The sequence below is a fragment of the Carettochelys insculpta genome, chromosome 5, assembly GCF_033958435.1.
Source record: "Carettochelys insculpta isolate YL-2023 chromosome 5, ASM3395843v1, whole genome shotgun sequence".
NCBI lineage: Eukaryota > Metazoa > Chordata > Testudines > Carettochelyidae > Carettochelys > Carettochelys insculpta.
In genome coordinates, this window is record NC_134141.1 from 10588558 (window position 1) to 10660646 (window position 72089).

The following is a 72089-nucleotide window of genomic DNA, read 5'->3' on the forward strand; positions in this document are numbered from 1 at the left end:
CCAAATATGACTGATGACATAAAACAATCAAAATCTTTTGTCTTTCTAATTTGGAGGGTGGGTGATTAAATTTCAGTCTTCCTTGAAAAGGACAGCACTTTTTCTTTGAAAAAGGTTAATTTTGCTTTGTCCTGAGGGCATTCTGTTTTGTGTTGAACAGACACAGTAGGGAGGAGAGAGAAAACAGAAAAGGTCAGGGGAAAAGATGCATTTTGTTGATGTCTTTCGTGCACTGACCAGCTGCTCAGTTACAACTGGATACTTTGAAAGGCAGGTTGAGTATGGTACGTGGTTCACATTCCAGTCAGGAACATCACCATCAGAGGAGGCCTTTGGCAGATATGTGGCCATCTCTTTGATCGTGTTGATGCTGCGTAGTTGATCTCAGGGTCTGATGAAAAGACAAGTGAATAAGAGGTAGGAGAACTGGATCTTGTATGGCTTTGTAGTGTTGGCAGTTGGGTGTCACTCCTTATGGGCTGAGCACTGCACATCCTGGTGGTATTCTTTGCAGAATTCACAGGTGGAAAGCCAAAACTCCTTGAACAAGAGCAAGCCAACTAGCTTTCTTTTCACAGTTGTTCAGTCTGGTCCATCTTGGGGTTAGGAAAGAAGAGATCAGGTGAGCTGGTATACAAAGTGGGATAGGAGCAAGAGAAAACTGGGCTTTCTAGTATTTTTAAGAAACCCCCAGTAACGAAAAATGGGTAGCATTATTATTGTGTGTGGTGATTTAGACCTGTTAGCTGACATAACAATTTTGATTAATTTAATCTCTGATTCCAGATCTTGTTTTTTCACCAGCATAATTTCAATAACTTCCTTGAATTATATCAACAGGTCCTTTTTGTTTGACCTAATCTAGTTTTGTCTTTTTGCACCTGTTTATATATTTTTAATGAAGTACCACTTGATGCATTTTCTGTGATTAATTTCCAAGTAAGCAAGAAGTTACAGGCTATTGTCACGTTCTATGAACTTGCACAAACCCTATGTAGAATTAGAAGTCGAAGTAGTTAACAATTTAAACACCTCTGACAATTAGTGCAAAATGTGGTGATGAATTGGAGGTGGATACTGGAACCAGAACCCCATCACATTTCTCTCCTAGAAAAGCTGGCAAATTTTCTTTAAGCAGGACTAATTATTAATTATGAAACAGCTAGCCTGCGTTCAAGCTGTGACCTACAGGTAACAGGCTCTATAGTTCATGAGCAATGCTCTGTGGCATCTCGTCCTTTAGTTAGGAAGTACCCCCCATTTAACTTTATACAAAATATCTCCCTCTGTATATGCATTATGATTAAGGCTATAATTTTGGCATGGGTATTTTTATTTAAATGAGGGCAATAAATCACAGAAGCCAGAGTCCCAGAGCCATGGGATTGAATTATTATTCCCAAGAAGTCACAGAAGTGTCATAAAATCACAGAATCCATGACATATGTGGCTGATTTCTAGCTTTAATCCTGATACAGATTCTAACTGCATAAATAGTGACTGTTTCCTCTCCACGAAGGGGATTCATCAAAGTTTGAGCTCAGGTCATTCTGCTGCAGAACACGATCCTGTGTCTGAGCTACATGCGTATGTATCAGGCACATGTTAGCCTCCATGGACCAGCAGCTAATGAGCATAGAGCAGAATGTCTTGCCAGTGAGTGATGGAACTATTTTTGAGGCAATGTTTGATATCAGGATTCCTGGATTCTGCTGTCAGCTCTGGGAAGTGAATGTGGTCTTGCTGATTAGACCTGGGATTACAGATAGCACAGCCAAGCACTTAGATATCAACTAATGGCAAGTGCTGTCTGTCAATATACTCTGTGATTGGTATGTGATCTGTCACTCTCCTCTTATCCTGTATACTCTGCACTATGCCAGGTAACCATTAAGAAGATGGTACTTCTTACCCTCTTACCTTTGCTTTTCACGTATAGATCCATTCAGTACTTCTTATAGACTGGCTGTACTGCGCTGATCTTTAAACCACAGGTTCACGTGTCTCTTGACACATCTTAATGGACAGATTCTTAATTTTTTTTCTCATATTATCTTAGAATAGCTACAAAGATGTTATAAAATGGCAGAAAGGAAATCTATTATTTATAGCCCAGCTGGAATGAATTAATTACCTGGTAGGAAGCAACATGACTCTTGATGCTGGCCTGTTCATCTGACACCAAGCTGCTGCTATTGACCTGGTTGTAAAAGGTTAGACCCATCCAAAGAGGGGCCCATCCAGCCCTCAAGCAAATTGGTACAACTGTATCGACAGCAAAGGAAATTTAATCCACATCCTCCAGAGCTGAATTTAGCTCTGTGAGTATTAAAAATTCTGTCCTTGGCTTTGTTTTTAAATTAAACAAAATGAACTTGCCTGTTCCATGTACTGCAGTAGCACGTGAGAAAAAATATGAGTGCTCTTTAAAAGAGGTAGTCACTGACTCCCTAAAAGAGGTCACTTGAGAGACAGGGAGGCTAAGGTGGTTAGTTGTGATAAAATATTAGGCAACATAAGCGACACTGCTGCCTAAGAACATTGTATCCATGGTAATGGTAGGGCTTATTTACTGATGCTTAACAATCTCCTCAGCACTAGGCTTTGGGGTGGGATGGGAGACAGTTGAGCTCTATTGGACTAGAACAGGCAAGGCAATGCTCCACCAATAACCTCAGGAGGTGTGAACTGAGGCTGCCAATCTGGGGAGGCAGCTGTACAGGTGACGAGGAATGCTGATAAGGGAGGGTTATCGTGGACCAATCAGTTCTGCTACATAAAAGCAAATGTACCAGCATTCCAACAAATCATGGTGGTTGTGTTTGTATGGACTTGAATCTTCCCAGGGTTAACTTACATATAACACTGATTATAAAGCTGCTTCAGAATGCGGCACGTAACTGAGACTACTGACTGCTGATCAACAAATGTCATATCGCTGGGGCCCAGTAAACCCAGGTCAAACACTCTTCCTTTTTGTATGAATTCATTCCACTTCACACCAGCCACGAGACACTCCAGGAAATTCATTTCAGCGCAATTACTCCACTTTCTGGGTGATTTAAGCATCTCCTATTTTTGCCTTTTTGCCCATTGGCTAGCAAGGGTGGAGTAGCTCTCTTTATTGATAACCTATTCAGGAGTCAGTAGTTCTAGTACTTAACACATTTAGGGAAGAAAAAAAAGGGGGAAACTAAAGAGCAAAATGAGGAAGATGAAACAGTCTAATGAGACAATTCAGCAAAGAGAGGTTTTTACACAAGCCACACACACTCTGAAGTCTGGTTATTTTGACCTGATTTCCAAAATACTGGTACTTCATGCCTTCTGCCTATAAAGCCTTAATAGCTAGCATACATAAAAGCAGATATTTTAGTGAACTGACCCACTTGCCTGAAGTACTTCTCCATGTCATGAACCTGATCCAAAGCCCATTGAGGTCAATGGAAGGATGTCCATTGATATCCAAGAACTGTGCATCCAATCTCATATGACTAAATGATACATGTACAAGTATTCCAGTTTCTCAACAGTCAGTCATAACTTTATCAGTTGAACCTTTCTTGTCTGGCACCCTCAGGAGCTAACCAGTGCCAAATGAGAGAATTTGCTGGACTACAGGAGGTCGATATTGTCTAGCAGCATTATCAACTCTTCCACTGCTTACTGGGCTCTTGGAAGACGTTGGAGTAAATTGCAGCTAAATAACAGCACAGAACATGGAGAACCAGAACTGTCGGCTAGAACCAAACCTTATGGGACCAGGGGAAACTAGGCCACACCCATGATAAGTGGCCATCTGGCCAACTAACATCATGCCGGATTACGGATGTTGCCCGATGAGAGAGTTGCGGATTAGAGAGGTTCAACTTGTATCTCAGGTCATGAGTTGTTTGAGTCTCCTTGACGTATTGTCTGGCTCTGCCTGGTATAATAATGTATAGATTTAAAGACTGCCTCCTCCAAGCAAGAAGTCATAGAATCTACACCAAATAGGGAAGAAAGTGGCTCCAGAAAAGTCTGCATAAAAATCACTTATTTTAGGATTATGCAGATTTCCAGTCAAAGTGATCAATGGCCCATGTCTCGTGACCTGTGAGGATGAAATTGGCCAATGGGAGCTGGTGGAGGGAGTATTTTAAGCATGGGCAGCCCCCACAAGGAGTGTGTAGAGATGTGCCAGCCTCTGGCTGCTTCTGGGAGCAGCATTGGGTCATGGCATGGTGGTAGCCTGCCTGAACCCGGCTGTGTTGCTGGCCGGGAGCCACCTGTGGTAAGCACTTGTAAGCCAGAGCCTGCACTTCACTCCCTCTCCTCCACCCAGCTTCATGCTCTAAGTCAGAACCTCCTCATGCACCCAAGCTCCTTCCCAGATCCCGCATTCCCTCCTGTGCTCCAATCCCCTGTTCCCACCCACGGCCACAACTGCCCCCAGAGGCCACATCCCTCACCCTCTCCTGGGTGCACCTGAAAACCCCACATCAGTCCAGCTTGCCCTAAACCAATTGTAAGCATAACTAAGTATAAAGATAATTAGCAGTTCTTTAAATGTGGGACATTATGAAAGGCCATGGGGATGACAATGTATAGTCAAACTGAATAGTTAAAGACTTACCAAGAATAAAGTTAAACAGTTTATTCCATCACCTGCTTTATTTATTTAAGTCAGAATTTGCCTGTCGTCAGCTGACTGGTGATCTTTTGTGAATGTGTACAAGTAGCCTTGTGTGTATTGTGGCTTTGGAAATACATTATTCAAAGACAAAAACAAAACAAATAACTTCTTTGAAAGTTGCCAACTCCTATCCTAGGAATTGAAATGTATAACTTGGCTGGAGACTAAAAATCATTGTCTTAATAAAAACATGAGATTTTTTACAACAATCTGTAACCCACTAACCCCTGTTTTTTGCCCTGTGACTAAAGGATGTTTATGGGCTACTTAACCTTGAATTGTCCCTTAGTTTGTAGCTAAAATATACTCTGTCTTTTCAACCTTCTATTTATCTGCAACAATCTGCCTTTTATCCATCCTGAGGAAGAGTTTTATGTTGTGCAAAAGCTTATCTCTCTTTCACCACCAGAAGTTGGTCTAATAAAAGATACTGCCTCATCCCCCTTGTCTTCCTCACAGCAGTTCAGTAGGCTGGTGGAAGAGACTCCTTGGAGATAGCGAGAATGGAATCCAGATGAAGGTGTAAAGCCAGTTTTCTCTCCAGAGCTTCACCTTCTCATTATTTTGGTATCTGTAATGGAGATTTACTACTGACTGTTCCCCTGTGGCAGACACAGGGGAGCTGAATCTTTACTAAGATACCAAACAGACTCTCACAATCACAAACTGTGTGAATGTGGAGTTGTTAAGAATGCTGGAAGAGCCGTAGGCTGGGCTGATCACTGAGGTGCTGGAACAGCTTGTAATTGAGTGAAATTCATGATCGATAGTTCAGTGTTGCCTGCCTGGCTAATGTGCTGGTAGGTAAGACACCCGAAACTGTACAAACTAAAATAGTGGTCCCTTTATTTTCTCTCTCTCCTCTTGAAAGAGAAATGATAGTTAGGATCCCTCCAGCTGAAATGGAATTAGAAGTGGATAGTACTCAGGGTTACCTCTACCTGGGCCCAACACAACATTTGAGAGCCACAAAACTCCTGCCAGAACCTCTAGGTCTGTGATGTCCAATACTCTGCCTGTTTGCCACGTGTGGCGACCTGGACAGTTCAGTGTGGCAAAAAGGCTCATTAGAGCTGCACATGTGGAGCAGCTTCTGCTTCTCCATGCATGTGCCCCACCAAGTGGTGGGACAAGTGTATGGAGGCAGCGACAGAGGCTCACTTGGGGGTGCAGGGCAGCTTGGGGCTGGGCAGCTCGCATGACACAGCTCCGGCAGTGGCTCCAGTGAATCACCGGCAGTTTGCATGGGGAGAGGAGGCAGGGTGCCCGGCTGGGGGATGCAGAGGACAATTGTTAAATTTCTTCTGCATACCACTATTCTAGTCTTTCCAACTGACTCTGTACCTAAATTTTCAGGGCAAAGTTTCTTTGCTGCTTGAGTTTCTCCCTCCGGCTATGTGCATTTCTGCTGCCCCTTTAGGTGTGCCTTGCATAAGACCCAAGACAATCTACCATCTGTGGGATAGGTGGTCATCCACCCATATGCACTGACTCTGTGGCTTCTTCAGGCCTGGAGGACCCATGGTGAAAAAATGGGTGGGTGCTGTGCACTCACTACCAGCCTCCACCCTATCTGCTCCCCCAGCACCACCCACCTGTTGGTGGGCCCCAGAGATCAGCATCTCCTGCTTCTTAGCTATCTGGTAGTGCTTGGGAGGCTGGGGGAGGGGGCGAAAACACGGTTTGCTTGGAGGAGGGAAGGAATTGAGCTGGAAGAAGTGGAGCAGGGCAGGGCGTTAGTGGAAGGGATGGAGTAAGGGCAGGGCCTGTAGCACAGCCAGGTGGTATAGCACCCCCCTGGCACTTTTGAAAGTCAGCGCCTGTGCAGCCATCCATCTCACATATGGGGCCTGATCTCATAGGCGTGCACCAAGACCACCTACTGGGTGTGAGTCTCTTTGAAACTTGGCCAGAAAAGGACATGATGCCCCTACTGCCCCCCACCCAGTGGGTGAGTACTTACCTGGGTCTGATGTATCTCAGGTTCAATTCACTGCTCTGCTTGATGTGGAGCAAGGTTATCAATGGGCAAAGCTGTCCCATCCACAGGAAGGTTCAGGGTGGCCAGCAGGCCCTGCGGTGTGGGGGGCCCTGCAGCAGACAACTCAATGGTAGCATGGAGAGGACCCATAGGCTGGCGTGGGGCATTATATGGATGGCCTGGTGCCGGGCAGCAGCAGGGGTCAGCTCCTCCCATGCTCACCACAGTGGTTGGAGCCAGAGTGACCCAGTGGCTGGCTCTGTTGCCTGGTCCATCTCCCAGCTTGCTGGGCTGCACCTCATGGTGGTGGTGGCAAGCAGAGCGACCAAGCATGCTCTGTTCCCTCAGCGGTGCAGGGCCGAGGGGAGCAAGCCAAGACCAAGGCATTCCACTTACTGCTGCCGCAATGAAATGGAGTGTGGCTGGCGGGGAGAAGCTGGCAGAGCAGAACAGGTTGCTGCATCGCGCTTGCTCCACCCCCATGGCAACTGGGGGGAACACAACTCCTGCTGCTGCCCTGCACCAGGCAGCCCACGTAACCCCCCACCCCGGCTCATGTATCTTGGGGCAGGGATGCTTTGGGGAAGGAGATCATTGCAGGGTGAAGCAAGGGCAGGGCCAGTTGTCCTGTGCCACGCTAGGGACGGCCCTTTCAACAGGGGTCTCCTGCTTTCCAGGAGACAACTCTAATCGCTGCACTATGGGATTTTCTAACTTGGGACTCACTCAGTCCCTTCGGCTGAAGCTGTTCTGCTGTGGATAAATAATGTGCCTGAAGTGTGAGCGGGGTGGGGACCCTGGGTCCCTCAGCTGACAAGTAAGTGCCCTACTCATCAGGATGCACAGTATCTTAGTCATTAGGGCAGTCCTGTCACTTTGATTCACTATAAATCTATCTCCCCTGCTCCTACCCACTGCTGCCAGGTTTAACACAGCTCTCACAAGAGAACCTGCAGCCTGCACATTGTCTTATCTTCACAACACAAACTCAACTTGAAGAAGCCGCTAGAAGAGACCATACCCAGAATGTAAGTCTAAGCCTATTTCCATAACTGATACGTGTACGTTAGGTAGGTGCCTAATTAGTTAAGTTGCAGAGCTCACTGGGGTCATTTGACAAGCACTACTTACTGGGTCTGGGTGACACAGAAATGAGCTATCCTTGGAATTTGGACTTTACAGAAACTACCTTGTAGGGAGCTTGTAAATGTAGTCACTGGATAGCCTGTCACCTCCAAAGGTTACCTCTTAGTGTTGTTAGCCTTTACACCAGGAAAAAGGTGGCAGTTCCTTTGTGCAGGAACAAATTCACACAAGTGGCTTTAGCCTTTGCCAGTGACTGGCGTTGCTTGGAGTAAGGGTTTCTGGAGTGATGACATTATTTCATGTCTCCAGGGCACATGCTGACATTTGCACTCATTTGAGTTACTCTGTGAGCACCTGTGGAACTGATACAAGGCCAGGCATCGGTAGTGATCGAGGTGCAAATTAAAACAAGATGTTCAAACTTGATAGAGCTGTAGCTCTTACATGCTGAAGAGACTTGTACAGCAATGTAGTACAGAACTCAGGTCAGCTTACGAGAGCTCATACAGATAATGGGCGAAGAGAATTTTTACCCCGATTCACCACTGATTAGTCCAGTCTGCTGCTGGTGTAATTCTGTTGACCTCCATGAAGTTACCTTATGCCACCAATGTAACATAGTAATAAATTTAACACTATTATTATAAGGGCTGGGAAAATAATTTTGTTTTGATGGCCAAATTAAAAAAATCCCACATATTTTGTTGCCAAGCTAACCAAAATGAAAACAGGCCTTTTTGGCACCAGTATGAAATTCTGAACCCCAAATTTTGGCTTGGATCAAATTAAACATTTTGTTTCAGTACTTGGTTTCATTCTGTTTTCAGAGTGCCATTTTTTAAAAAAAAGTTAGCTACATTCTGAAATGTCTTTTTGAAATGAAAAGTTGAAATGTTTTGCTTTGGAAAGGTTTGATGTTCCTTCCCTCCCTTCCTCCCCCAGAAAAAAACAAAACAAAACAAAAAATATTTTTCAACTGAAATGAGTTGCTGAATGTGACACAAATTTATAGATCAGTTCGGTGATTTTTTTTAACATGAAAAAGCTTCACTCACCTCTGGTTCAAAAGAGGATTTCATAAAACTCAGTAGCAAAGTCAATTATATGCAACTTTCTGGGAGGCCAAAGGTGAAAACCAACTGAGCAAATTACTGTTTTCAGAGCAACACTATATAAAATGGAAATCATGGGGAAAACATGTGACCATGGGAAGTAGGTGGATACAGGCAGCAAGTTATTCCGACAGCTTTCATCATGAGTGTTCCTGTCAAAAAGACACCTTACTTGGCCTCAGGTTTAGGGATAATTCTGAAATGTCACTAAGTGAGACAATCTGGGAAAAAGTGACAGTCCCATATGTTTTCTCCCTCTTTCGTTTGTGGCATGAAGAGGTGCAATTAGTCAGTTTCTCAGCAGGTATAAAGTGGTGCTACTCCATTAACTTCAATGGGGCTATGATGGTTTCTGGTAGTTGAGGAGTCAGCCCAGAAAGTCCAAATGGTGGTGAAGGGGTAAAAGAAGGAAATGTGAATTTTACCACATGCTCCATCCTCTGCTCTGTTCTGTTCCATGCAACCACTGCTGTTCTCCCACAACTACTGAGCTTGTGCTACCGTAGGGAGAGTGGCTAGGGACAAAATGACGAGAAGCAAGTGCTTGATGCAGGATGTTGCTCTTTTGCATTGTATGCTGATTAACATCACTTGAGAAATCTGTGTGCATTAGTGCTGCTCAGAGCTCGTCATCCTCACTTGGTAGTCCCATCAAAAGAGTGGTATCGGTGGAGCCAGTGGCAACAGGAGAACCAGAGTGCCGGTGATGCCATTGCCAAGTGGGAGGGGACACCTCTTATGAAACACAATTCACCTAAAATGGTCTGGTGGTCCCACCCCCCCACCGAGCCTCAGCCCATGATCATGTTTGCATCAGTGATATCAGGACTGTAAAATGATGCTGGTTGATACAGCAAAGGCGGTGCAAGGAAGATGATGAACAGTCCTGACCCACCTGTCTTTTCTCCTGTTTGTTTTTACCCTCATTCAGCAGCTCGTTCTAGAAACGATAGCTGAACCTTTCTGGAAGGATTTCTGTTTATATAGCTGCATTGTGGGAGAGGGCAGAGGGAGGTCCCCTAAGTGGTGTGATCTCATGGAGAAAGCACTGGACTGGAAACCAAAGAGGGAAAGAGATGTGGCTCTATCACTGACTTCAGTGGGGCCAAGATTTCACCCCTGGTCGCCTCTCCTAGCTGGCTTACCGTGGAACAGGAATAAAGCTACATCAGCTCTCTGGTCTCTCCTTCTTCAAAATGGGGTTAGTTGTGCTGATATCCTTGGACTATAGCACTTTGAGATTCTGGAATGAATAGTGATAAATATTTATTGTCCTGTAACTGACTTGTAGCTTGGAAAATGACCAATTTTCTAAGGATTAACTAAGAAATAGACCACAAGTTCTCTTCAACTGACTATTGATGTATTAATCGTTTCTTCTTCATCCAAACTGGCTTGCTCATCTCGGTTTAATCTGTGTGACAGGAGAGTAAGCCTGTTTCCTGAAGTGTTCTGGGTTCTAAACTTGGAAGTCTGCACAGACTGGAAGTCTACACAGAACTGGGTTTAGTGTCTGTGTGGCATAATTCAAACTTCCACAACAAGCAGTCTCAATGTCATAAATAAATGAGACCCTGAGGGCCTGATACATAAAAATATGGTGGCCCTTGATTTGCACAGTTCCCCTTGCATCAGTGGGAGCTGCAAAGAGAGACCGAGGGTAGCACATGGCTGTTAGTAATGGGATTTTTTACCATTTTGTTTAAGTCCTTCCTCTGTTTTCTGTTTGCAATGTTCTATGGTTTTCAATGGAGATCTTCTCAGATTTAGGAGCCTGACGAGAACTACCACTTGTCATTGTGTTTTTTTCTAAATAGTGACCCTGCCGACAGGATTCCCCAAGCTGCAGTTGGAGCAGTGATTTAAATTTAACGGCTGAACTTCCAATAGTGTTAGAACTTCTCCATCAATAAATGAAAAGCTGAGGGAATTGATAAGGAACACCTGGAAAGTGTGCAGATTACTATAGAAATGCCATCATTCCTAGTCATGGAAGAAGGTTTTACTGTTTTCCCTCCACTCCCCTAATTTTTCTTTGGGCTTGTCTACATGAACAATTAAGACATGACAAGCTGAGGTGTGACTCTTACCATACATTAGCTCACAAGGGATGAGCTGCCTGTGTGAATTCTGCTGACTCAGGTTAATAGTTTAATTTTATCCTGTTTTGAAGAGGACTAGATCAAAGTATATTAACTAATGAACATCAGCAGGAGCCACACAGTAAGCTTGTGGTGAGGTAAGATATGTCTATACTTATGGAGTGTTTGACATGCCGCAGTCTATCTCTCTGGGCTTGGCTGTCGACCCTGGTACTCCATGCTGCCGCATGGAGTAAGGGACATCAGTGACCACCTGAAGAGCCCTGGTATGTTGATTCAAGCAACACCAATAGTGTGGGTAGAATTGTGTATTTTGAATCAATTTTGATCTCTTGGGTACACCAAGCCCTAGGTTCACATCCCAGTTTGGTTCAATGAAATATTTTGCGTAGACAAGCCCTCTGTCCCCTCTAATTTTTTCCATCCAAGGACAAAATAACTTCTATGTGCAGATAGGCACCACCAATGGAAACCTACGTTGCAAGGGTCAGCAGCTGGAAGATGCCCAAATCTCCCCGAAGTGGCCAAGTGCTCAGTTTACAAGGAACACTGCCTTTGACTGACTAAAAAGGGCTTGGTCCTGCCAAGAGGGCAGGGGACTGGACTTGATGACCTCCCAAGGTCCCTTCCAGTTCTTTGAGATGTGTATCTCCATATTTCAGAAAGCAGTTTGTTACTGTTTTAAGCACTGCATACCTGTGTAATTACATGGCAACACAAAGTAATTTATAAAACCAAACTAGTTATGTGTTAAAGCAACTATTTCTACTGTTACATGCCATGTGCGTATAGAATGACTTTGTGGTGTACCTGTGCAGTCAGAGACCCAGTCAGGACAATGAAACTTTCATGTTTCTTTTCTTCCTTCATATATGCTGTACTGTCTTATCAGTCATTTCCTGATACTGAAGTTCTCTAACTTCTGATACCTAATCATTTTAATGCTCTCTGTTGGGAACCAATATACATAGAATCATAGAATACTAGGACTGGAAGGGACTTCGAGAGGCCATCAAGTCCAGCCCCCTGCCCTCATGGCAGGACCAAGTATTGTTTAAACCATCCCTGATAGACATCTATCTAACCTGTTCTTAAATATCTCCAGCGATGGAGATTCCACAACCTCTCTTGGCAATTTATTCCACTGTTTGACCACCCTGACAGTTAAGAACTTTTTCCTAATGATCAACCTAAACCTCCCTTGCTGCAGTTTAAGTCCATTGCCTCTTGTTCTATCCTCAAAGGCCAGGAGGCAATGGACTTAAACTGCAGCAAGGCATCATCTGATGCCTTTCCAAACTGTGCAACCTATACTTTTTCCTTCATGGTCCCATATATATTGTCACAATTGCTATCTTTTTCACATAGCTGATCCTCCTTAAATTCAACTGCCAACTACAGTTTAAGGAAAAAAGAAAGCGAAGAGATAAGCAAAACTGTTTTACAGTTGGTCAATTTTTAAATGTATTTTTATATTTGGGGGAAAAAAAGCCTTTTCTGGAGTTTTGAGTATGCTTCCAAATTAAAAAGACCCTTTGTTTTCAAAACCTTAGACATGTATTTGACGTATTTCACCAAAAATGGCATTAAAATAATTATGGAAATTTTGCTTCTTGAAGTGAAGTGTCTGGCCATATTTTGAATAAAATATAAACAAACCCTATTTTGATTAAAATGTTTCTGAGACACTGGTTCCATTTTTAGCTCTGTGGAATGAAAATGCCAGAATTGTTTTCTTTCAGACCGGTTCTAGTTGTTAATGAGTGATGTTTTGGCATGTTTGGGGGACTGATGTTTCTGATTGATTTCTGTGGGTACAGAATGCCTTTGAAATATTTCTCTTACAGGAAAAAAATGAAAATATGGGGGGAAAAACTAATTGTTTCAATTTTTAAATGTCTGGGAGATATGCTGACAAATGGAGGTTTATCTGAGTTTCTAGACTGATGGATGTAAGAAGATATGATTAAATCAGGTGGAAAATTATACATTTTCTTTATAATTTAATATTAAAACCACTGATAAAAGCTTCTGCAATGGACAACACTGACAAACTGGCTAAATAACTGTTGTTCTGTTATGATGATTTAAGCCTTCTTCAAATGTCATGACATTAACATTTTATTCAGCGCCGTAATGAAGTGGCTGCTGGAAGAATCGACAATCTTTTTAAAAAAGTCAGCATTTTTTGACTATCTTTAGGAGGCCATGGGTCACTCTGTAATATTAAATGATGGAATTGCTGGGAGAAATATGACCATGTAGCATATTTCTCGTGGGCATCTGGCCATTACAGGAATGAAGCTGCCAAAAGATTCAATAGAAATCTTCATTGTGGCATTAGGTTGTAGTTCCGGAGTCCATTTACTCTTGGCAAATATACGGACGTCTCCTTAGGGCAAATAACCTTTTAATATTCTCTCTTTGAATGTTAGAGATGCACATGAATAGTTTGTGCAGTAATGCAGACTGTGCCTCCTAGAATGTAGTGGTCTTTTTTTTTTTTATTGCTTTTCCCTCTCAGTTACTGTTCTTCCACTCTGGTTTTCCTGCTTCCCATCATGCTTCTGTGGGGTCATTCCAACATGGTGGTGTAAAATCCTCCACCCCCGCCCACCAGTCAGATCACATCACTCCCTTGTACGAGTCTCCCATCTCACAAAATATTCATGTGGCGTAGAGCTCTCTTATCATCCTGACAGCAAATCTCCCCCTCTTCAAAACACATTAGGGGATGTTCGTCTTTGATTCCGATGGCTGGAGCAAAAATGAGCTGGTTTGTGTTACTTTGGCTTTACTATTAAATGGTTTTTTAACTAAGAGACTACAAAACTGCGTTCATTAGGCTATGTCTAATCCACAGGGCTTTGTCTGCAGATGTTTGTGTCGGAAGATATCTTGTGACTAACCTCCTGTCATCAGTGTGGGTCCAGACACCAAGGCACATTGAAAGAGCAATCTGCTCTGTCAACAGAGTGGCCAGACAGACTGGCCAGGATTGCAGGTCACCAATTCTTTCCAAGAGCCAGTGCCAGGGTCCTGCTCAAACAGGCACTTAAAGGGATGCCTCCAGACAGCCGTTCCCTGCCCCTGTTGTGGGCTCACCTATCCCTACGAGGGACAACAGAGCTCTGCCTTGCCTGATGTGCTTGCCCTGCCTCAGTGGGCAACACAGCTGGTCTCTGAGTGCCATGCTGCCTGAGCTGAGCCTGGGCTTGCGATGGCCCCACACGGACATGCTGTGGCTTGTGCTTCTTCCAAGTACCCGAGTAACTGTCCCCAGCACCCACCCCTCACCAGGGACCTTGGGCCCACAGCCCTACCCCATCCCCACCACAACCCCTTCCTTCACCCTCCTCACTCTTCCCCAACCCCTGCTCAGTAAAGATGGATGCATGTGTGGTGAACAATTAACTGGGTTTTAATGTTGTGAAAATAACAACAAAAAAGAGATGTGTAAGAATAACTGCGAACTTGACAGCTATTTACAAAGGAGAGATGCGAAATGTGTGCTCATGTGAGAACTATTTACAGCGTCGAGGGTATGGTGTCTAGGACGGTGGGGTGAGGGTCTCAGAACTTGGACACAGTGGGTAGGGCTTGGGTCAGAGGGTCTCAACATGGGGGGCCATGAACCCAAGGGGGAGGGGGACCCAGAGCTATGTTAGCCTTGGGATCCCCTTCTGCCGTGGGTCCAGGGTCCCCATTGGGGCTGGCCTGGGGCAGGACCAAGAAGGGGTATGGACAAGGTTATGGCAGGATCTTTGCATGCACGAGGGGCCTGGTGGGCAAGGGGAGGGGGCATGGCCATTGCCCAGGGAACAGGCAGGGTCCAGGGTGCCTTGTGGGAGGGCAGGCAGGTATGGGGTGGTGGGGCCAGCATGCCCTGCCAGGTGCCGGTGACTGCTGTGCTCCCACTCCCCTCCACTCCTGCTCAATGGGTTAGTGGCCAAGGTGGGTGTCTGGCCTCATGGGTGGCAGGTGAGCTGGGAGCAGCCTAGCCTGCCCCAGGGCCCTCACACACCTGTGGCTTGCAGTGCTACATTGGAATTGGAAACCAGGTCTCCTCTCACGCTTCCTCTTCATCATCTAGTCCAGTCCCTATGTCCTTGGCCAATTATGATTGTTCTCTACGGAATATAGTCCAGTGATTTCACTTTTCCGGCTTCCTGGGCTACTCCAGTTTACAATGGTGGTGTTTACTCACACAATTAAGGGCCAGCACAGCTGAACTTGTAGTGAGAGGACCTTCTTAGAGGTGTGACTGTAGGCTTTTGAGTACAAGAACACAGCTGGAGATGGAGACCATTAGTACCCAGGATTCGTGGAACTGTGCATATAAACAACAGTCCTGTGGGTCCAGTGAACTCATATTTGAAGGCAGAAGAACGGAAAACTTGTGTGTATCCCACGAGGTAGGGAGCATCTATTGTTTCTCAGGGAGACAGTTCCACATCTTGATGGATCCTGTTGTTAGGAAGCTTTTCTAACTCTTCAGTCTGGATGGTTTATAAGCTTATAAACACAGATTTAAGGCTTAGCAGGGAACTGCCGTTTTTAAGACATCGTCTCTCCTCATTTCCCTTGTATGCCTTGTACTTTATCTAAATGACACCGCATTGTATGGTTGCTATGGATATTTAATTGAATCCTGGCAAAAATCTCCATACCTCACTAGTCAGTTGCATGTTTTATGACTGTCACTCGTTTGTCACCATCACTCTCCCAGTCACGGGCATGCCCTGTGCACATATTACCAATAAGGATCAGCCTGTCTTTCTCCATGGGCCTCACAGTGACAGCTTATTTCTGCAGAAGTAGCCTCAGCCTTCAACACAACAAAGACGTGAGAAAATTCATTTATTTACTACGGTAAAGTCGAACTGTGTAGGCATTTTTACAGAGATTTATGTTGTGAGCCTGGCATCAGGCCATGGGTTACAGAAAAAACAAGTCTGGGAACAACTTCACTCAGATGGCTTAAGCATAACTAAAGTGTTGAGCTCCCAGGAGAAATGAATAACAGTTGTCAAATCACGTGGATTCAGTGGGATACACAAACTAAGGGTCATGGTCATTATGGGTAATGCACCATACAAAAGTGGTGCTGCCTGCTGTAAGTTTTCTTGCACCTGGTGCACCTCCTGCAGTAGCAATGGGACAGGACTTTCAGAAGGACTCCCATTTCAGGGAGACACACAGACACAGCAGATCCTCAACCCCATACCTAACCTTGTCCTGCCCAAGAACTGGCCAGTCCTGCAGGTGGTGGCTGTTTAAGATCCTGCATGACCTGGAGCAGAACTGAGAATTGAGGAATCAGCTAAACATAATTTGTTTTCAATCTCTCTCTCTCCCGCCGATGCCTTACTTCTTACATTTAGCTCATTCCTCAATTCTCCCCCAGCATCTGAAGTGGGTTTTTCCCCACAAAAGCTCATTACCTAATAAATAAAATTAATTTTTAAGGTGCTATAGGTCTGCTTGCTCAGTTTTGCAAAGATACAGGCTGACAGGGCTGCCTCTCTGATGCATGAATTTCAGTTTCATTCTGAAATACAAAGGTATTTTTGAGCTATAAAACTGTGAATGGTAAAAGGTTCTCTCTTTTATTACCCGTGAAATGTTTCAGAAGTACAATAGAACTTCATATTTGAATGTGTATTAAAAATAAATCCTGGGCTGGGCTGGGCTGGGATAATTAAATGAGAAACACATTTTGGTCAAATCATATATAGATATTTCTGAGAAAATCAAGGGTTCCAATTGTAATACCAATAGCCCCAGGTCACTGGCCCCAGGGAGTGAACCTACAATCATAGGGACTAAAGCCCTGTGCTCTACCACATGAACTAAAGGCCAGCTGGCACTCAGCCTAGGCTGTAGAGCAGAGACTTCACTCATCCTAGTATGAGGTCTCAGTGCCTCTGGGTACTACACAATGAAAACACTGATGAAACTGTGGGTGGCCGAAAACTTTCTGTCAGCAATCTTTTCAGTGGAAGACTGAGTATTTAACTAAATTATTTTTCCAAAATCTCTGCTTTCCATGAGATAAAACTTTCAGTCAAGACCTGAACTATTCCTGTTAGGAAATGCTGTCACAGAACCGCACATTTCCCATGAAGTACTACTTCCCATTTCCAAGTGTGGAGACCTTTTTGCAGTATGGGAGACATAGTTCAAACAGGGAGACAAGACTAGAGGGATTAACTGGAATGGGTATCCGAACTCTACCTCTTAGGAGGCACCATGGTAACAGGTCTAAATGGACATGATTTGGCCAAAGCATTTCCATATCTGAGTTTCTGCTGACAGAGCAACACTTCTTGCAGGAAAAATAATCAATTTTGGCAATATCTCATTATCAGATTCCTTCATTACACTCTAGCAATTCCTATTGGAATTCAGCTAATTTTTTTTTAAAAAAATAAATCTGTGATGTTTTGAAGAGGTGGTTTTCAAGACTGTGAATGACATTTCACCTATTTAGCTTCATCACACTAATTTGTTTCTTGTTAGCTCTGTAAAGAGAACTGCCTGTGAGTAACAGCCTGGTGAGCAAGTGATAAATATTTTGCTTATAAAGATAACTTTCTTGTGGTGGTACTGACATCACCATCTCAATTCATGGCCATTAGTCCAGTTAATATTTAGAAAACCCCCTATGTCAGCAGATTTCTGTATCTGGCTCATCTGTCTGGTAATAAAGAAGACAGTATTCCTCAGAAGAATGACCGTTAAACCCTCTCACATATAAGAGGGTTACATATTCAGTGGCTTATTAACATGAGTTTGCATAATTGCATTTTGTTACATAATTACATTTTGTTGGGCATTTTTAAAATACGCTGAAGTGCAGTTCAACCCAATTTATCCAAAGGTTTGAGGACATCCAACAACCTTATGAGAAGGGGGATTCTGCAGTCAGAAAGCACTGAATAAACTGAATTCCAAAAAGGAAAGAGTAGCTGGAAATGCACCTTCGTGGTGAGAAGTCAGCACCCAAGGGCTCTTGTGCTGGAGAACTATATTGAAAATGGTAGTCTACATTGGATCGCCCACCTCCATTTAAAATCTATCTGATATTAGGAGTCCTCAAAAGTACAGTCTGCAAAAACTAGTGGCATTTCTCCTCCAGATTGCAGTCTCCACAGGGTAAACCAAAGATTGGAGTTGCTGTCCATGGTACTGACACAATGCCCATTATATAGCATTGATTACTGCACAGTCTCCAATGGCTTCATGACACCCCTGCGATGTAGGAAAGTATTTCTGTCCCATCCCACCCCCCATCACACAGCGAGCTGAGACAGAGAGACTAAGTGCGACGGGTAAGGTCTCATAAGAAGTTTCTGGTGTAGTAGGGAGCTGAACTCAGTTTGTCTCAATCCTGGGTTAAAACCCTAACTGATGGATCATCCTTCAGCTCAAACAGGGTTTAATGCCAAAAGCCTGTTGTTAATTATTATTATTGTCATAATGATTTATTTTAAAAATTACTGAGTTAAAATGAGGTGTAGTTTGGAGAGCTTTTATTTTTCCCCCCCAATCTTCATGAGTCAAGTTTGTATCAAGACCTGAAACTAGGCATGATTTGGCTCAAAGTTCCATTAATCTATCACCTGCACATCAAGAGAATTTGCATATGTGATTATTGTCTTGCCTCATCTCATGAGACAAAAGTAAATGCAGTTAATTGAGACACTTGTGTGTAGTGTTATAATCATTAGAACAGGATAAATATGTAGGTGATATCCAGGTTTGACACATAGGAAGGAGTTTTCATGAACTAGTGATTGATGAAGTACTCGTTTGGGAAGTACTCGTTACATATTCTGTTTGGGATCTGCCTAGAATATAAAGTAACATATTTAAATCATCCTGGGCAACATCCATACCATACGCCTGTTAAAATCATACCTGTCAATTGGTGGACTGGACTGATCAGTTTGGAGTAATTCCCTTCCTGGAACCTAGGGCTGTACCTATCCTGTTAGCATGCTGGCCAACCTTTTCCCCTTGCCTCAGGCTGCTGCATGTGGTTTCTTCCTTTCCAGTGCTGCACATCAGTATGTGTGTTGGTAGTTACAGACAGATAGCGCAGCTGAGAGCAAATCAATAGCTGATTGAGTCCAGGTGATTGAGTGAAAGGACAAGAGGCTACCTCACTGCAGTTGGAGGTATTTAGAATGCTCGTGGCTTTGCTCTGGAAAGTTCTGAGATGTGTAAAATGCTCATTCCTAGTAAAATGGATTGGAACTTGACTTTACTGATCCACTCACAGAAATGGCCCTTTCCCTAGGCCTTTGCTGTCAACAGACATGTTCTGTGTGACAATATTGGATTCCATTAGCTACAACCTGTCACCATATATTAAGTCTTTAAGCTGCTCCAATGCCTGAGCTGTCCAATGGCTACAATGCTGTAGAGAGGAGATGTGGTCATTTGGATAGCCAGGATCCAAACCAGCTTGGGCTTTATCTGGTAGGTTTTAATCCAGATCTTGAACAGCTGGAAGGCTGGTGAAAGACATTCCCCCTGGCTAACTGCACCCAACAGGCAGGGAGACACCCAGTGCATTGGCTGTCCATTGTAAAAGCTCTTTAAGTGCATTACGGTAATTTAGACTAAGATTTGCAAAGGTGCCCATAGCGATTGGGTTATGTCACAATGGGAGCTGGGCACCTAACTCCCCTAGGCTATCAGAAAAATCCCATCTCTAATTTAGAAGAGACTCCATTGAGTGACCCTTTACCCTTATCTGAAATGTTCACATGGCCTGAATCTATTTAGAAGCCAAACAAAAACTCTTGAAATCCTCTGAGAATAGCTTTACTTAACAAGATTTCTAATGCTCCCATTTCTGGGTAATCAGGGAATAGCATGAGAACAAAGAACATTTTCATCTTTTCCTCTGTCAGTCAGAATCGGGATGTGCCCAAAAATAATGAGAGAGGATAATGTTGTTTTTAACCTCACCCAAAGGGTGAGTTGGGTTTATTCTTAGTTTTAGATCTGAATTTTAGATCTAAATCTGAGCCAGCCTTTTTAGGTGACAAATCTGAGGAACTCTCCCAGATTGAAGTGACATTAGAGGAGGTTTTGGAGTTAATTGATAAGCTGAATAGTAACAAGTCTCCAGGACCAGACGGTATTCACCCAAGGGTTCTGAAAGAACTCAAATGTGAAATTGCGGAGTTAACAACAGTGGTTTGTAACCTATCCTTTAAATCCGCTTCGGTACCCAATGACTGGAAGACGGCCAATATAACGCCAATATTTAAAAAAGGCTCCACAGGAGACCCTGGCAATTATAGACCAATAAGTCTAACATCAGTACCAGGCAAATTAGTAGAAACAATAGTAAAGAATAAAATTGCAAGGCACGTAGAAGAGCACGAATTGTTGGGCAAAAGTCAGCATGGTTTCTGCAGAGGGAAGTCGTGTCTAACTAATCTATTAGAATTCTTTGAAGGGGTTAATAAACATGCGGACAAGGGGCACCCAGCGGACATATTATACCTAGATTTCCAGAAAGCCTTTGACACGGTCCCACACCAAAGGCTTTTATGTAAATTAGGCGGTCATGGGATAGGAGGAAAGATCCTTTCATGGATTGGGAATTGGTTAAAAGACAGAAAACAAAGGGTTGGAATGAATGGTAAATTTTCACAATGGAGGGGGGTAACTAGTGGTGTTCCCCAGGGGTCAGTCCTGGGACCAATCCTGTTCAACTTGTTCATCAATGATCTAGAAAATGAGGTAAGCAGTGAGGTGGCAAAGTTTGCAGATGACACCAAGTTGTTCAGGACAGTCAAAACCAAAAGGGATTGTGAAGAACTACAAAAAGATCTCAGCAAACTGAGTGATTGGGCAGCAAAATGGCAAATGAAATTTAATGTGGGTAAGTGTAAGGTAGTGCACATTGGAAAAAATAACCCAAATTACACGTACAACATGATGGGGTCAAATCTAGATACGACAGATCAGGAAAGGGATCTTGGAGTTATAGTGGATAGTTCTCTGAAGACATCCACGCAGTGTGCAGCGGCAGTTAGTAAAGCAAATAGGATGTTAGGAATTATTAAAAAAGGGATAGATAATACGACAAAAGATATCATACTTCCCCTATATAAAACTATGGTACGCCCACATCTTGAGTACTGCGTGCAGATGTGGTCTCCTCACTTCAAAAAAGATATATTGGCATTAGAAAAGGTTCAGAAAAGGGCAACTAAGATGATTAGGAGTTTGGAACGGGTCCCATATGGGGAGAGGCTAGAGAGACTGGGACTTTTCAGTCTGGAAAAGAGGCGATTGAGGGGCGATATGATAGAGGTATATAAAATCATGAATGGTGTGGAGAAAGTGAATATAGAAAAATTATTTACCTTTTCCCATAATACAAGAACTAGGGGACACCAAATGAAATTGATGGGTAGTAGGTTCAAAACTAATAAAAGGAAATTTTTCTTCACACAGCGCACAGTCAACCTGTGGAACTCCTTGCCGGAGGAGGCTGTGAAGGCCAGGACTCTATTAGGGTTTAAAAAAGAGCTCGATAAATTTTTGCAAGTTAGGTCCATACATGGCTATTAGCCAGGGGTAAAGTATGGTGCCCTCGCCTTCAGTACAAGGGCAGGAGATGGATGGCAGGAGATAAATCACTTGATCATTGTCTTCTGTTCTCCTTCTCTGGGGCACCTGGCATTGGCCACTGTCGGCAGACGGGATACTGGGCTGGATGGACCTTTGGTCTGACCCAGTGTGGCCATTATTATGTTCTTATGTAGATAAAGGTTCATATTATTTTATCCAGATTAGTAATAGTATTCCTAAAGGTTGACATCCTGAAGCTTGTGCTATACCTGTTGCAGATATAAAATAGTTAGATTCAACAGAATTCATTCTTATTTCTTTATGATTTTAATGGATAATATCAAACTTTATTTTAAGTATTTTATTTTTATTGACATTTTCACAACTGCATTAAATTATGGGTCAAATAGCTTTAGGGGGAGGACTCAAAAGTCAGTTTTAAAGCCATTAAAAAAAACTTGTCAGCATCACGTCAAAGTATACAAAATAAATATCCTTACATGAAGTTCTAATAAGTTCTCAATTAGCATTTTTCTTTCTGTGACTACCTATAAATTTCAACGTTCATCTATATAAATATTTTTCCATCTGTTGTGTATGTACAGTGAAATTGATATTTACCAAAGAAATCTAATCCTTCCCAGCCTAAATGCAATCACATAGTCAGACTGGGTCTTTGTTTGACTGCAACACAAGATCATCTAGCATGATACGGGGAGGCACGGTATCTGGGAACTGTCTGCTGAAAAGCACATTCATGAACTGATCTTAAGCTTAATTGACTTGCTGTAAAACATGAGCAATCCTGAGACTTTCAAGTATTTAAGAACACTTCTCATTGACATGACCTTTGCCTTGAAGCTGAGTTTTTCTTCCAGATCAAATCAAAATTAAAATCCTCATCCTGACAGCTTTCCACAAGACACTGCAAATCATGGATTTTCAGCTAATCAGTACAGTTAGTTGCTCCCAAACTATCCAAGCAATTCAAAGCCCAAGAATGTGGTGGTAATGGGATACAGAGTCTGTGTTTTGACCCTTCTAGAATTTCTTTCAACAGAAGTTATTTACTATTTACTTAGTGCCCAGAATTTCAACTGATATCATGACCCAGTTGTCTAGAGACACAATAAAATCACTATCAGAAGAGGAGACTGAGGGGTGATTTAATAGCAGCCTTGAAATTCCTGAAGGCGTGATCTAAAGAGGATGGACAAAAATTGTTCTTGGTGGTGACAGATGGCAGAACAAGGAGCAGTGGTCAGAAGTTACAAAAGGAGAGGAGTAGGTTGGATATTAGGAAAAACTACTTCACCAGGAGGGTGGTGAAGCACTGGAATGCATTGCCTAGAGACGTGGTGGATTCTCCATCCCTAGAGGTTTTTAAGTCCTGGCTTGACAAGGTCCTGGCTGGCATGACTTAGTTGGGGTTGATCCTGCTTGAAGCAGGGGGATGAACTAGATGACCTCGTGAGGTCCCTTCCAGCCCCATGATTCTATGATCTGCAAGTTGTTATAATCTAACTTGATAAGACAAAAATAAGGAATAAAGGGGAAATAAAGGCTGTGAGTTGACTTGCCCATGCTCATTCCATTAGTAGAGTCAGGAAGAGAACTGAGGTCTGCTGAGCCCAGGCTCACCAATAGAAATAACTATCCTAGCATCTACACAACACAACCACTATTTTGAAATAAGTTTGAAAATAGCGGTTGGCTTATTTCAAAATAGATACACCTCATCCTATGAGGAATAGTGTCTATTTCAAAATAAGTGCTGTTAAGACAGGGTATAGAACCTGTTTTGAAATAAGCCATAGTGTGTCCACAATGGCTCTATTTCAAAATAAGCTCTGTGTGTAGACACTGTATTTAGAAATAGCTAAGTGCTATTTCAAAATGCATTTTTGTGAGTAGCAGTGTTACTTCAAAATAAGTTATTCCACAATAGCTCTTCTGGAATACCTTATTTCAAAATAAGGCTGCTGTGTAGACATACCCTATGGCTGTGTCTACACTAACCCTCCCTTTCGGAAGGGGCATTTAAATGACATGGATCAGAACTGATTAATGAGGAGCTGATATGAATATTCAGCATCTCATTAGCATAATGGTGGCCAGTCATGCTTCAGAAGTGCTGCTTTCTAACTGCAAACTGGCCATGTAGACATGGGAGCTTTGAAAGAAACTGCAGACTTTGAAATTCCCTTATTCCCAAAATGAATTGGGAATAAGGGAATTTTGAAGTCTGGGGTTTATTTCGAAGTGCCTGCATCTATACAGCCAGTTTGGGTTTAGAAAGCAGCACTTTTGAAGCGTGACTGGCTGCCAGCATGCAAATGAGGCACTGAATATTCATATCAGCACCTCATTATCCAGTTCTGATCCATGTCATTTAAATGCCTCTTCCGAAAGGGAGGGGTCTTGTAGACATGGACTATGTGTGTGCAGAGTCAGTTTTACTCAGAACTAGGCAGAAAGCCAGATCTATCTCATAGCACTTTCTGTCTGCCCTGTGGTGATGGAGGTCATATGAGTGCCTCACTCTTTTTTTTTAATGGAGTTATCTTCTCAACCTTCATATGAAATGCTAATTGCACTAAAATGCAGACATGCTAAAACTCAGACCTTCAAAATTATGTTGGTGCATAACTCTCCCTGATTTCCTGCCCTCACACAAGAGCAGGAATCAAACCCAAATTCATTATGGTACAGGCTAACACCCTACCCACTGGACCATCCTGCCTCTAGTTCAAGTTCAGAACAATGCTGGCTAAGTCAGAAGACTTAGTAACAGAGATGCACAAGTAACAGAACAGTAACAGTACCAGAGAGGTAGCCGTGTTAGTCTGTATTCTAACAAAACAAAGCAGCAGTCGTGTAGCACTTTAGAGACTAACAATTATTTATCCAGTGATGAGCTTTCATGGGACAGACCCACTTCCTCAGATCAATAGCATTTCCAGTAGAGATTGACATCCTATAAGTACAGAGGTCCAAAAAAATTGCAATAAAAACTGACATATCAAGGAAATAGGACTGACGGAGAGGGGTGAGAAGTGGGGGATGTTGTGTTGTGCCTGACATAACTATGAACATCAAAGGAAGGGAAGCAGTCCTTGTAGTGCAAGAGGTAATTGTTGTCTTTGTTCATACCCAGTGTTAATGTGTGGAATTTGAATATGACCTCCAGTTCACAAATCTCCCTATGCAATCTGCTTGTGAAGTCTTTGTTGTAGAACACATATTCTCAGGTCTTTGACAGAATGGCCCACTTCATTGAAATGCTTATGTGTGTTAAGATTCCTGATGTGTGCTCTGTGTCCATTCATTCTTTGGCAAAGAGTTTGGCCAGTTTGTCCAACGTACGTAGCGGTGGGGCATTGCTGGCACGTAGCGGTATATATAATATTGGTCAAGGTACATGACAATGAGCCCTTGATCTTGTAACTAATGTGGTTAGGTCCAGTGATGGTATGCCCAGGATGAATATATGGACAAAGTTGGTAGTGGGGTTTGTTGCAAGGAAAAGTTCCAGGATTAGTATTAGGGTGGTGTAGCCTGTGATTTCTGGTGAGAATTGTTCTTAGGTTCAGGGCTCTCTATGGGAGAGGACAGGCCTGGCATCTAGGGCCTTCCAGAGAGTAACATCATGGTCTAGAATTGGTTGTAGGTTTTAATGATACATTACAGAGGTTTGAGCTGGGGGCTATAGGTAATGACAAATGGTTTTCTGTTACTGATCTGCTTGGGCCTATCTTGAAGTACCTGGTTTATGGGTATTCGTCTGGCCCTGTCAATCTTTTTTTTTTTTTTTGTTTTTATTTCTCCTGGTAGGCAATTAAGTTTTTTATAAATGCTTGGTAGTGGTCTTGAAGTTTTCAGCCTCTGTCAGTAGGATCAGAGCAGGTACAATTGTATCTAAGAGCTTGACTAGAAATGATGGATCATGTGGTGCGTGCTGGATGGAAGCTGGAGGCATGTAGGTAAGTGTAGCAGAAGACAGGTTAAGTCTCCTCCAGATCAAAGTGTAGCTGTACTGTGTGTTTGTGCAACTGTGCATTCTTGAGACAACCTTAATAAAGTGTTCCAATTTGAGACAGCACCCCGCTCTAGGAGTGTCATATCAATAGGACTGAGCTGTATATGAGCCTTTTCCTGCAGCAAACACTTAACTCAGGGAAATTTTCTGACGGAAGCCTGTTACTTGCCGACAACTTAATTTGTTTTGCTTCACCCTGAGAATTTCAGTCTCTGCACCAGTTCTTTGAACATTCTGCTGTGCTGCAGAGGGAGATCCCTGCGGAATGAGAAGAACAAGCTTGTTTTGTTTGACTAACTGCTGCTGAAAGTTTCTTGAAGATTAGGTTACCACTAAGGGACCATTGAAAAGTTTGTTTTTCTGTTTCCCTTCCAGGAACTTGCATCAAACAAACCTATTCTAAATACATTAGTAAGCAGAAATATTAGATAACACATTCTCTTACTGCATGGCTAGGCATTGAAAACTTCTCTTTACTTAAACACCTCTGTTGTAGAGCTATGGACCAAAACTTTGCTGTTATAGATATTACAGAGGGGCAGAAATGGGGTTTACAATTCCAGGCTAGGACAATCCAAAGGTTATTACTGTGACAATTAACAAAGAGCTAAATTTTGAGGTCCTCATGTGATTTTCCTCAAATTTCACTCAGACATTTACCATATGAATATAAGATGAAATAAAAATGAGTAATTTCAAAATTTAACCCCTTAAGAAGACAGTTACTTTAACTCTGATTCCTCCATCCTACCTTCCTCCTATTTTTCACGCTCATGCAATTGTGTTTAATGATTTTCTCTGTGATGGCTCTGCTAATGACATTGTTTCTTCAGAAAGTGAATTTACCCTTCCCAGTTCTTGTCATGATGACCATCTTCTGTACTGGGTGTGATGTTCATTTTTACATCTAAATGGAGGCTGCATTTTCCCTTTTTTGGGAAATTCAACAATCCATTGAAAGAATCCCTTCCTAAAAGGACACAAATCCATTTGTGATGCGAAGTCAGTTATAGATAGTCAACAAGTTAAGAAAGGGCTCCCTGCTACAAATAAACTCACTCCTTGCCCTGCCCCACCCCCGAGCCTAAAGTTGCTTCTTACAAAGAAATAAACTTCTGTTTATGCTACAGAAAAAGAATCCTCAGAATCCAAAATGTAATTGTCCTGTATCTTAATCCACACTGACTCTCCAAATTGTGCTTGGAAAATGGGCCAGTGATTAGCCTGTTGCAGAGTGACTATTCTGTCTTTTTTCTGAGTAATATGTAAATGTTTCCCTAAAGGCAGGTGAATTAAATAATCACAAAGTAATTTAAATTGCTTAATACGAGCATATTCTTGCTTAAAATTGCTGCTGTTTTCACACTACAGGTGGACCATGTTCATTAAAGCCAGATCCTGCAAAGACTTATGAAGGGAAGTAATATTACCCATGCGAGGAATGGTCTAAAAATGTGACAGCTTTTTATTATGTATTTAATTATTTTGTAGGCTGATAGTACAGAGAGGCCACAATCAAGAATCAGAGCCCTGTTGTTCCTGGTGTAATATGCACAAATAAAACAATATATTTTGCCCCAGTGATCTTACACTTTTAAGTAATTTAAGATTAGCCAGTTTCATTCCTGGGTGGGAGTTGCTAAGTTACCATTTTAATGGAAATGTGACATTTGCAAACACAAAAATGGCTGAAACAAAACTGGCTAATCAGGGACATTTTTGTGGACCATTTTTGGTTTCTTTCCTCCTTTTTATGTTGACATCCTTATCACTGCCTAACCTGCAGTGCTGTTGGACAAGTTGAACCTCTCTAGTTCAGAACTGGCTGACTGTTTATCATGGGTGTGGTATGTTTCCTGTGTCTACAGCCCCAGTCCTGGAGATCAGTGTTCTGTGCTGTTTCTTAGCTCTACTTTCACCCCTAAACATCTGCTAAGAGCCTAGTAGACAGTGGAAGTGTTGCTATTGCTGTTAGCCAATACTGACCTCCGTGGTCTGGCAAATTCTCTGGTTCGGCACCAGTCAGGTCCGAAGGGTGCCAGACTACAGGTTCAACCTGTAGTTACGTAGCTGAATTATAACAATATCAGACGAATGATTTTCTGCCAACATAATATCTGAGAAATAACTACAATTCAAGGAACAGATGATTCTGGGTGACCTAATGAATAATCAAACTACCCTGACACCTGTACAGCAATAATTTGTTTCACTTACAGATCAGATTTTTGTTAACATATGGTAGCAAAATGATCACAAGGTTTTAAGCCCATGTATTTGCTCCGGTACAATCTACAGTAATATAAATATACTGAAAACATTTCTGTAATCATTTTAACCCTAGCATGACAGCGAGAGAATGGGAGGTGGGGATGGGACTAAGACATCTTCTGTTCAAGAGCCTTGCAATTTAAAAGGGAACTAATAGTGAGTAATCATGAAACCATTTCCTTACCAGACGGGACTTACCTGTGCATGCATCTGGCCCTATAGCACTGTTCAAAATTAGAATCTGTAATGAGCTGCCCATGGAGTAGCTGTGTTTCAAAATTAAATCGCAGGAGAACTGAGTGATGAGTAGGATTATAAGCCTCCTAGAGGAAGCAGTAATTATTGGGGAGGCAAGTGGGTTGATTGTTATGCATCAGTTTTATCTGTGCTTGCACACAGGGGCAAGAATAAATATTAGATTTCAAAGGCACACAAGGGGGAATTAGGTCTTAGTTGCCATCAAAGTCAGGGAAGTCAAGTGCCTAATCACCCTTTGTGCTTTTGGACTCACCTCTCTTACCTTCCCAGCTCTCTTCTATCCTATTGAAGGGGAATGCTCTTGAAAGGAAAAGCAGGGAGTGGTTGAGGCACTTTCCCTGGCTACGTTCATTAAGGATTAGATTTACACTAGTGCAGTCTCTTGCACAACTATACATTGTGGGGCATGGATTCTCATAAACACCAAGGTCCTTTCACACTACTCTGGCAAAGCCTTCCATTGCTGTTCAGTAACTTAGGACGGGGTATGACACCCAGGGTGTAAACTAAGCTCTAGTTATTAGAGACCAGGAGGAGACTAATGTGCAGGGAACAGATTATCCCAGAGCTGCAGTGTTCTTCCACCTTTCCCTGAATTGAAACATCTGGTGCTGGGTCCGATCACCAAAATGAGACTACCTGCACCTGATGCTGATCGAGGCTGGTGGTTCTTGTGAGCAGACCTGCAGCTGCTCCTGGCTAGTACAGTTCATGGTTCTAGCAGGGTGATGAAGGGGACAGGAAAGATAAGGAAAAAACTGGGCCATTGTTGTTTTCCAGCCCAGCATTAGCAGCCAATGGGGCTGGATAGCAATGGAGGAACCTGTATGATTCCCACTCTTGAGAGATGTAAAATGGTTTCTCCCTCCATACCTGGGACTGTTGTTTGGAGAAGGTGCAGCTCCGCATTGTCTCCAGTACAGGCAGGGCCTTAAGGATACAGTGGAGTGGTTGGTGGGTAATGCAGTGAAGGGTATGCAGTGCGAAAACCAGTGGTTACTCCAGGAAGGGCTGTGCAGTTAAAAGTGCTGGAGGACATTGATCATTTGTACACTTTAGTAAATCATCTGCAAGGGCTTGAGACTGTCATGCTGGAAAGGGCACATCTGGGTAACCATGGCATGGGTAGTTATCAAAAGCCCTGTTCCATTCCTAATTCTTCATCTGAGGCAGCTGGCAGAATCCATATCAACATCTGTATAGGGAACCACTCTTTCTATTATGTATCTGAAGTACTTATGTGATGCCTGTTACCACATCTGGCCATCCTGCAGTTGCCAATGTATTTATCTTCACAACATGCCTAGGAGGCATTATTATCCCCATTTTACAAATAGGAAACTGAGGCATAAAGTAACATTTTTCATCAATGTTCCAATGAAAATTTCCAACCATCTTTTAAAGATTTTGCTGCTTAAAGTTGGCTCAGAATTTACAGCAGAGCATTGGTTGAGTGACTTGCTCAAAGTAACAGAGAGCACTTCTACGAAGGCAGCCTAGGGTCCATTCTTCCACCAGCAATCAAGCTCTTGGAGGTTGACACATTAGGTGGAGAGCTGCTGGTTCTGTCCCTGATTGTGTTTACGCTGTGATCAGCTAAGTAATGTACAGGATATCTTGATCCAAAGAAAGCGCTAGAACGGAATACCCTAAATTCATAACCAAAAGAGGACTCGACGGAATCTCTTGTCTTCCTTGAGCAAGGGCCAGATTTTCAGATGGTCTCAGTGTGTCTACTGTATGCTGGGCTCTCCTAAAATGTACCGCTGCACATTCAGATAAAAGAGGAAGTTCTGCTTTTCTCCTGACCTAAAAGAATCAGAGTTAGGAGAATGTTGCAGGGATGATGGAAGGGAAACAGTCAGGAAAGAAGTAGGTGGGAACAAGGGAATGAAAAACAGATAAGCTAAGCAGAAGGCAAACATAGGTTGCTTAGTTAGGAGTGACCATTCTGAGTGTTTTTCTTATAGGTTATATGCTATCAACATTTTAATGTTGGCTTTGTTGTGTGCTTCCATTGTTAAGGTCCCAGTCCTCTAATTATGTATAGACATGCTTAAGATCGTGCGTGTTCACACACACACTCTACCCCCCCCCACACACACACCCTTGAGCTCAGTGCAGTAGCACTTTTGCTGTTTATTTTCTTTGTGGAAGGTTTTTAAGACATGACTTGGAACTGTGGAGAAACCTGATTTCCTGTGTCACAGAGCATTAAAGAGCTCTGCCTCAAGATATTTCAAGCGTGCAGGCAGGGAAGAGCATTTTTCTTCTGAATCCATGAATTATAGAATATGTGGTTTCACTTAGGACTGAGAAAATCATAAAATATTCAGCAACATCTGTGCCATGTTATATGATGTGCCACTTCCAAGGAAATAGGTCACCCATGGAGTGGCACTGTCTTATACACTGGAACAATTAGCCTAGAGTCAGACGCACAATGGATAAGGACGAGGTTTGTACAGTCCATTACTCTGTTAGGATTTGCTCCTTGAATTATCATCCCTTAAATTAGTTTTAGCCATTGATAGGTTACATAGGTCACTTGGTCTGTCCTGTCTCTGTAACAGCTTTACAAGTTGGTTTGCATGGTTAGCATGAATTTCTCATGACACTGAAGTTACTGGGATGCTTTTTTATTCCATGTTCATATAAAAGTTTTCAGATGCTGAAAGCTTTCCTGCTGTAACTTGCTGCCTCTAATCAGCACACGTTCTTACTTTACCGACTTCAGACCATCTGGAGTGAGGAAGCGGGGGACAGGGACACTAGCTTGTGATTTAGGAGACTCTCAAGTCAAGTTCTTTCCTCGGCTACCAGTTTCCTGTGTGACCTAGGGCAAGTCAATTAGTCTTTTCACACCTCAGTTCCTCATCTGTAAAATGGGAGCAATAGACCTGCTCTCCCTTACAGTAGCATTCTGAGGTTAAGTACGTTAGACATTGTGAAGTGGTCAGATACCATGAGCACGGGGGCATGCAAGATAGATAACTGATTGAAGAGTTGCCTCCTGAGGGCTGTCAGTCAATGATTGGTAATAAGGGGTGCCACAGGATCTGGGAGCTAAGAAAAAAAACTCTGTTGTAGTTAATACACCATTTTATTGTTTCAGCTGATCCAGTGTACTCAAGCTGAACTGTCTGAGTAGCTCCCTTTGCGGTAGCAAGTTGTGTGCATATTATTCCCTATAGGGGATGGTGGACTTAATGTATTGTATTGTCTAGGGGAGGGCTTCACAGTGCAGGACATATGATTCTGGGGGAAATCTGGGACAGGAAGCATGTTGGGCTGTTTTTTTAAGTGTGCCTGGCTGCAGTGCATGTACACCACACACACGCACACGCACACACACACGCACACACAGAGGTAGAAGTAACAGCTGCTGGTGGCAGTTTGTGAGCAGCAAGGCATTGTAAAAGGGCACTACCAGTTCCAGGGCAGGGGTGACACAGCTACACGTTCTCATGGCTTATGCCGTGTTAAGTCATAAACCAAGGCGACAGTCATATGTGAAAGTATTCATGACCATGAATATTTCCCAAGGGCATGTTCAGGAGCTACCCCGCATCTCCTAATCAGTGGCTCTATAGCCAAGTGGATTTAATCAAATGGGAGGTGTGGATTTTCCATCCATCTGAGGCAGTTGCACAAGCCGCACTATATTTTCTAAACTAGAATACCCTGCTCGAGTGTCTTCCTAAAAGGAACTGTTCAGTTTTAGAGCACGAGTATAAGTGTTCAATATGTCTCTAAGCCAAATATCATTGGAAAACGTGAATGGAAGCTACTGAGACCAATGTCTAAGACGTGTTACTTCTCCCTGGGGCAGCTCTTCAGATCTTCTCCGTTAACTCAGTGGAACTCCAACTAAGTATACTCTTCGAGGGTCTCTCCTGCTGACTGCTCCTCACTTCTGGTTTCCTCTTTCATTTTGGTTCTTTCCTTTTGTCTCTCATCATATTATGAGGTTTTATAGGGGTGTTTGGAAGGAGTGACGAGGTGGTCAGAGAAGAGCTGGAGTTAAATGAACAGGAGAAATAGAGTGGAAGTTGGGTATCTGTAGTTCTAGCTTGCCAGCTTTCAGTAAGAATCAAAGCCTTTCTAAATGATCTTTAATATTTGCAGATGCATTATGGAAAATTTGAGCGTTTGTTAGTTTATTCTCCTGCTGCCCCCCTTTTATGCTGTTCTAAAAATGTCCCTTTGGTCTGTCATGCATGAAACAAAGGATATTTCAGTAAGATCTTTTAAAAAAGTGGTCATGAAAGTTGCCAAGCTAGCACCCCTAGAGACCAAAATCATTTATTCGCCCATAGATTGGACATAGTACTGATAGCTGCATTATGGATTCTTATCTTGCACTCATTACCTCACTAACTGAGCACCTTCCCATAATGCATAAAGAAACCTAACTACACATCTGTCCTGTGCTGCTTGGCTGCTCTTCCTCTCTGCCAGGGAAGGTCTTGTTCTGGGAGGGTTCTTTAATAAATATGCACGTTGCTGAGTGTCTGCGTTGGAGAAGGCAGGTTAATGAAACCTGCCAGTGGAGGCTGGTGTGGTAGTCCTAGCCCTTAGTTTTGGGGGCAATTCACCACACAGTCTTGGATCAGCCCCCTCCCCCCAAAGTCCTATCTCTTCCACAGATAATAATTTCCCAGCTTGCACTGCAAGTATACACATCAGGCCCGCCTGGAGGACTAGTCAGGGCTAGAGTATAAATGATCCTCTGTAGTGTAAATACGTAGCTGATGTGCTTTGTTTCCTTGGTGCTCCTTCCTTACATTTTAGGAGCCTGGGTCTATTTTGTGATTCATTCCAATGCTGAGCCGGATTTGCAAAAATGTGGGGCTTTGGGTGGAAGGGGCTGGGCGGAGGCTACCCTCTGTCAGATGGCCCTTCAGCATCTCCAAGAATGCACAGTCGGGGACACAGACAGCAATTTAAAGGACCATGAGTTCTGGCTACTGCCACAGTAGCAGCAGTCAGGAGCCCTAAGCATGTCAACTGCTGTGTCCCAGGGCAATTGCCATCTTTGCCTTCTTGTCAGTGGGCCTGGATATCAACACAACTGCCTGATTTGTTTCCAAAGGGCTGAACAAGCAGCCATTCCCATTAGCACAATTATTGGGCCTATTTTCAATAGCACCCCATGTGCTGAGCTCTTCTGAAAATCTGGCCACTTATTTTGGTGCCTAAATAGAATCTACGATCTTCAGAAAATCTGGCCCATACTTCATGCGTAGGCAGATGCCTTATGTAGAGATTTTTGTGCACTGGCTGCTTCTGTGCCCATACTCTGTTGCCTGGCAGTCCTGCCCTGCTGAGCTCTGTGAAAATGCCCTTCATGTTTTTGATTTCACCTTCAGTGTAACAAACCCCTGATTATTGGCAGCACAGAGACAGGCTGTGAATTCTCTCTCTGGAAACTGAATTGGTGAAGTACACCTGACACTAAGGCTTTCATGGTTAGTGGACTATAGTAGTGTAGCCAGCTACAGGTTGCACCTCCTTGGTCTGGCACGCTTCGGACCTGAGCAGTCTCCAATGAGGGATTTTGCTGGACCAGAGGAGGGCAATGACCTTAGGGCTTCCCTCCTGGCCACTAGGCATAACCACCTCCCCAGCACCACCTGCAGCTCCCCTGTCCAGGGTGCTGGCCTCCACGGCCTGGCCCAGCTGCAGGCTCCAGCTTCCTAGTCCCAGCTGTAAGTTTCCTCATCTTGGCAACCGCAGTCCCACCATTCCCCAGCCATCTTCCTAGCCGGCTCCCTAACCCTGGTTATCTGGCCAGCTGACCCAAACCAGCGTCCCATGGCTCCCCCGCCCCATGGTTCCCTGGCCAGCTTCCCACAGACTCCCAGGCCTCACAGCTTTCTAGTCCCATGGCTCCCATACTGGACCTGTGGTTCTCTGGTTGGCTCCTTTGCCCCATGGCTTCCCAGCTCCACTGCTCCCTGGCTAGCTCCCCAGCCACCAGGGCCCTGCCATTCACTGCTGGCTCTCCAGCATGACGACCCACTGGCTTCTGCTCTCCAGCTCCTCTCTTCCTCCTTCTGCAGGGGCTCCAGCCTCTGCCCCACATTCTGGTATGGGGGGTGGGTTTCTGCCCTCCACCTGTACTGCAGCAGGGCTGACAAGGGACACCCGCTCCGGCCTGAGCCAGGCTGCTGTCCGCGGCTCTGGCCTCAGCCCCTGCCCTCTGAGGCGGGTCTGGCCCTAGCCCCAGGATTCTTGACATCTATGATCACACCAGACCACAGATGTTGCCAGGTGAGAGAGTACTAGATTTGAAGCTGAACCTGTACTTCGAAGAGACATGCATATGTACTTAGTTAGATGTCTTTTAACTTGTAATGTATATAATGTTTACCATTCAAGCTGTATTTCTCTCCCCTCACCCCTGAATTAGCAATGGGTGAAAATCAGAGAGAGAGCTAAACTCATCCTCATAATTTGGATTGTTTAAAATTTGACTTATCTGGCTTTTCATCTACACGGAAGTAAACAAAAAAAAAGACAATGAAAGTAAAAGCATCAGGAGAGAGCCCTCGGTATGCGTCTACTGTTCAACAGAATGCAAACCAGATTTTCAGAGGGTTGGCACTCAGCACTTTCTGAAATTAGGTCCTGCTCAAGCGTGTCAAGTTAGACAGCCAAAATCACAAGTCACTAGTCAATAGTCTCTGAACGGTAGTCGTGTTAGTTTGGAGCTTCAAAAATAACAAGCAGTCCTGTAGCACCTTACAGACTAATACATTTATTTACTAGGTATTGAGCTTTCCTAGGTAAGTGGGTCTTACCCATGCAAATTCATCTAATAAATAAATGTGTTACTCTTTAAGGTGCTATAGGACTTCTTGAAAATGTCAGGCAGTCTGCAGTCAGGTGGCAGAATTGAAAAGAGCTTTCTCACTTAACTTAACATTTTCAGGATTTTTGTTAGCCATTGCTTATTCATTGTAGCTAAATTTGACAAGTTTACTCACATTTTACATAATGCTGCCAAGCCCTTTCACTGGAAATTTAAAAATAAATTCATTTCCTTTGGTCTGGTATGCTGGTAAATATTCCAAACAAACCTTTAGAGTGGTCTTATTTCCACAGCCTCCTGAGTCCTAGTCTATTAGAAAAGTGTTTGACTCTTATTTAATAATATTTTGCACAATTTCATAATGAGAACATTCACATATTGATACACTAATCAAAGATTTATTTTACCTCTAACTGTAGCTTGATGTGAAAGGAGTATATCTCAAATTGGTGCCACTTCTGTAATTTGAGGCATATACTGATCTCAGCTAAGGCTGTGAAAATCTGCATTAACCCATCTGAAGATAGTGGATTTGCTTTGGAGTAACAGAAAAAAATATTATACTTCAATGTCTTTGGCTAAAAAGCAAATAGTCCAGGAGAAGGTGAAATAATCTAAAAATAAATTGACAAACAGAGCAGAAAAACCTTACGTTTTCCCTTGCCCTCTGTTCAGGCATCCTTAAGTTGCCCCATTCAAAAGAGAGAAGGGAGAAGATCAGTGTTTTGAGGAAGAGGAAAAGGATCTTTCTGTGCAGTCCTTATTTTGTTAAGGGTAAAGGTGTGGCATTCTCACAGCTGAAAGCCAGCCATGTTAATGCTGTGCAAGTAAGGAAGTAAAGTTGGGTGATGCAAACTTTCCAAGAAAACCTGAGCTGTTCTGGTGTACGCTCGTCTTGTTACAGCATCCTTCTTGTGTAAAGCTTTAAATAGCCCATTGCTTGCGAAATCAAAGAGCTACCTCGAGCATGAAACCAGCGGGGAAAGATGAAATAATAGGCCATGCACCTGAAATTCAGGTTAGATCTCTAGCTGTGGCTGGGTCAACAAGAAGCCCTTGGGGAGTACTGCTGTTTCTTTAATGGCATGAACAAATTCCTTCCTAATTGGTCTGGAATCTGACACCTCATCATTAACTTGGTGAGCATAGTTCCCATAAGAAATTACACAGATTTCGCTGGAAACACCACGATCTTGGTTTATGGAAACTAAACTACCTCAATGGTTTGAGGTCATCCATCCCTACCTTCCCTCCAGTGGAGCTGATGACCTCCCCCCTCTTTTTTTGCACGTAATTACTAACCTCCTGCACCTGCCCCCTTTGTGCTCCCATGACCTTCCATTGTACCCTTCTTCAGCAATCCAATACTTGCAGCAACCTCCAGCTGGTCCTGGTGAGACTATAAGGTCGGCTTCCACTGTGAGGGATCAATAAGGTGACCTCTTTGCCTCTTTCTTGATGTGTTCGTCATACATTTTCCCCTTCCTGCTCTGCCAAGCACAGCATTTCTCAGCCTTGATTTATTCTGTTTCTCTTGTGTCTGAAAGATCCACATTTCAGCAAGGAGAAGAAGCGGACCAGGGCAGTAACTTAGCAAATGTAGAGTACTGACATACTTTGTCATGTATCAGTCTAGCCCGTGGAACAAAGGGGACATGGCAAACCACACAGGGGCAGAAATGCAAGGACATTCTCCCAGCCATCAGGTGTGAATCAAGCCCACTCTTGTCAATTGCCCCGATGTGAGGAAGACCGACAAGCTGAGCTGCATCCTCTGATTCTTCCCTCTTTGAAAGTACTGAAATGTTTCCTGTCTGCTTGTTGGAGGAGTTTGAATTAGCACAGAGACGGGTCGTCTCTTATATTAGTTGGACTTGGACCCCGAGCCAACATATTCTCAGCTCCAGCCACTACTGAATTTTGGGGATATTAGAATGTGGGCCAAAAGTTTTTGCTGGTGGGAGGGATAGCTCAGTGCTCAGAGCTTTGAGACCTTATAAACACAGGGATGTGAGTTCAGCCCTTGATCAGGGAGCAGGTGAGATTTAAAAAAAAAATCTGTCAGAGGTGGTGATAGGTCATGCCCTGAGTTCAGGGGACTGGGCTTGACCTTTCCAACTCTACCAGATGTGTACGTCTCCATGTATGCACATGTTTGCCGCTGAGCCTCATGTTTGTTTTTCAATGAGCAGATGGATGAATCCACTTTATCTTTGTTGGCAGTGAAGTTCTGCCCCTTCCTAAACATTACTGGATTCATCATTGGCTTGGGAATAACAAGGGGCAGAGAATGGCAGAGGATGGTTAGAATGGGCAGAGAGACAGAGAGAGAATGAAGAAGCAGAAGAGCTGAGAAGACAGCACAGGAAAAGAGAGAGAGAGAAACCAGGCCTGCTTCCTTCTTCTACTGGGCCCCCTCTAAGATTCAACACTGGAATCAATTTGCCTAACAATACTGTGGAATCTCCATCACTGGTGATTTTTAAGTGCAGGTTAGTTGAGGTGGGGGGTGGTCTAGATGGTGCTTCGTCCTGCCATGGGTGCAGGAGACTGCAATCAGTGACCTCTCAAGGTCCAATGCTTCTATGATTAACTAAGGGGTGAGAGGGAGATACACCTCTCATAGAGCTGGAAGGGACCTCAGGAGGTCATCAAGTCCAGTCCCCTGCCCTTGTGGCAGGACCAAGCACTGTCTCTGAGAGGTGTTTTTTTTTAAATGTATTTGCTCCACTTCTTCAAGGACTGAGCTCACCACCCTGGGTCTACAAAGCCAGTGCTCAAACCACTGAGCTGTCCTTGTGAGACACTAAAGGCAGCTTTAGTGTAAATGAGAATCACAGTTTGCATTTTGTGCAAAGGACAACCGAGTTTTAGTGGTTTCTTCTAATCCTAATACACATAAAGCAGGCTTCCCATTGGCTGCAGGGGGTGGAAAGCAGGCCCATTTCTAAACTTGGGGTGGAAGAAAGGTTTTCAGGTACAGGAAAAAAATTAATTCAAGTTTGTGGATGTCAGCTGCCACCGAAGTTGCTTAAATCGTTTGCCTACCATGTGGAGTGAGCAGCAAAAGCCAATGTACTATAATCTGCAGATCAAAGCAGAGGGAGATCTCTGTGCCAGGAGATTTCTGAGGACCTGCAATGCTGCAGCCCTTTCCAAGGAGCCTGAGTGGTATTTTGGGAACAATGAAAACTTCCAAAAGAGTTGAGGTGTTCACATAACCTCTGAGGCTTTCCTGTTTCATACTTCAACAATGAAGATCTGACATACTTCTCCAGAGGGGAGGACGGTGTGTTTTAATCTCTGTCTGTGGGGTTTCTGTTAAAAGTGCACTATTTTTCCTTAATCTTAATTTATTTATAGCTGAAACAGTGCCCTATTTTTCTGCTTCTTTTCCAGGTCAAAAGATATCTGTACACTCTGATTTACCTGCATGTTCCACAGACTGTTTTTGACATTTTTCTATTAGTGTTGCACAGATAAAATATGAAATCCTTACCTTGTTGAAGTCTGTGACAAAACCCCCATTGACTTCAGTTTCTGTAGCAGCTCACTGTTGGCAGGCGGATCTTCATTTACACACAAACACAAACCTTCAGTTTTTATCAATGAAAATGCATTCAGTGGTTTAGGCCAGGATTTTATAAATTACATTACAAATGAAGTGTCTTAGAGACATCCTGTTCACAGCCTCCAATATGACCATGCTTGCCTTTTCGACAGACTTATGCCCAGCTTCTTTATTTTCACCTGCATCATCTCAAAAGCTTTATGTCTGAAGTGCTTTGGAAAATAGAGAGATTTTCAATCACCTTCAGAATGATTTCTGAGCTAGCAGAAAGTGTAATTGTATTTACTTAGGGACTACAACCTGCCTTTCGACTAAAGTAGATGCGTTGTGCGTGAGCTTCTCTGACTTGTGATCTTTTATTGTCAATTCTTCGTTTATTGTATGCTAAATCATTGTGTGAGCAGAACTCAGTGAGGAGGCTGAGTAATCACGGGGGTGAGAAGATGTAGAGTAATAGCTTGATGGAAAGTCATTTCACTGGTAAACTTGACTTTAATCCCTGCACATAGTCCCTTCATGGTACATTCACAATAAGCAGAATATAACTGTGTGTGTAAAGTGTTGAATAAAAGACTGGCCCCACTGAATCAGAATGGAAGCTTTTCCAATTAGTTTTTCAGAGCCAGTATTTCACCCTTTGTGCACAATCTGATTCCCATTGAAATCAAAGGGAATTTCACCATGGGCTTTACAAAGGCCAGGAGGATGTGAATGTCCTCACTTAGGTTTTGTTTTCTCAAATGAAACTGAGTTGAATGTAGCAGCTGGGATGAGATCTTGCTTATTAAGCCCACAAGATATGTGTCGATTTCATCCTTGGGAAAATGGATCAACTATTGGGGGCCACATGGAATGCTGCACACAGATGGGAAGTGACTTGAATGTTTGAACAGGTGAGAAAGTTGTATTAGGTGCTCATGGTGTTTGAAGAGTCTGTGTCCATTGTGCTATGTGCTGGTATGCTGCCTATGCTATTTGCATTACATCAGTATGATCAAAAGCCACTAGAATTTAAAACAGACTCTTCTGTAGGTTTAAAATGCTATCTGTTCTGCAGCAAGGGATGATAGATCTCACTCATGAGATAGAAAATCCCCTGGAGTAAAGTGGAATGTTCTGGATGCATCCTCTGTGGATTCTGGACAACAATTTTGAACAATCTTAGCAGTTTCCAGGTTTCATGCTGAACCCAGTGCACGTTGGGAGGAAGTGCTTGACAGGACTGTATGAATACTCATGGTATAGATGAAGTCCATGACACTTTAGAGTAGTGGAACTCCATGTGTTGGTTTGAGAGACTCCTCCTTGTAGTGACCAAAAAGCCAGGAGGTACATTAACACTAATTGTATTTGTGATATTTCCCCCTATCTATTGCATCTCAAGAACAAGCTTGTGACCTTGGAAATGATGAAGCGTGACACAGGTAGAACTTAACCACTGGGGACCAAGTTTTGAAAACTGGCCGCTGAGTTTTGGGTCCTTCATTTTTGGCAGCCTGTTTTAAGATGCTTTGGGACTAAATATTCAGTAACACTGAGACCCCACATGTTCCATTCCTTTCTAACTTAAATTGCAGTTGCTCAACTGTTTTTGAAAATTTGGCCTACGGTATCTCAAGACCAAATCAAGTGGTCACTTCTATACCGAAGCCAAAGTTTTCAGAAAGCACCATCGTATTCAATTTAATTCAGAGAGTTAGAATCACACTCACACTTCCCAGCTGCTTGATACATATTCTTCATTGAAGAAAGTGAGCTTTGTTTATGGAAAAGCTGCTCTTCTGATGGTACAATGTTTTATCACAACACAAAAATGAAACCCAGAGGCTTCCTTTATTAAATGGTACATATACAAGATTCTTTCCCTCCTTTTTTTTTTTTAGGAAAAGGAGTTCTTTCAAAGATGGGGTTTATTTTTGAAAGAACCCCATCTACACTGCTTTTTTCTTTCGAAAGAATCTCTTCCAAAAAGGGGTTATGCAAATGGAGTGGGAGATATGTAAATCAGCACCTCATTTGCATTTCAGATTTCCCTCATTTGCATTCCTCTTTTAAAGGAGGACTACACCTGTAGACACAGGTAAGGTGTTTAAGAAACCAATATGTCTCTTGAAACTTTAAATTTAACTTTCTTATTTCAATGGTGGATTTTCAGCTATATTCAGATATTTGCCAGCAATTCAAGGCAGTTGGTGTGGTGGGAGGAGAAAAGCAGCTAAATTGGTATCTGCAGCATAGCTTAGGGTTGTCCCATGTTGAAGCTGCTTCTGCACTCTTACTCTCCCATTGGAGGTGGCATGGTAATGAGGCAACTTGAAGCAGGCTAATGAGGTGCTAACATGCATATTCAGTGCCTCATTAGCATAATGGCAGCCATGTGAATTTCCAAGTGCAGACTTTGAATTGCAGATTGATTGGGTAGATGGGGGTAGCTTCGAAATAAGTGCCCCACTTCGACATTCCCTTACTTCCACAAAACTAGATAGAAGCTGCCTCCATCTACACTGTCAATGTGCAGTTCAAAGTCTGTACTTCAAAATCTGAGCAGCTGCCATTATGCTAATGAGGTGCTGAATATGCATGTCAGTGCCCCATTAGCCTGCTTCGCATTGCCTCATTACAATGACACCTCCAACAGGAGAGTCAGAGTGAAGAAGCAGCCTGAATATTTACTGTACGTAGACATCATGCCAGTCCTTAGAAGGTAGAGATGTTGAGGCTGAAACCAGGAAGACGTGAGGCTGCATAGGAGTGTGTAGGTATTGAAACAATTTGTGGTGGTTTGTCAGGTCTCTGCTCATAGTGTTGGAATAGTAGCATTAGAAACATAGATAGTTGGGTTTGTGATGACTGGGAGAATCATATGGTCACTTGCCTTTTTAATGTTTAGTGTCAGCAATCTGGATCCACCTTGCTTTAGGTGGAGCCCATCCTTACTGTATAGGCTCCCCCTATCCTCAAAGTGTCCCAAGTTCCTAATAAAAATAAATCCCTCCTCCCTACACTATCACCTCATCCACTCATTGAGTTCTCCCTGCCTACCTAACCCTGCACGTGGAACAGGAAACATTTCTGAGAATGCCACCATAGAGGTCCTGGATTTCAGTGTCTTTCCTAGAAGCCCTGCAACCTTCACGCCACACAGGCAAGTGACCATATGGTTCTCCCGGTCATCACAAACCCAACTATCTATGTTTCTAATCATCGAATCACCCACTACTAACATCTGCCTCTTCTTAACAACTGGTGTTTCCTCTCTCCGGAGTAGTACCCTCAGTACGAGAAGATACCGTAACATTCTTTAGAAGGAGGATCCCACCTATGGGATGATTTCTTTCTGCTACCATTGACTGCTGTCTTTCCCTGAGCCTTTTGGACTCCTTAACAGCATTGAGGCTGTCAGACTGGAGGTGGGACAGTACTACAGTGTCCCGGAAAGCCTCATCCACAAATCTATCTGCCTCCCTTAGCTCTTCCAGTTCAGCTAGCCTGGCTTTCAAAGCCTGAACTTGGCCTCTGAGGGTCGGGAGCTCCTTGCACTGGGTGTACACCTATGCCACCCACCCACATGGCAGGTAATCATACGTGTTACACTCGATACAATAAACAGGATAGCCCTTACTCTGCTGCTGGGCTTCTGACGGCATTTTCTTTTAAGAATAAATTTGATTATATATGGGGCTTTTATTTAAATGTTTGGGATATAGTTTTATAAAGTTTTACATCTAAAGGTGGTCAGAAGTAACTACTGCCCTTTAAACACCCGCTGTAAACTCCCCTCTCAAAATTCCCTACTGTTAGCAAGCATCCTGGTTGCAAGCTCCCTGGTTGCTTACTAGCAGGGTTTATAAAGCTCTGGACTTCCTGATAGGCCCTCCCTCTGGCTCTGATTGGCTCCCTCTGGCTCTGGCTCAACCAATGAGCACAGAGTTTTTGATTTCAAATCCTAATTGAGACTCACAGCTTCCAACTGCCAGACTGAGCACATGGCCTTTAAAGCATAGATGAATTTGTGAGTCTGAGCTCCTCTGTAAACAGCAGAGAAATACTGTCTGATTTATGGATTAACTCATTAGTAATTCATTTTCTTTTAGTTAACTGTGTAATCAGAAGTACATTATGTTTTTCTGAATAGGCTTCATGCTATTAAAATTTTGCAGTATCCAGATTTATGTTAGTTATTTTCCATCCATGTTTTTTCTGAATATTATTCGATGAGTTTACTTATAACACAATACTATGGGGATGTTAAAGGATTGTGTAAGACTTAATGTGGCACCTGAAAAAATACAATAGCTTTTATTATCTACATATCTCATCTGTATGCATCAATAAACTCATTCTGATTACTCTAATATCATAACTCATGAAATCTAAAAGAAACCCACATTAAAGGTGAGAATGTGATTGCTTGCTTGGGCCTTAAAATGCCTACTTACAGCTTTGGTTATTGCCATTAGATATCACATAGACTATGATATTAACATTTAAAACTATTATATGGCTACTGAACTTCCACGGTTACATTAAATAGAATGGATACACTAATTTAAGAGATGATAAAATCAATGCAAAAGCCACAATGTTTATTTCTTTGGATTAGAAAAAATAATTCTTCTTTGAATTTAGGACAACTTGTTCCTAATTGTCCATTGCAGCCCTTCTTGCAAATTCCTTGAAAGTATCTGGTAATGAACCATTGTGACTTGCTGCATTTCCAATGGCTGAAAATGTGACTTGCTGCATTTCCAATGGCTGAAAATGGTAAAATGTGGAATACCGTTAAAACTAATGGTACAGCCTGCAGTTGTGTTTAATGTAGTTTATTTAAAAAAAAAACTCTGAGAAGGGTATTAGTTTCCAAAATAGGTAGGCTACTGTTCTGAATTCCTTTGCTCCTTAGAAAACTTTTTTTGTTTCAATAAACATTAAAGTTTTTGTTAAAAATGTAAGTGACACAGAAGTTGAAGCCTAAAGTCCTCTGTTCATGGTGAATGCCTCTCACCTCAGACCTGTCAAACTCACTGCATCATTCATATCTTGCAAGGCATTTATCCATGAAAAGTAACATGCAAGGAATCTACAGAGAGGCTCATAGCTTGTCAAGACCCATAAACATTTTGGGATGAACGTACAAATAATATTTGTGCAATAAGGTATTGTCTGGGCTATGAAAAGTAACAAAATCTTTGTTCAGACTGACACAGTATAAGCAAAAGTCATTGTGGAGCCATTCACTGGCCCCCCGGCCCTCCCAAAGGAAAAGCCTCTACGGGAGGGTGGTGATTTCATTAAAATTTTGGGTCCTTGAAGTAGTTGTTTTTCCTTCTTTTCCAAATTCTGAAGTGGTCTATCTTGGCATTGGGTTCACAAAATTTGGGAGGAGAGGCAGATGGGGAACTGTTTTCCCAGAAAATGTGAATCCGTATATAGTTTTTTGTTAAAGTTAGTCATAGAACTAACCATTAGAAGCAGATACTGACTGTAAAGTTATACTGCTAATCAATGATTCTCAAAAACAATCCAACAACAAATGGTCATTAGTCTTTAGTCTGTGGTTATCTGTGAGTCAGGTCCTTGGCTGGTGGAAATCAACACAGCTGCAATGACTTATTGGTGCTCTCCTGATTTAAACCACCAGAAAATCTGACCACAGGACTCCATTTATATTAGCACCATATCCATAAATCAGGAATCTATTTGCTTAGCAAGATTGTCCAATAAATTGATTTTCAGAAAGCAATATTTTGAATGTTGAGTATCTCCAGACTGGAGTCTATTTATGAATGTAGTGCTGGTGCCTGCTGTGGCAGAAGTCTGTCAGGTCAGCCAGTCCTCAGGTTTGATAATTATGCTCTTTCCCTTGAGGAGGGAAATCCAAGGTTATGAAAATGACCTGAAGTGTTTTCCTTCAATCCATCCTTACTCTGCATAGAAAGCTAAGGTCATCGGTAAGTATTTCACCTACCATTCCAAAAACTCAGCCCCCAGAAAAGAAATTCCTTCTTTTGCTAACCCTACTGCTTGTTCTTTTCTGTGGGCATATAACCCTTATTTCTTCCTGACTCATTCTTTGGTCTAGTAAAGCCAATCACCCATGGCAAGGCTGAATGGATAATAGCGAGCTATGTTACTATTAATCATTTTAATGGACAGTGACTAGCAGTTCAAGCGTTTCAATGCGGCATGTCAACAGCCACCTCTACTGGAGTAGAAGCTGAGATAATGAGAGGGTTTTTTTAGCTTGTTTAGGCATTTCCAGACAGGATCACTAAGTATAACTAATAACTACCAGGGTGTACAGTAATTGCTTACAAGTTACAAGAGATATCTAATGTACAGATAGTGCCTAACAATGTATTACAAAAGCAAATCTTGCAAGGTCTTTAGTTCCCTCCATGAAGCCTCTTAGGTATTGCATGTTGGTCCCAAGTCTGGATAAAGAAGGAGGGTTAATCAGATGAATGCCAATGCACTGACCATTAAACAACAATACGAATGAACTTTGATGCCAGTACAACTAACTGATAAAAGGTGTCACTCAAATAAACAAGGTCTGCGATACCAATCACATGGTCAGGGTTGGATCAATAAGTTGCCTACCTTGCTACTAACAATACACAAGACAGAAAGTGCATTGGAGTACAAGAACTACAAGATGATTACCCTAACAAATCATCTAGGCAAGGTGTTGATGATGATATTGACAGACTTTGAGGTCGCAAATAGAAAAACATGTAGTGGATGAGCAATCAGGATTCAGGAAAGATAGAAGTACCATACAGCAGATATTAGCAGTAAGATTAATGGCAGATACAGCTTGACAAAAGAACAAGAACACCTACATCTAACTCATCAAATTTCAGAAGGCATTTGACTGTATAGATCAGAAAGTGACTTGGGTGGTGCTGCAGTAGTGTGGAGTAGATAGCAGACTAATATGGTTGTTGAAGGATATCAATGAGAAATCAGAGGCAGCAGTGAGAATGTGCAGAAAGTTGGGAAGTTGATTTAGATCTGGTAAAGCAAAGTGATTAGCTTAGGAATGAAGCTGAGCATCTTGAAAATGTGTGTATTCAGCAGCATGTTTTATGGATGTGAAACATGAGTGATAACAAAAGATTCAAGAAGAGTTATAGAAAGATTCTGAGAATAGGGTGGATGCAGAAGGTCACCAATTAGGAATTATATACGAAAATACAGCTGAAAGAGAACCTCCTGCAGAAAGTTATACAACAGAACCTACAGCTATTTGGGCATATCTGCAGAATGAACCATGAGTGCAATGTCAAGACCCTGGTATTGAGCATAATGGATGATTCAAATAGGAGAGACAGGCCCCACAGCGAATGGGTAGATGATATAGTAGGTTGATGCAGAGCTAGTCTACAGAAACTAAGGAAAGATTGGAAGAAATAGTGAGGGAGGCATCAGACACAAATGAGAGCTGAGACCATGGTGGTTGTTGATAATGATGAAAGCCTTTGCCTGTTCCTCATATTGCAAGGCTCCTAGTCACAGTTCCTTGAAAATACAGTGACAAAATTTTCTCCCTTTCCTGGGATTCATTTTTCTCTATCAATATCTCCCAGGAGTGTAGTAACAGAGAGAAAGCTGTGTTAGACTATATACAATCAAAACAAAAAAGCAGTCCAGCAGCACTTTAAAGACCAACAAAATAATTCATTAGGTGATGAGCTTTCGTGGGACAGACCCACTTCTTCAGACCATAGCCATAACAGAACAGACTCAATGTTTGAGGCACAGAGAACCAAAAACAGTAATCAAGGTTGACAAATCAGAAAAATATGATCAAGGTGAGCAAATCAGAGAGTAGCGGGGCAGAAGGTGGGGGGAGTGTGTGTGTGTCAGACTTTTTCCAAAATCTTAAAAGGTCACACTATGTAAGAGGGTGGGCTGACCACTAGGACAGAATACCCCTTCACTGCAGATTGTAACTTTTTTTGTTTATTTAAATGTGAGATATTTATTTTAGACCTTACTAAACTGCTTATATCAAGAATATCTGGTAGTGATCAAATGTAACAGATCCACAGTCCTCTTTCCTTATGCACTCAAAACTCCAATGGAAGTCAGAAGGAGCAGGAAGCCAAAGAAATTCAGATCAGTCTCCTAGGCTGTGTCTACACTACGTCCCTACTTCGAAGGGAGGATGGTGAGTAGGATGTCGGGAGTTTATTAATGAAGTGCTGTGGTGCATATGCGGCACTTCATTAAGCAAATTTGCCCCCGCAGCAACTTCGAAGTACTTGAGGGTGAGCCAGAGCTAGATGCGAGCTGGTACTTCAAAGTTTAAAACATCAAAGTTGCTCCAGGGGGGAGTGGGGGGGGAATTTGCTTAACGAAGTGCTGCATATGCACCACAGCACTTCATTAATAAACTCCCAACACCCTACTTACCATCCTCCCTTCGAAGTAGGGAGGTACTGTAGATAAGCCCCGAGAGCTTTGTACACGGAAACATCATTTGATTGCATCTCTGACAAACCTAAGTCACCATGGCCCACTATTGAATGGAACAAATGGGTGAGTAAGGTCATTATGAGTTCCTTCCACATCTTTCAGGTCATTCCCTCGCAGTGTGGTGGTGGTGTTGTTGGACTGGTTGATCTTCATTGGCTTGGTCTTTTCCTTGTTAATGCTCGGTGGAGTCACTGAGGCAGTTTTGTCAAGTGTTGCAACCTTTTCTTCAGCAAAATCAATGTCCTCATAATTAGAGAGATGAGATGGATGATGGAATATCTTTTATTGGACCAACTTCTGTTGGGAAAAGAGACAAGCTTTTGAGCTACACAGAGCTCCCCTAAGGAGACTTCTTTTTATTCGCAGAGGCTCTTCCCTCCTGTGAGAAGTAATGTTATGGAGACAAATTGAAGGATACAGGAAGACTTTTGTCAGTGTTTCCTTTTAGAAATGCTATTTTTCAGGGGTTGTACTCTCAATCAGAGAAATTTGCTCAGCTGGAACCTGATGCTAAAAGAAATCTTACTCTGTGGGTGAATGTTTCTTTTTCAAATGGAAATAAAAACATTGTATTCACACAGCCTCACAGTCTGAGAGGTAAATTTGTATTTATCGGTCCTCAAATAAGTTGAGTGATACACTTACAGAAATAGTGAATAAAAACACTATTACATGTCTTACTGCTTGCAAGCTATCTGCATAGATCATGGCTTTTTCATATTTAGTTGGTCAAAATAGCAATGAATGATTTTGGATCATTTCCCATGACCCCTTAGGCTGCTTTGGGTTCATTTTGATTGGACCCAAATCTTGTAGAATGTTGAGTCCTATGACTGTGTGAAAGGGAATTTTTAAATCAGTGTAAATTCTCAAATTTCAAAGCTCAGAATTCGTTTTTTGTGAAGGTTCTTCATTTGTGTAAAGATCATTGTTCTCATGAACATTCTAGCTAAGGAAAAAGCACGAAAATAGTGTTGGAAAAGAAAATACAAAATGGGCGAGGAGAGCAAACACAGCCAAAGGGAATTCATTTTTTAATGCAAATACTCCAGAACAGGTTTCAGAGATCTCCTTCTGTACCATCACTGTTTAAAAAATGTAGCTCATATCGTTAGCTTAGAGAATCATCTAAAATGGCTATTGTTGTCATTTGGAAAGAAAATCCCAAAGTAAGAAATCTATTCTCTGCCATTTTCAGTAGCTATTGCTCAAAACCAGTACAACTTTTAGATTTTTTTTGTTGTGTCGTTCAAAATGCATAATAAAGTGTTCATCTTAAAAATTAGATACAGAGCAGAGTAAAAGATAGATGTTTAAGCTAGTGATGGGTACATCAAAATAGGTACATAAGACTGGTTCCCTGTTTATATGAAATCTCAGATTTTGGATTCTTAGCCAATAGCAGAGGCTCTCCAAGCACGTTCATAGCTGTTGTGTGTTAAGTACGTTAGATATACATCTAAAGAGAGTAAGATAGCAGAACTGCTTGAAACAAATTCTCCGTCTAGTTCTACAAAAGTCAATGTAGTTATGTCTGAGAACAATTCTAGGTGTTTCAATCTACTAAACCAGAAATAAACAGCCATCAGTAATGGGGTGGGCCATGTGAGTGGCCCTCCTTCACCTTTGTGGACTTCACCAACCTGAGCACCACTGGTGTTCCATCTGCAGCCCCCGTCTGTCTACCCATGCACCTCTCATGCACTGGCCCCTGCCCCTCCCTCTCCCTTCCAGAACTGTTGGAGCACCTGATCTGTTCTCTGTTCCTGCTCGTCCCCCTCCCACAGCTGGAATGCTGCAAATAGTTGATATGTGGTTTTCCAGCCCTGGGAGGGCAGGGGGAGGAGCAGGATCGGAGCATGAATCAGGTGATTCATGACTCTTCCAAATATACTGGAAAGGAGAGTAAGTGTAGGAAGTATGAGGCTTACATGGCCCGGTGCACCGAAGGTGCTGTGGAGAGGGGAGAGGCCTCAGTGGGCCACATGTGGCCCGTGGGCTGCAAGTTGCCCACCTCAGAACTAAACTGGGCTGGAACACTCACAAATGTGGGCTTTTACAGATAACTTAAAATTAATTTCAGGGCTTCCTTCTGGCTAATGGCTGGTATCAGAAGTGGAAGTGCTAAAGAAGGCTCAACTGAAGTTCCTGGGAGCATTCCAGGTAGACAGGATCAACCCACTCCACTGAAGGTACAACAACAACAGAATCTGGCACACAGATTCTATTGTACCTCCTCTTGACTTGAGTGGTGAAATTCTGGTCCTAGTGAAGCTGATGGGAATTTGAATGCTGAGTTGTGCTAGGATTTCTCCCTAAGTCACATTGTGTGGCTTCCTCTATACTGAAAATAATGACGCTTGGCATATTGGACACTTTTATCCTGCAGAATTTCTCAATTGTCACCCATACAAATGTATTATTAAAAGAAAACTGGGTTTAGGGAAGCAAGATGTGACCTGGGTCTCTGCCTTCTTTCTTCTAGAAATTGCTGTGGACCAGCACATGGCTGTCCCTCCGTGTGTGGGAGAGAAGATAGAGCAAAAGTTCCTCTTCTCCTCACCTCCACCCCAACCCTTGCTGCTCAACTGGGCAAAGGCTTAGCCAGTGTCCTGATGGTCACCCTCCTGAACATCATGCAGAAGGTGTTTATAGATTCCCACAAGGAGGGTTGGGTGTGGTGACCCTATTCATACCAGCCGGTGGTTTAGTGCAAAGGAAGTATGAGCTGCGTGCTTTAACGGGATATAGAAGCAGTTGCTCCTACCAGAATGTCTTTGGTGGTATTGTTCATTTTTGCCCTTCATTACTGTGAATTCTTTTGGCCGCTGTTGCTGGTTCAATGTTCATTGAAGTCATTTGGAGTCTTTCCATTGACTCCAATAGGCTTTAGATTAGCTCATTGTCAAATTGCCCCTCCTCAGCTCACTGCCAATGGCTATTAAAGCTGCAATCTAACTCTGACTCACACCAAGAAAAGGGAGCTTTTCAGAGAGGTTTCTGTTCATTTCTTTCTATATTGGGAGGAAAGAATCAGACAACCTTAGAACATGAATAATAGAGAGTGCAGAGAAAAAAGGGGTGGTTTATAGACACGCTCTTTTTTAATTTGCAATCTGCTGAAGCGCAATAGTAGAAGGAAGGGAAATTATTACCAAATTTCCATTTTTTCATGTGTGTTTTTTTACCATGTTCTTCTGCAAACAGGTGCATTTGCTTCCTTTTCTTCAGTGACATTTTATTTCCCGACACACTCCATCTCCTGCGAAGTGTCGAGGTAGAAGCACATTATTTTTCTCATTGATTTTTAACTCTCGTGCCCTCTCCAAATGTCCTATTAACTTTATGTCCTGCTTGAACAACAAGTATTGCACATTGTGGTGGTGGGGGAAGTAGATGAAATAACTTTGGTTGGCAGTTGGAGCAATCAATGGCTATGTTTAGTTCAGTGTGGCCGGCTGGGGTGGGAGTGATTTTCTGTAGTATCCATAACAGGCACTGCAGATCAGGGACTACATAAAGGAGTGAAAATAGTGTATTCATAGTGCACATGTGGAAAAATGATAGCAGGGAGCTCTCTGATTTATTTAAACTTGAATATTTTTTTCTTTTCTACCTTACTTCTTCTGCTCCACAATAATGTTAGCACTGATGACAAAAACCCCACTAGGTGATCTCAGCTTTTCTTGCTGTGCCCTCTCCCGTCTTCCACCCAGGAGGAGAATCCATCCAAAATTACTTCATCAAAATGAAGAATCTTTCCCAAAGCCACGATCAGTTCACTCTCAACTGTTGGTGCTCAAGTTGCTCTCTCCAGAACAGCAGCCTTTGCATTACTATTTCAGTATACAAAGCCACTCTGCCACCATTCTCATCTAACAACAGCTGATGGCTGTACCTTCCCTTTTCAACCTATGTGGGGGAACCCAGAGGTCAAGTTCAGCCATTCTTGTTTCTCCCTATGCTTCAACCTGTCAGTCAATGCCATTAGCTCCTCTCCCGCTGCTTGTGACATCTGGATGTGTGCTTGGCATGCTTCTTTATGAAGAAGTGAACAACCTATGCTCAATTCCCTGGTATAATCAGATTTTCATTCAACTGTCTTCCTCTTGTATCTGAGCCTCTAGTGTGCTCTGGACTGTCTTTTCTGAGGGAAGATGCTTTTCTTTTTGGAAAAAAAAAAACACTTACCATTTCAGCTACTTCAGCTTTATAAATAAAGCATGAAATACCGAGGCGTGCAAATTAAAGTGCAAGGGACTTTTTGCATACGCAGCTATTGTTCTGGCTCAGTGCCCTCCGTAGACTGCTCAAAGGTATTTTCTATCATCTTTGTTTAGCCAGAATCAAAGGTTTTCATTTACTAGGTGGGGAGGAAAAGAATTTTGCTTTTCTCCTGCCTGGTCCGTATATCAATTACCTATCAGAGGGTGGGAGAGTGATTTTTTTAAAACTAGTAATATTTATGCCAGTAGAATCCTAATATGGACCACAATTATAGCACCATGTGAGCTTAGACCCATCAAGCTTATTCCTCAAGGGAGTTGGTATGGCCACATGGCTACAGCTTTGGACAGGAACTAACACTTCTAAGCCAACATGGTGACTGTGAGCAAGTGGTTTACCTCCCTCTGCCTGCATTTCCCCATCTGAAAACTGGGGGTGATGCTGCTCACCTCCTTTGTGAAGTGTCTTGCAGTCTGGTGATGAAGAAATTATGTAAATTCTAGATATGATTTTATAAGCACACTTCTGCTGGCAGGAGGCTGACTGCATAATCTGTATCTATTGTGTATCTATGGATTGGCATAGGTTACTTTGTATAAATAAGTGTATTATTGTGGTGGGTTTTTGTGATACAAACAGGCTTTTACGAAGAACATGGTGAATCCCTCAACATCTCTCCAGCCAACCCACCTCAGCTGGCACCAGACACCCACAAATGCACCCTGAAGATGGGTTTGCTAAATGACCACAGATAGCATTGAATTGGAAGGAAAACTCTGAATTCCTTTCAGCATTGGTTTAGATCATTTTGTGTTCGTTTTGGGCTTGGTTCAGCAAGGGCCACAATACCTGCCACTCCAATGGCACTCAGCACTTTGCAGGATTGTGCCCTGGCTGTGGAAAATTCTTCTGAGTGAATTTGCTGGCAAAATTAATCAAGGAACTAGCTAATGTCTGGAATGCTAATTTTTCAGTGAATCCATTCAAAGTTTCTAGCGCTGGGAGTTAGAGAGAAAAGAACACATGACTCGAGGGCATCCTAAGGGCTTGGGAATCAGAAAGGAAATCAGAGCTCATGATTTTATTTTTAAATTTCATGACTTTGTGGGCCTAGCTGGTGGTTTTTAGGGTTAGCAGCAGTGGGGGTGGGCTGCTGCAACTACTGTGTCCTGGAGGCTTAAAGGCCAAAGCTCAGACTCTGGGCACAAACACGGGTTTTTAAGAGACTTTCCAACCATCAGCCTGGGCTGTGGGTAGTGCTGCAACTGTCTACAGGTGCTGCATCTTTGATCTTGTAAATAGGCTGGAAGAGCAACTGAGAGATGAGTTTGCACAGTCCTCAGGGTAACAGTTTCTCTTATCCAGATTCCTGCAAAGAAAAGCATCTATATTCTCTGGCTGGGTTAAAAACAATGCATTTGATCGGTCAGCTCATTTTGTTTCTTGGCCAGGCTAGGTTCACTGAGGAGGACACACCACCAGTTTCTCAGCTTATCCTGGGAAAAGGGTGAGCCTAGAGTGAATGCCCTGTGGCCTGCTTCCCGGCAGAGAGAGCTTTTCGTATTGTTCCTGAATAGATGCACATGCATTCAGGCAGGGAAAATGAGCATTTGCCACTAAGCCCTGGGGGAAGTACCTTCTGCTGTGGCTCCAGCCGGTCATAGACAAGGTCAGGTGATTATGGGACTTTTCACACCACTTAGAGAGTGCGGGCCTGTGTTTATCTTGGGCGACAGTACTAAATCTAGTGACTGACCTAGTTTTTCTTCTGACAGAGGAATACTGACTATTTATTCTTCCCTTTCCCAAAGTGAATGTTCTTCTATCTGTGCCTTCCAAAAATGGAGCCAGTTTGCCTTTTCTTTAATTCATTTTTGCCCTGATTGGAGACGTGCTGCATTTATCTGGCCTGGCCAAGAAAGGACCTGTGGGGTTTACTTTCCCCAGCCAAGAAAAAGAAATTATCATGGTTATTTGCTCTCACGATGCAAGAAATCTGTTGATTTGCTGCCCTGAAGCAATAAAAGTTTCAGTTTACTGACTCCAGTAGAGCCATTTATTGCAAATAGAGTCGCCAAACTTTCCCAAGTGGATGGACCAAACATCGTTGCCATGAATGGTGTCCAGTCAGGAAAGTAGACAAACCTAAGAGTCAAATATTTGCTCCATTAATTTAACCTGGTTTTGTGAATTCATTGTTTGAGTCCAAAAGTTACTCTGATTTTTTTTTCTTTTTTTGTAGCATTTACTCAATGTTTGAAATGATTTTGAAGGATAACCTAGGGTCTCTAGGTTGTCTGTCTGCCAATTAAATACTCAAAACTGAACCTGAGCAGTATGTTTTAGGCTTGACTGGAAACATAATAACTTGATATGCTTCTGTCCCATGACTTGACATGCCGTGTAATTAGTGTTGTAAATTACCACATATCATAGTTCACTTACTGTGAATAGCCTCTTAAAATGTGTTGGTTTCATGAACACTCTAGACTAGATGTTTATTCCGTAGACTGTTCACATACCAAATGCAAACACAGCTGAAATCAATTCAGATTGTGTTTAATTAATCAGATGTCATGACTAATGAGAACATCCACATTTGCACAAATAGGAGTAATTAAAAAAAACCCACCAACAACCCAACTGCCCTAGAACCTGGCCTTTGGAAGAGAACTAAACTTTCCTGCTTGAGGCAGAAACAAGCTATTACCAGAGAGGTTTGAAAAGACACTTCCTTCTCGGAAATTATTGTTTAGATGCCCACAACAAAGTTTGTGTGCCAGCTTTATCTGAAACATCTGGCACTCACCACTGTCCCCCAGATCCACAAAGGGACAGCCACTAAGTGGGGTTCTGTGGAATAGAGCAGCATCTGAGAATGAGACCTGAATATCTAAATCTTGGCTTTAGGTACTTATATGGATCTTGGTCTGTCAGACACAACTGTCTATCATAGCAGTTCCCTAAATTTGAGTCATTCCTTCACCTTGGACTCTTTGGGGAGGGTCAAAGTGAAAACTTATACAGTAGACCCCTGACTTACATGGGGGTTGTGTTCTTGCACAACCCTGCATAAGTCAAAATTCACACAACCTGGGGGAGCCAGGAAACTGACCAGCACAGCCGCATTGGTTAGTTTCCTGTCTCCTGTGCATGGTGGGCAACTGAAAGCTTGGATCTGGGCTGCCTACCACTCACAGGACAGGGGAAACTTACTAGTGCTGATATGCTGGTCAGTTTCCATGTTCCTGTTGGGGGCAGCAGCCTGACTCTGCCAGCCATGACAGGAGCAAGGAAATCACTCCTGTCAGTGGTGGCAGCTGAAAGTCTGGCTGTCAGTTGCCACCACTGACAGGAGTGGGGAAACTGAGCAGGGCAGGAGCCCTGCTCAGTTTTCTGGTTCCAGTGGGTGGAGGGGAGCCAGGAAACTGACCAGTGTAGCCATGCTGGTCAGTTTCCCCGCATCTGTCAGTGGCGGCAGCCAAAAGTCAGTCTGCCACCCCTGACAGGAGCAGAGAAACTGCTCTTGTCAGGGTGGCAGCCTGACTCTTACTGCTTGTGACAGAAGTGGGGAAGTCACTCCTGTCAGAGGTGGCGAGAGTCAGGCTGCCGCCCCGACCAGTGGTTTCTCTGCTCCTGTCAGGGGCAGCAGCTGCTCCTGTCAGTGGTGGCATCTTGGCTGCCACCCCAACAGATGTCAAGAAACTGACCAGTGCAGCAGCTCTGGTCAGTTTCCTTGCTCCTCTCCCTGCCTCTCAGAGTCACGTTAACCTGAGACATGCGCAACTCGAGTGCTCATATCTTGGGGCTTTTCTGAACTTGTTAAGCCATCCTTGCAAATTCTACTTCCCGAATGTAAGGTGTCAACATTTGTAATAAGTTTGCCATATGCTAGTTCTTTGGAGTAGGAACTATTTTTTTTTTGCGAATATGCACTGTGTAGCACGATATGTGATGTGATATATAAATAAATGTTAACCTATCATATGTTTTTCATGGGGAAGGATGGTTAGGCAGGTTTTGTGCCTTGCCTGATAAATTTTCATGACAATTTTGCAAGGGTTATTGCAACTTTTCCTTAAGGGTCACATTATAAGAGTTAATTATCTACTGTTGTTTGCTGCCCTTTATATATGGAGCTTCCTGAGGTTGAAGTTCTAGCAGTCACGTTTATGGGTGCTCCTCCCCTTTCCAGACCTGTGGTATCACTGCGCTCTCTGATGTTGATCAGAGGAGTCCATTTTATATCATCCTTTGGGATCACCTTCCTCAGTGTATGTATCTGCACAGGTACAGCGTTGGTGACTCTCTAAGGTCCATATTTCCAGTTGAACTTGTCACTGTGTTAAATTGTGATGACTGCCATCTTTCAGGCATTTACCCAGTAACTACTCACAATTGTATGCAATGTACATGTACATTTAAAAAATTATTTAGTAATGCATTTCCTGCTCATGGTGAGTACACAAATGAAAACTAATGTATACAGTAAACAAAACCAACATAATGAATTTTTTGGCTTTCTTTGCCCACTGATGTTCAGGCTCTGTTGACGAGGACATATTACTTGTGTATGGAAGCCAATTTTCTGACAGCTACTCCCACGCTTTGTGGGCTGAGCAGTCAGAGGCAGAAGTGACTGAAGATATTTTAAGAATAATGTCAGCTTAACTCCTTTTTCTCTTCTGCAAGAAACAGAAAAAAAGCACCTTAAGTATTACTGCTAACTGGTGCCTTTCAGAATCTCCGTACATCCAGTAATTGAACAGGTACAAAGACTTAAACAGCTCTGAAACACTTAGCCTAAGGGATATGGACACCCAATTTCCATTAACATTTATGGTGACTGGGCCTTCAAGTCTCCCAGGCAGCTATGAAAATCCTAGCTTTAGTTAATCTGTCACCCTTGGAAATGGTCCTTCCAAAGCTATGTACCTTTGGGTTAAATGCAGAGCTCTTAGCTGTAAAATCTCAAATCAGGGTTGCATATCACTGGTGGAGCTCTGAGGAAGCTTGAATTGCCATTTCCCCATTGTACATGAGGAGTTGCTCTAAATTTCCAATGCCATCAAATCCCTACAACTCTCCGGAGTTTGTTTTACTTAAAACCAAAACAAGAAAAAAAATAGAGAAAAGTGGGATGGAGAGGGGTTTGACCAGGGGAGAGGGCTGTGAAAGCCAATGCTGCCTTTGCCTGCTTAACATTGTCTTTCGGCATGCGCATCGCAGGGCACCACTAAATTTGGAGCAGTAGTGCCACAGATTTACTCATGCCCTCTGCAGCCATTTATGCTGCATATGCCTGAGGACGGCCCTGCATAGAGTCATAGAACTGGAAGGGACCTGGAGAGAACATAGAGTCCAGTCCCCTGCCTGCATGGCAGGACCAAGCATTGTCTAGATTATCCCTGATAAGTGTCTGTCTATCCTGCTCTTACATAGCTCCAGTGATGGAGATTCCACAACCTCCTTAGGCAATTTATTCCCGTGTTTAACCACCCTGACAGTTAGGAAGCTTTTCCTAATGTCCAACCTAAACCTCCCTTGCTACACTTTAGGCCCACTGTTCCTTGTCCTATCCTCAGAGGCCACATGTGAACAATTTTTCTCTCTCCTCCCTGTAATTCTCTTTTAGGTACTTGAACACCAATATCATTTGCTCTCTCACTCTAAACAAGCCCAATTCTTTCAGTCTTCTCTCACAGCTCATGTTCTCTAGACCTTTAATCATTATCGCTCCTCTTCTCTGGACCTTCTCCAATATCTCCACATCTTTCTTGAAATGTGGTGCCCAAAACTGTATGAAAGGTCAGGAAAAGAATTTCCCCCACAGTGTATTTTGTTTGTTGTATTCTTTCTCTGAAAAGTTAAGGATGGCCAGAGCTGGAGATGGGATACTGGGCATGAAGACTGGTGCTCTGAGGTGGTACAGAGAATTGCCTGATGGCTCTTGCTCACAAGAACTGTTGGGAAGAAATTTCCACCCAACTGACAGGGGTCATGGGGACTGTGTGCAGAACACCTGCATTTGCAGAGTAGTGCGTGGGTCACCTGTTAGGATATCTGGGTATAGCTCACTAAATCAGTTTCCTGCTGTCACAGAGACCTTGGACATTGGTACCATCCATTCTCTTCCTGGGACACACAATAGCTTAGTCTTCTGATAGCAGTAAAATATAGTCCAGTCTAGGTTATTGGGCTCAATGAATAGGTAACTCAGTGGGATGCAGCAGCTTGCGAAATGTAGGCAGCCAGACTAGATGACTTCTTGACATATGTCAGCGTGAACCCTTTTCTTTCCTCCCTGGGTTACTCAGGAGCAGGCAACACTCACCTGGCTGCCTGATCGGTTTAATATTAAAGGAGATCCTGAGCGTCCCAGTGGTGACGGTGGATAGCTGGGAATTCTCTTTCCACCTCTGATTTCTAAAGGTATGTAAAATGGCAGTGCCTCCACCTGGCTGACCCCTCTACAAGTTTAATGGTGTGCCTTGGGAACCTCTAGGAATACTTATTTTAGTTATCATCATCATCATCATCATCATCAACAACCATGGGCTCAGCACCCATTGCTGTCCAATGCCTCCCTCACTATTTCCTTCCATCTTTCCCTCTCCTGTGTGGAGTGGCTTAGTTTCTGTAGACTAGCTCTGCACCAATCTACTCTATCATCTATTTATTCTCTGGGGCATCTGCTCTCCTATTTGCACCTTCCATTATGCCAAATATCAGGCTCTTGAGTTTTTGTTCATCGTTCGTTGTGCAGATATGCCCGCATAGATGTCCATCTCCTTTCGAAGCAGTTCTAACTTTCTAGTCACCCACAGAGTTCAGATGTTCCATGTTCCAATTGATAGTATATGTGTTAGTTGTAATTTTCTTTTGGTAGCTAACTTATTGACCCAACTGCTCGGTTGTTATTGTGGACCTTGTTTATCTGGGCAACGTCCGAGCCAACATCTTTGATCAGTTAGTCGTATTGGCATCAGATTTCATTCATATTGTTAAAACAAAAAGTAGCACTTTAAAGACTAGCAAAATAGTTTATTAGGTGAGCTTTCGTGGGACAGACCCACTTCTTCAGACCATAGCCAGACCAGAACAGACTCAATATTTAAGACACAGAGAACCAAAAACAGTAAGCAAGGAGGACAAATCAGAAAAAGATAATCAAGGTGAGCAAACCAGAGAGTGGAGGGGTGGGGGGGGACTCAGAAAGTTCCCATCACGATTTAAACCATGTGTTAATGTTTAAATGTTTAAATATGTTAAAGGTTTAAATCGTGATGGGAACTTTCTGAGTCATTATAGGGGCTTGTCTGCATACTTGGCTCAATCTAATTCTTGACCTTCCCCCCCACCCCTCCACTCTCTGATTTGCTCACCTTGGTATTTGCTTTCCATGGTATCATTGCCAAAGGATTCTGTCTGAAAGGAACACAACTTCCAAGACTTTTCTAATGTCTTTTTACCATGAAGAGGTAACTTCCTTTGAGGGTAGCAGCACAAGCCTTTCAGCTCGTCTCCTCCAGAACTTTTCTGCTTTCCGATATTGTACTTTAATTATGAAAATATAATTCTAAGCATTGAATTATTTGGTTCTGTACTCAAGAAACTTTTTAATTACTGGAAAGAGTCCAGTCTGGTCTTCTTGAGAAAGCCAGCACCTCCCAGCAGTCACAAACAGAGGTGGAAAAAAGTGCTCAAAAAGTTACATGAGAAAAGGTGCAACTGCTTTCACTTCTAGGTTCTGGAGTACAACAAATATATGATGTGTGTGTGCACGTTTATTCAAGTAGTTTTCCAAAGGGACACTGGTGACTTGTACTTAAGTACACCCCAAAGCAGCTGTACTTTTGCTCAAGTAACTTGTTGGGTATTTTATCACCTCTGGTCATGAAGATGTAGAATAAGTGTTTTGCCAGTCTGGCTCCTGACCCGAAGGGGATGACAGCTGTATTTGGCTAGACTTCTACAAAAGATCTTTACTCAGACCCAGACTTTTAAGTCTTACTTCAATTGAAAGTTAAGCTCCTAAATAACTTTAAATATCTGACCCTTAATTTCTTGTCAATGCACTTGCTTAATTAGATCCTTTGAAGGACAGAGGCAGGAGAGAAGCTATGTTTTAATTAATAAATTTTTGATCATTAATTATCAGATATATTCCGAAAGGTCAGTTTTAAAGGTATATTTGTTTATCCAAAGGGAAGTCTGGACATTGAAATGCATAGTCCATAAATGAGCAGTTTTATTATTCTTTATTCTTAGATTTTAAATCTAATCTTTATCCTAAGGTTTATTTCAGCAAAAAAAGTCTGGTGACATTTCAATGAAACTGAATCAAGTTAACTAATTTCAATAAATAATTGAATAAGCAGTCTCATTCTGGATTAACTCATTCATTCCTCTCTGAATTTCCTTTCATTATTTTAATAAACTTAGCAATTTCTGTTGAAATGTTAACGTTCCTCTTTCACCACCTAAATCTAGAAAAAACATGTTTTTTTTCTGTAAATACTTTATGGAGTATATTAACTAATAAGGCAACCAACTCTCTTTGTTTCAATAATGAGTTATGTGTTTCATTACTGCAGTATAACTTCAGCCTTTCAATGTCAGAAATCATAGCATTTTTATTTTGAGATTAATACTGCTTTATGCTTACTGTGTAGTAGCTATGTTCAGTGCATCTACAAAGCTTTCTGCAAACTCCCTTTGGGAGTAGTTAGCTACATTTGCATTTTATAGAGAGGCATTAATGCTCTTATTACGGGAGGTGAGGGCTGCTTTCAGTGAAGTACCTGACTAACCAACTTGCAGGTCTGAACAATAGTTGTTTTTCCGGATCTCACAGTGTGTTGGCAGTAATAGAACCAGGACAATATCCCATACTACTGGTTAGTGCTGGCGCAGCTGAGCATTTTGACCATTTCATTTTATAGATGATGTGTATGTAGCAGGTTTTCAGCTGGTTGTTTTTTGCCCTGATGAAGAACTGCATAGTTAGGGTTATCATTAAAGAAGTTAAAATGCTCAGGCCAATCCTACAGACATTTGTTCAGGCAAAATTCTGTTGACACCACTGAGAACTGCACCCAAAGCCTGCAAGATGAGGCATCTTAGAGCAACAGCTGCAGGACCACACTCCATTCCACCCTGGAGAATAACAGCTTCGACAGCTGCCCTTCTGTTAGTTGTACAGGGTGTACAAATGATTAACAAACAGACATCCTAAAAGTGCTCCCATCGACGCAAACACTTCCATTAACAGCAGAGCAATAAAACATTGATGCAGACACATTGAGCCGACAGTCTTACTGCACTTATGAAACGGGGAAGGCTATTATGTGAGATTTTGACAAGACCCTTTTTCTTTTAGGAGGAAAATGATACTCAATTTACACAGGGAGCAACATCAAATGGTCGTTTTTACAGTTTACACTGCCATTGTTTTTCCTGCTGAGCTTGAGGGATATATTAGTGTTTTTCATTGCAATTAGTGTTGATGGAACCAGTTATGGACCAAAACACCACCTAGAGTGATTCCATTGGACTCCCAGGAGTAACGCTGATTTTATGCTCACAATGTGACTTCATGACTGATTGAGGGTAGGAGAAGCAGATGTGTAGGGAGGAACAATACAAGCATTAGTAGGACCAGCAATATTCTTGTCTTCCTAACAGGCTTAGCTTTCTAACAAGCAAGTGTTACTTGTTTTCTTTCTCCCCTTTACTCTGAATAGCAGTTGATCTCTGTGATTCCTGGAGGGCAGAACAATATCCCATGACATCAGCAGAATTAGTGCTTGAGCATGGGCAAAAGGGAGCTGTTTTATTTTGGTTTTTGCAAACAAGCAAATGTAACGAAACATGTCTGGCGGTTACAACAACGTGAATAAAGCTGTCTGTGCTAATTATTCTCACACTCCTTTGGGTTCAAAAATAGTGTTTGGTCTGACATGGAATCAACCTACATTATTCAATGTCAAACACATTTAGACTCGTGTATTAGTAATTCCTTTGGTCGTCTTTTCTCAGAGGTCTCCATGGTAACTGTTTCTACTGCCATTTGCACCTCTGGGGCAGAGCCTTGTTCCTGTGTTTCTCAGCTGCTTCTCTTCTAAGTAATTAATAGCTGCTGTGTGCAACCATATTTAGATGTTTGCTGAGCTTTTTAGTTATTGCTATGAGCTGCACATGTTTTTTGTTTTCTTCTGTTTTTGTTTTCATAAGCACTGGTTGCTGAACTTCTTTCGTTTGGTTCCTCTTAGGAAATAGTTGGGAATGGTCTATCAGACAACTTTGGACTGGAACGTGTTTTTGGCTATGTCTAGATTGCTGAGAATTATCAGCAAAAGATACAGAAATTGTGCAAAGCATTTGCTTATCTCCTGCTGACAGTTCTATTGGGAGAGGATTTCTTGACATTTGGCCCATCCACACGAAACCCCCGCCCTCTGCCAACACATCCCTTCTTCTTCATGGAACGAGGATGATCGGGATATTGGCAGAAGGGTCCCAACGCAGCAGACTTCTGTCAGGAGACCCCTAGACATAGCCTCTGGTACTTACCCATTCTAATGACAGGACATCATGTCTGGTAGATTGGTTATAGCCCCAATACTGCACATCCATGAGTACTTCCTGTGACGGTGTACTGTATTTCATATTCTTTATGGAAATAACAGAGAGGGAGCTGTGCTAGTCTATACACTATGAAAACAAAAAGCAGCCAAGTAGCACTTTAAAGACTAGCAAAATAGTTTATTAGGTGAGCTTTCGAGTAGGTCTGTCCCACGAAAGCTCACCTAAAAAACTATTTTGCTAGTCTTTAAAGTGCTACTTGACTGCTTTTTGTTTTTATGGAAATAAGTTTATGAATATGAATATACTAAACTCAAATATACTTTATGCAAAATATTTTATGTAAGATATCATTTGAAGGCTTGTAATCCACTGAACATGTATATTTTATTTCTATGCATGCACTGTTTCTGCATCTGAAATTAGGACTGTAGATTATTAGCTGTATGTTCACACTGGGAAAAGTCTCTTTCCAGCCCATCAGGAACAACATGGGAGAAGTCAGACATGGACCCAGTATCCCATTAGTAAGCAACAGTTTGGTGGGAAAGAATGTCTTCCTGCAGTCATACTACAAAGACATGTGTCCATGTCACCTCATGCTAGAATCCATTTAACATAAGAACATAAGAATGGTCATATTGGGTCAGACCAAAGGTCCATCCAGCCCAGTATCCCGTCTGCCGACAGTGGCCAATGCCAGGTGCCCCAGAGAAGGAGAACAGAAGACAATGATCAAGTGATTTATCTCCTGCCATCCATCTCCTGCCCTTGTACTGAAGGCTAGGGCACCATACTTAACCCCTGGCTGATAGCCATTTATGGACCTAACCTGCAAAAATTTATCGAGCTCTTTTTTAAACCCTAATAGAGTCCTGGCCTTCACAGCCTCCTCGGGCAAGGAGTTCCACAGGTTGACTGTGCGCTGTGTGAAGAAAAATTTCCTTTTATTAGTTTTGAACCTTCTACCCATCAATTTCATTTGGTGTCCCCTAGTTCTTGTATTATGGGAAAAGGTAAATAATTTTTCTATATTCACTTTCTCCACACCATTCATGATTTTATATACCTCTATCTTATCGCCCCTCAATCGCCTCTTTTCCAGACTGAAAAGTCCCAGTCTCTCTAGCCTCTCCCCATATGGGACCCGTTCCAAACCCCTAATCATCTTAGTTGCCCTTTTCTGAACCTTTTCTAATGCCAATATATCTTTTTTGAGGTGAGGAGACCACATCTGCACGCAGTACTCAAGATGTGGGCATACCATAGTTTTATATAGGGGAAGTATGATATCTTTTGTCTTATTATCTATCCCTTTTTTAATAATTCCTAACATCCTATTTGCTTTACTAATTGCCGCTGCACACTGCGTGGATGTCTTCAGAGAACTATCCACTATAACTCCAAGATCCCTTTCCTGATCTGTCGTAGCTAAATTTGACCCCATCATGTTGTACGTGTAATTTGGGTTATTTTTTCCAATGTGCATTACCTTACACTTACCCACATTAAATTTCATTTGCCATTTTGCTGCCCAATCACTCAGTTTGCTGAGATCTTTTTGTAGTTCTTCACAATCCCTTTTGGTTTTGACTGTCCTGAACAACTTGGTGTCATCTGCAAACTTTGCCACCTCACTGCTTACCTCATTTTCTAGATCATTGATGAACAAGTTGGACAGGATCGGTCCCAGGACTGACCCCTGGGGAACACCACTAGTTACCCCCCTCCATTGTGAAAATTTACCGTTTATTCCAACCCTTTGTTTTCTGTCTTTTAACCAATTCCCGATCCATGAAAGGATCTTTCCTCCTATCCCATGACCGCCTAATTTACATAAAAGCCTTTGGTGTGGGACCGTGTCAAAGGCTTTCTGGAAGGTATATTATGTCCACTGGGTGCCCCTTGTCTGCATGTTTATTAACCCCTTCAAAGAATTCTAATAGATTAGTTAGACACAACTTCCCTCTGCAGAAACCATGCTGACTTTTGCCCAACAATTTGTGCTCTTCTACGTGCCTTGCAATTTTATTCTTTACTATTGTTTCTACTAATTTGCCTGGTACTGATGTTAGACTTATCAGTCTATAATTGCCAGGGTCTCCTGTGGATCCTTTTTTAAATATTGGCGTTATATTGGCCGTCTTCCAGTCATTGGGTACCGAAGCGGATTTAAAGGATAGGTTACAAACCACTGTTAATAACGCCGCAATTTCACATTTGAGTTCTTTCAGAACCCTTGGGTGAATACCGTCTGGTCCTGGAGACTTGTTACTATTCAGCTTATCAATTAACTCCAAAACCTCCTCTAATGTCACTTTAATCTGGGAGAGTTCCTCAGATTTGTCACCTAAAAAGGCTGGCTCAGATTTAGGAACCTCTGTAACATCCTCAGCCGTGAAGACTGAAGCAAAGAAATCATTTAATCGCTCCGCAATGGCACTGTCTTCCTTGATCGCTCCTTTTATATCTTTATCGTCCAAGGGCCCCATTACTTTTTTAGTGGGCTTTCTGCTTCTAGTGTATTTAAAAAACATTTTACTATCATTTTTTGAATTTTTGGCTAGCTGTTCCTCAAAATCTTTTTTGGCTTTTCTTACTACATTATGACACTTAATTTGGGAACGTTTGTGTTCCTTTCTATTTTCCTCACTAGGATTTGTCTTCCACTTTTTAAAAGCTGCCCTTTTCTCTCTCACTGCCTTTTTAACATGGCTGTTAAGCCATGATGGTTCTTTGTTAGGTCTCTTACTGTGTCTTTTTATTTGGGGTATACATTTAAGTTGGGCCTCTAGTGTGGTGTCTTTAAACAGTTTCCATGCAGCTTCCAGGGATTTTAGTTTAGTTACTCTACCTTTTAGTTTCTGTTTAACTAGCTTCCTCATTTTAGTGTAATTCCCCTTTTTGAAATTAAATGCCGGAGTGTTTGACCGCTGCGGTGTTCTTCCCAACACAGGAATATTAAAAGTTATTATATTGTGGTCACTATTTCCAAGCGGTCCGGTAACAGTTACCTCTTGGACCAGATCCTGCGTTCCAGTCAGGACTAGCTCGAGAATTGACTCTCCCCTTGTGGGTTCCTGTACTAGCTGCTCCAAGAAGCAGTCATTTAAGGCATCAAGAAATTTAATCTCTGAATCCCATCCTGAGGTGACATGTACCCAATCAATATGGGGATAATTGAAATCTCCTATTATTACTGTGTTTTTTATTTTGATAGCCTCTCTAATCTCCCTTAACATTTCAGCATCACTATCACTGTCCTGGTTAGGTGGTCGGTAATATATTCCTTTTGCCATATTCATATTAGAGGAATGAATTGTTATCCCTAATGATTCTATGGAACATTTTGATTCCTTTAGGATTTTTGTTTCATTTGACTCTATATTATCCTTAACATATAGTACTTTTGAGTTTTGTACTTTTCCACAGAGCTGCTAGGAAACTGGGCAAAGGCTTCCTGCACTAGGAAATTCTGTATAAGGCAAGGGAAATAAACACTGATGGTCTTCAGCTGACTTTATAGACTGCCTCCCCTCCCCAAGGGACACATGAAAACACTTGGAAATAAAAGGATTGTAACAAGAGGGGTGGAGGACAGCTGCTGGACCCATGTAAGAAGGGGTATCTCTGGCCTGAGAAGGACTTTACCTGAAATAAGAACTTGGGTGAGAAATTAAGATTTGTAATAAATTCTCTTAATGTATTAAGCTTAGCTGCCGTGTTTTGTTTTATTTTGCTCAGTAACTTATGCTGATCTCTGCTATTATTTACAACCACTTAAATCCTACCTTTTGAACTTCATAACATCACTATGGTTTATTATTAAACCCAGTGCCAATAATTGTCACTTGGAGAAGGACAACATTGATGCATGTCTCTTTTTCACTGATAAAAGAGGTGAGCAATTTATGAGCTTGTTCTGGTCCCATTTGAGCTGTGCACCCAGGTGCTGTGTCATGTCCCTGTGACTGAGCCGTCCCAGAACTGAGCTGATCTCAGCATCTGTGTTCTGCTGTTGGCTGTGATTCCAACTCTGTACCATCACTGGGGGAGACCAGAGGTTCTGACTCAGGAGGGCTGGATGGTGGGGTGCCTCAGAGGGCAGATAGGCAGGGTCAGTGGTATTTTAAGCACCCCAAGACACAGTATCAAAGGCATTTCCATGACCAAACATCATACTTCTATTAACTTCATTGGAATGAGATACATGAAGAAGGAATGAAGATTTGGCCTGTCTGCTTTTGCGTATTTCATGCATTAGCTCTTGAACATTCCACGCGAGAATGAAGTCCTGTTCTGTAAGACACTGAAGTCTGTGGGAACTTAGTTCATGCTTATGTGCTGCCCTGAATAGAGGTGGACTTAGAAGTGTCTTTAAGATCTTTCCTGAAGCAGGGCTATGGTGAGAGAAAGTTAGTCCCAAAGAGCTTACTCCAAGGATAAGACAAAGATTAGCATGGGAAATAGACGCCCAGTAGGTCAGGGGCAGGGCTACAAATAGAACTCAACTCTGTAGATCAGTTGAATTGACTATGACAAAGGCATCCCGGGTTCGAATGATGCTGCAGACAACAGTTTATGCACATCTGATGAGTTCCAATAAAAACGAAACCGATCACATGCTAATGTGGTTTCATCGGAACCATATTCTAATAAGAACTCAGCTCTGTTGATTCCTGTTTCACTCGTAAAGCCACATATAAAATCTCCCAAAGGTTGCATATGAGGAAGTGAACCATTCCCTCCCCATAGAAATACTACTCCTTTCTGTTGCTTGCTTTCTCAAGGGAAATCTTTTCTCGCTTCCCATGAAGTAGGTGTTTTTGTACTCCCCCATCCTCCCCTCCGTTTCTCAAAGCAGTCCCAATTTGGAGCGAAATGATATTTTAAAATTCCAGATAAGAGCATTTTGTTTTGGCAGTGATCCTTGTGCCTCTTGAACGTGGAGAGAAAGGAAGTTTTGTCAATTTTGTGGTGCACCCAGCAGTGTTGCAAAATATTTTTCTACACCCTGTTGATCAGCATTTCCCCCTCTCTCTCTGTGCCTGGGGGAGGAGCAAAGAAGCAGCACACTGGGAGAAGGAGCAGATATAGACGACTCAGCACTCACTAAAGAATGCTCCTTAAAATAGAGTGAGGGAGTCCTGCAGATTCCAGTTCTGAAAGCTGCCTAAAACATCCACCCCCTCAGAAAGACCCCAGTATTTTCAAATGTTGATAGAGCTGGTAGAGGGTTGTGGCTGGATTTTTGTAGTTGTTTTTGTTGGAAAGTAAATAAAACAAATGGTTAAGGGGAACTCCGGCACCCCACTGGCAGAAGCCGGCTGGGGTGTGAAAGCCCACTGGCAGCCCCAGCCGTGGGGACCCCTGCCTGGGTGGGGGAACCCCAGCAGCCGCATTGCTAGGAGCTCTGCTAGATGGGGGAAGAGCCTGGCAGCCCTGCAGGGCAGCCCCGCAGGAATGGGGGCTCCCCTTCCGGACAGCTGGCCTGACGTCCCCTGGTCCGGCAAATATCCTCATCTGGGACCACTCAGGTCCAAAGTGTGCCAGACGAGGGAGGTCCAACCTGGAGTTCTATACCATTGGCTAGTCTGGTTACAGGGGATAGTGTAGTTTTTTAGCTCCTCACAGGGTGATGAGGAAAATCAGCACCTTGTGTTATCAGGTTTTCTACAAATGATTACCTGAGATCATATCACCATTCAGCTCAGAGAGAACAGAGAATTTATTACGCAGCCACTGAGACTGCTGAACCAAGAATGCCACGCTAGACTCATTCCATCTGATGGGCACTTTAGAGAGAGAACTGGTCTCAAAATCAAATGAACTGGAGGACTGCACTAGCTGTGAATGTGGTGCATAAATTTGACTGACCCACATCCTACCCCTTTCCAAGTGTCACCTTAAGTACTAGTTGGGGAATTGTTGTGGTGTTCCATGAACATTTTTGAGTTATCTGAAATTTGGTCCATCTTGCAATCAGGGACAAAATCTCAAACATTTTTCTGAACTGAAAAGCTGGGGTAAAAGAATTTAATTTGGATTAATTGAAATATTTTATTTTACTAATTTTGAAATGATCTGTTTTGCTTTTTTCATGGTTTTAATTTGATCTTACAATTAGCTTATAATTGAAATCAAGGGCAGTTTTGAAATGGAAAATCAGATCTTTTGAATATGTGAAAACAAATAATTTTGACAACTTCAAAATCTTTCTGATTTTTTTTCTCAGGCTGCAAAGTTTGAGGAATTTGACTTTGGGTTTCAGCAAATGGGCATTTTCTGACCCAAAAAACCATTATTCTTCATTCCACTGAACTACTGAAACTGAAAAAAACATTTACTGTAACATGCAGAAAGCAACAGAATGTGGAGCTGAGATCACTGACCATCATCCAATACAAATAATAAGTCATTGTTAATTAACTGTTATAGGAAATTAAAAACATTTACAAAATAGTTTGTCATCACACAAAATGAAAACAGCCGACCGACCAGACAAAAAGCCAATTCACTCAAGTGATGGATTTCCCCTTTATTTTGTTTTTCCCTTCCCTCCTTACAAAAACTATTTGGTTTATTAAGCAAAGGAAATGGGCCTTCCAAACTTGGGGGCAGGGAGGGCAAAGTGGGCGACTGACCCAGGACCTAGCCATACAAATGGGTCTGTAGCTCCTGGCCTCCTCCACCACAGTAGTGGTGGTGGCTGGGAGCTCTGGGCCCTTTAAATTGCTGCTGGAATGCCGCAACCTCTCGTCCTGGCAGCACAGAGTACTGTCAAGCCCTAGCCCCGCACCTTCTGCAAAAGTCCACCCCCGTTTGGGGGCACAGAGCAGGGTTCCCTGTCTGGCCTAGGGGCCCAGCGAGGCTGCTGGCTGGGTGGCAAGTTTCTATCGAATTCTGTCCTTAAACTATCTGTAGACCTCAAATTCTGTAGGCCTTAAACTTTTTGGGGCAGGGATTTCCTGTAATTCTCTTACCAGCTGTAAAACACCTTGGACATCTACTGTGCTGGATTTTGTCAATAGATGCACACCCAAGTACCAAAGTTTGGTTCAGATCCAAACTTTCCCACAGTTCTGTGGGTGTTTGGATTTAGGGTTTTGGTTCATTGCTACTCTATATACATAGACTACAATATAATAAATGGCCGGGGGTGAAGTCAGTGACAGTTACTGATCAGATTCAATTACTGTTGACTGAAGCAAAGAGAGATGGAAAAATTGCCAAGGGAATTTTTATCACCGTAATGGCCTGCAGAGGCCAGACAGAAGGAGCATAATGCTTTCCATTTTAATATGCTCTTGATTTAACAAGATCCCTGTCTTTTTCGTTGGCTCTTCTTTTGTCTGTTTGTTATGGGAATTTTGCAAGTTCTTAGCCAGACTGCTCTATGCAATTTTTTGTGTATGCTACTGAGGGCTGTGGTCCCAAAGGTAGGTAGCTTCTGATATAAGAACAACAGGACAGAAACTGAGCTGATGCATATCCATGCAGCTACTCTGGAATGAATGGATCTACTCTGATTTATACCAGCGGAGGACCTGGACTAATATTTCTGCTTGTACTGGAAGATAAATTGTTACAGAAGCTGGTACTGAAAAAATACCAATATGACTCTTCCAGATACAGCCGTAGGATTTATGAAGAGGAGGATTGCCGTAGATCAGGATGTGTACTCATCATCTTTTTCAGCCTGTGTGTGTGTGCGTGTGCATGTGTGTTTCAGGAGTATCTGGAGCTGGGGCTTGGTTTGGCCTATTCTAGTGAGAGGCGCTAGCCATGCTGTTAGAATTTGTATCCAAAATAAGCCCAAGTGCATGGAAGCTCAGCCCTGGGGTTCAGCCTCTCCCCCAAGAGATCTAATGTCTCAGTTTCCCCTACAGCCGTACCAGCCTGATGCACAGTTGCCACATTTGAGAGCCAGGGTGGGCTGATGGGAGACCGTTTGCTCCACAGGTGCCTCCTGCTAGATGGTTACCCTAGGGGTGATCCTGGTGTCAGCTGCAAAGCTGCATTCTGGCTCTCCTTCCAAAAGAGGTGAGAGTACTTAGCTCACTTCTGACCACAGACTGGCTCTGCATTTTGGGCGGTGGCAGGAGAGGTTTTTCAGAGACCTTTGCCATTGAGTGCTCCTACCTAATGACTTACTGAATTAAACCATTAAAAGCAAGGGCATAACAAGCAGTCACTGTACACCTGCCTCACTGTAGGAAAAATGTATAAGCATAGACTTGTAAAAGACTTAGGTGTTCAGGCCGAGCATTTTAAGCTGTCTTAGGGACGGTGTTCCCTATAAGCTGAGCACGTAGGAGAGCACCCAGGAGACATTCAGGTGCTGATTGGCCCAGATGATTGGCAGAGTGTCCGCAGCTGTCCACAGCCACCCGTATCTGGTTCTACTGGTTGTGCACAGCTGCACACGCCTGGGTGCAGGTAACAAAATTTATGCTGCACAGGGAAAAATTAGAGGGAACATTGCTCAGGGGACCTGGCCACCCAGTTCTCATTAATTTCTAATGCGAATCTGGCGTCCAATCCCTTAGGTGGCATCTTTACCACTCTCTGCTTAAAATGTGCCTTTAAAAATGGCTACCAAAAAAACAAACAAACCAAAAACAACATGTAGGGTAGGTGTACTGCCCCTGCCCTCCAGGCTCTGGCTGAGCTGTGGTCCTGACGCTAGCAGAAATGGGCAGGTAGAGCATCTTGCACAGCCATGCATCATGCACACTTTGGTTTTTAATTTAGCCTGGGTTTAGTGGTGTTTTCGCTCACTGTTTTGTTTTTTTAAAAACTATCATGCTGCTTGTGGCAGTGGTTTTATTTTACATCAAAATCAATGTCTTTGTGTTTTCCAGGCTCCCTAGCACATTCCAGGCCCCATCTTCTATTTTAAACTATTGTGGTTATAAACCACAATCAATTTACAGCAGCAGGAGTGTAATTAAAAACAATAGCCGTAGCAGCTGTATTGAAAAATCAGTCATTCCTTACAACCATTAATGACAAATCTTGTGCTAATCTGAATGCACAACATATTCCTATACAGTTTTTTTCATCCCATATAGGATAGCATGGAAACCCATTTGTAACTATTTTCCACTGCAAGGTTTAGAAAAATGAACAAAGACACTCCCTTCCCCGCCCCACCCCCAGCCCCCAAACACATACATCACATCTGCTGGAAATTGCTTTCCTGATGTGTAGGACTCTGCAAAATGCAGATGATTTATAACTCTGACAATCTTTACACCCCTGAGACTGAGAAGGAAAGAGCGTCACAAGAAGGTCTCTAGGGGACTAGGTACAATCATCTAGTGTGTAATAACCGAACAAAAGGATACAAAAGGATAATCACTGTACAGTATTTCTCAGGCCTAGTTAAATGCAGGGTTCCAGGCTGAAACAATTAGAGGCCTTGAGAGTAAACGGGCATAGTATACAGGGACAGATTTCAACGTGTTTAGTTTTTTTGTGAATCTGAGTTTGATAAGAACTTAAGGATGAAAATGATCAGCCGAAGATTTTGAAAATGACATTCCCTGAGAATTTTAAACTTTTGCCAGAGGAACATGTCAATTTTGAAGAGGCGTTTTGATAAAGTTTTAATATTAATATTTTTCATTTAAAACCATTTTGTGTCATGCCTATTTTATAATGCAGTGCTTTGATTTTTATCAGAACAAGAGGTTTTGATTGAGTTGAAACTCATTTCTTTCAAAAATACTGGGTTTTTTTCAGAAAATTTAGAATAGTTTGTTCTGAACAAAAGAGAGTTCGAGTGAATTTCCAATAGAGCAGAAATTCTGACTGCTTGTTGTCTCCTTAAAAAAAAAATTAAATGCAGTGCTGCAATTGACACGGTCTGGATGATTCTGGGTTACTCTAATTTGCCTTGTAGCTCTTGGGAAAAGGTAAAACAGACTTAAAAAAATAATTGAGATAAAGCACAGCGTTGCTTTCTGGAGTCGTTCCACCTCATCATTTACTTCAGTTTGCTTAGATTTGCTGAATATGCAAAATAAGGCAGGGACTACATTTCAATTTCTTCATTTTAAGGAATCATGTCCACCTATTGTAACGAAGTTTGACTAATTTAGGGAGACATAAGGATGGAGGTATGTATATACAGGCCCAGATGTAGGAGAGTTCAAAGGGTGCGGAACCCCCTCCCCTCCACACCTCTGGTTTTTCTCCTTTCCTCTCTGCTGCACTTGTGCAGGGGGAAACCTGCTGGGTGTGATGGGGGAACCCAAGGTACTGTGGAAGCT